Genomic DNA, 55,022 nt, shown 5'->3' on the forward strand with positions numbered 1-55,022 from the left:
TGGTCACTGGCTGAGCAATGAAGACAGATCATTTTTAACATTATCACTACTTATTTCTGAGCTATTAAATCATGAGCCTCAGGGCATTTAGTCCTTTTTCAGTCATAAAATGCAAGCACGTTAATTTAGCTGAAGACCTTGCTTCAGTCAAATAAGTCGATATGTCAGAACTGTAAAAGTCCTGTACTGATCGATTGTTGGATCGGTTTCGAGAAGTAAGCATCCCTCAGCCTTAATTAAGGTAAAAAACACTTTAGTCTAAATTTTCCAGCTGACATTGGGTGAGAGGCAAGATTTACCCTGGACATATCACAGGACAGGACACAGAGACAGACAAAAGCTCACATTCTCAGTCTTTGGACTGTGGGAGAAAGCTGGAAGAGACATTTGTACCCTGACAGCAATTCAGACTGACTACTATCCTGCTAAAGCCATAAGGACAGGCCAAACGATTTGAATCATTGATGAAACACAATCTCTTTCTTTCTCCAAGATCATTTCAAAGATCTTGGAGAAAGAAAGAAAAACACTCCCTCTTTCACAATAAAGAGTTTAATGACTTCAAAAATCTCATTTTGAGATTTAAGACACCATTTTCCATCTCAAACAAAAAGGTTTCAATTAAGATTTCAGAAAGGTTGAAAAAAAGAAGGCAGTAAGGATGAGGAGGGGATGATTGGGGGTTTCCCAGAGTGTTTCCTCTGGGCGTCCAGCCAACCTGTCAAAGCTTTTGGAGTTCATCTCCACCATTAAAAATCCATTTTAAAATCACAAGGCCCTGCTTAATAGCAGCTGGGTATAGATCACTGCTGCCACACATTCACAAAGTCTTGTATTGCTACACATGGGGCATCTGTCTCTATCATGAAGTCATCAATGTCTTCTGTCTGCATAAACACAGCTCCTTCTGCATTTTCACATTATAATCAGAGCCATTTGTGGATCACACTTGGTCTTGTTGCGTGTGCACCAAGCCCAGGTCGATCGCAGGGTTGTCAGAGAGCTGGTTAGGTTTTCAGCTTCAGGCTGAAGGACGTCACAGCAGGAATCACACCTGTGACCTTCCACCTAATGGAATTTACCTCCACTGCTATTTTAATACAGACAGTGTGTGTGTGTGTGTGTGTGTGTGCGTGTGTTTGTGTGGGTGTGTGTATCCTACATAGAGAACACAATGCAAACTGTGACATACGCACTCAGTGTTACAGTGTTTGTAATAGCAGCAGTTTATGTAGTAATAGTGCCACTAGTAGCAGTGTAACAGTAGTACTGAATGGTAATAAAGTGTGATGTTGGCAGTAGAGCTCATGTTGCTCCTCACAGTGTGGACAAAAGAGACACAAGAGCCTTTTTCATTTTGTATTCCAGCATCGATATTGTGCACAGATCTGTAGGTAATGTTGTTTATTAATCTTTACATGCTCACTTCTACATCTCAAATTGTTCTTGTAAACTGTTTCCGTTAAGAATCAGGGTCACGCACCAATAATTACTGCTCACCCTCAAATCAGTGAAATTTTCTTTTATTCACTTCAAATGGTCACCATCAGGTCATCGTCAGTGTGCAGTAGTGCTTTAAACCTAACACCAACACACCTGCCAATCTCAAGGCCTAGAAAACCAGAAGGATTTCCAAAGCAAAGGCAGGGAGAGGTCTGGAGGCCCTCCCCCTGAAAATTTGGGACACTGTTTCCTACATTCTGGAGACTTTAAAAGAATGAAAACAAAATAATAAGTACACTGCAATAGCATTTTTATGTAAAATACTTTTACTTACTTTCAGACTAATTTAATTCATGGGCATAAATAACCAGTCCATTCTCAAGTAAGCAGTAAAGCTAGTAAAGCTCATAAATAACAAAGAGCAAATAACAATGTAAAAGAACATATTGGAAAAATAATTAATCATCCATCCATTTCTAAAACACGACTAACATCCTGAGATAGCTTAGAAAAATAAGTGCAGTTTCAACTGTCAGTCCAAAGAGCTAATGTGGAAAGGTCAAGTTGTCTCCTGCTTTACACACCATTAACAAAACTTTCCACAAGAAACAGGAACTCTTCTTTCTGTGACTTCTGAAATTTTTTCTTTCTTTTGCCCTTCATTTTTGTCAGTGGAGGAGGAGGCATGAACAGTTCTCATGTGCTAACAAGCGGTCTCCCAGGAAAATCAGGGGGGTTGGCAAATATGACACCCAGTGGGTTCCTGTAATCAGAGGCATCCTCAGCTTAAATATATTAAATAATAATATTAAATAATAGTTCAAAATTACACATCCATGGAACTTCACACAAATTATACAAACAAACTTGCAGATTTTAGAAGTAAACAATTATTATTGTGGATCAAATGAGCATATAGTTTGCACCAGTGTAGCCTATTCAGACTTTCTGTGTATAATGAATAAACTTCTATCTTCTGTGAAACGTCAGGCCAACATCAAGGTGAATGTCATAAATCAACTCTGAAGGTCAGGTCAAATTCCTCATTTAAATAGTATAGGTAGGATCCAATAGATTTCATATTGTAATCATATTTTTACCAACAATAGAACAATTACTTTGTTTAAAATTGCAAGCAGAAATCATATTTGCAATTGCACCTCTAAAGGCTGATTTGACTTATGATTTTAAACAGCCAGATGTTTTTCTTACGTTGATTTTAGGGACATAACTGTAACACACATGGCAGATTTAAAAGTGCAAAATAGGGAAGCACTATATGAATGAATATTCCTACTTCTGCGATCCATAGAATCATCCATGAATCCATACAGTCCTTACATATTTTTGTTATTGGTTGCAGGTCCCATAAAGAGACTAAAAACAGGTTATCATGCAGCTGCCTTGACTGAACTAGCTTAACTACTGGATGGAGCGTAGTGAAATCAAGATCAGATTCAAGTTGCCCTCAGGAATAATTTGTAATAGGCTTAGTGATACTCTGATTTTCCTTTAGCACCACATCAACATTTTAATGTGTCCCACGCATTGGCTTGTGAACAAACACCTGGAAGAAAAATAACTTTCCCATCAGCCTCAGCTGTACTTTGATCATCCATTCATCCATTTTCCACTGTTTATCCGAGATCAGGTCATGGTGGCAGTAGGTTCAGTAAGACAGTCCAGATGTCCCTCTCCCCAGCAACAATTTCCAGCTCTTCCTGGGGGATCTGAAATAATTCCCAGCCCATATGTGATATATAACTTCTCCAGTGTCTTTTGGGCCTGCCCGAGGGCTCGTACCAGTTTAGTGTGCCCTAAAAACCTCAAGTGGAAGTCGTTCAGGAGGCATCCTAATCAGATGGCTGAACACCATCAGCAGGCTCCACCTTCTAAACATCTGTACGATATATTCTTATGTATAATAACTGATGCTCCACTGTGGGTGTTGACCCTTGGCTTTTTTGCTTTTCTGCTTTGAGTGATATTATTTACCAGCATTAGTATTCTTGATTAACAATAATGCATTTTAGTAGTTGAACCCAAATAATACCATCCATTAAAAAATTGCAACTATTCACATATATATGCTTTTCCATTTCCAAACAGCTGTGCTCATTCTGAAAAGGTGTGTAATAAATCCTTAACTGAACCCAATGACCTGTGTGCCTAGGAGTATATGTGACTGACATTTAAGTTATTTACATGCATAACCCACTGCCCCCCCGCGACCATATAAGAACACAGTAACAGATTGTCCACCCCCAATACCCCCCCCCCCCCCCCCCCCCCCCAATCCCCACCCCCACTCCCTGATCCTGATCCCCATTCACCTGAAACAAACACCTCCCTGCTGCTGCGGAGAGAGAGCGAGAGACACTGAGGGACTACAGGGAGGGCGAGGGCGAGAGGAAGGGGGGTGAGAGGGAGGCGGCGGGTAAGAGGGAGGGAACAGGGTGGAGGAGAGTAGAGGACGGAGAGGGGGGGCGCAGCAGCAGCAGCAGGTAGAGATGGAGGGAGGAGTGAAGCAGGCGCAGGCGCGCTGCCTCTCCATCCCCTCCGCAGCGCCCCCCCCCCCCCTCCCTCCTCTCTCTTTTTCTGCAGCATCAGTACCAAACCTACCCCCCCCATCCTTCCCCTTTCTCCCCCCTCCCTCCACCTCTCTCTCTCTCTTTCTCTCTCTGTCGGTTTTCCTGCCGGACTGCTGCTGCTTTGCGCGCTGCGGGGCCACACTGCGACCGCACCAAGGAGGAAGAGGAGAAAGCCGCGGACCGAAAGGGGGGCCAGTTTGAGCCAGAGCGGCAAAGAGGCACGATTTTTTTTTTACAAAAGAAGAAAAAGCAGAGGTGGAGGGTTTGGACACGCCGTCGCAGCACGGATAAAAAAATACCTCAGAAGAAGAAGCAGCAGCTGAAGGCGGAGACGCGTCACATCGCGCTGTTCCTCACTCCATCCCTCTATTCTCTCTGTCTCCGCTTTTCAGGGGAACTGAAAAAAACCTAAGAGGAGGACATAATAGAATCTTGTTGGGGAATCTCGGAGCGCAAAACGACGAACGACGCGGTGTTGGAAACCTCCCCCCCCCTCCCCTCCCGGACAAGGGCCGATTCTCCGCTTTCTAGCAGCCAGCTCGGCGCGGCAGCATCATGAAGGACCGTACGGCGGAACTGCGAAGTGTAAGCTGACATTTTCCTGTTTATCTCCATCCCCGTTGATTTCCATGTTTCTACAACCTTCCTCTCCTGCCCCTGGTCTCTTCTACCTCCTGTGGCCGCCGCAGCTTCACGGCCTCGCCGCCTCTCCTGCGCTGCATCCGGATGCAAGCGGAGAGGAGTGAAAAAAAACAGCTGAAGATCCACATTTGTGCTGGTTTGATGCCTGTGCGGAGGAGGTTTTAGTGGCAGGTTGTGTTGCGGCTCTGAGCTGGTCATGCAGTGAATACAGAGTGATGTGAAAGTAGCTGCAGAGTTGTGTGAGGATGGAGCAGAAATTGAGGCTTCTATTAGATTGATTTTTCTTTGAGCATGAGGGGACGTTTGCCTGTAGTGGAGGTTACCGTCAATAGGCTGGACGCCTTTAGTTTCTGCCTTTTTTACTTTTAACAACCGATATTTGAGCGCATCTCGACGGGGTTTAGACGCAGAGGCCCTGCTCAGCTTTTCCATCCATTTTCCCCTCATGCAGCGCTGCATGCATGATGGGAAAACGGGTTAGGCTGTGAAAAATAAATAAATAAAAAGGCTCCCATCCATGCTAATTTGGCCCTGCATGTCCATGCATGCGTGCCTGGATGACCTGATGGAGGAGGAGGAGGAGGAGGAGGCGGAGGAGGAGGGTGATGATGAGGAGGAGAGCTGACTGAAATGAGCCGCGGACCAAAATGCAGTGATTTTTTTTTTCAGAGGCCGCATCCTGCAGCCAGCGCGCGCCTCCTCCCTGATAGAGAGTCGCGTGAATGTGGGAGCATCAGTACCGATCAGGCAGAGAGAGGATCGATCCGCGGCTGGACGGATGAATCAAGATGCAGGTGGAGAGGAGCGGAGGACGCAGCTTTATCTGCTCTTTTTTCCGCGTTTCCTGCTGCTCCTGCACGGGGAGGGTGGGGGGTGGAGAGGAGTGGAAAGGAAAGGTGGTGTATGTGTGAAGGGGGGGGGGATATTTTATTGTACCAAAGCCTCACCCATTTTATGACTGTGCTGTATGGCGATCTGCACCGGGTCAGACCGGAGGTTTTAACGCGTGCGGTAGGCGGAGCGGCACGGGGTCCACCGCCTGCCGCCAGTTCCGAACGAACAGCTGACGCTGTTGGGCGGACTGGGGTGGGACTTTTATTTATTTCTTTATGTATTCGGGTGGGTGGGAGTGGGAGGGGTGTGGAGAGGGCGACGGGGGTGGATGAGGGGGAGGGGGGAGGGTGTCACATCAGCTGCTCAAACTGCAGCAGCTCCACGCGCCTCCCGCCTCCGCCACCACACGGGTTCAACTGGGTTCGCGTCAGGCAGAGAAGAACCCTATCATCTATCACATTTGGTTGACTTATTTGTCATTTTATAGGTTACGGAATTTTCTTCAGCTTCACTTCCTTCCCTTCCAATTGTCTGTGTGTGTTACAGATATATTTTTGGGGTGGTAGTAAGAACCTGATCAATAAATTAACAGCTGAATGGTGTGTGTGTGTGTGTGTGTGTGTGTCTAGAGGTAATTTGCTTTAAAAAAGTGACAGCCTCATCAGCTGCCTGGAGTTTACCGCACTGCTGTTCATCCAGCTGTCTGTCTCTATCCATCATTTCTTCATTTGTGTCTTTCTTCTTTACATTCTTTCATCTTTTTGCCTTATTTCTTTTATTCTGTCTAGTTTGTCTTCATCTTTTCTCCATTAGTTTCAGTCTTCTTCTATCCTCTGTCCCTCCATCTCCCATCCCTATCTTCTTCCATGGAACGACTACTTATTATAGCCTCCTTCATCCATCCGCCCATTTAATGTCACTTCCATCTTCTTCTCTCCTTCTTTTCCTTTTATCCCTTTATCCTCAAGGCTCTGTCATCTTGTCTTTTCTTTCCCCTATATCCATCTTTAATTTTATTCATCCACTACTTCCCCATCTTTTTTCCTCCTCTCCTGGTTTTATGCACATTTTCAATATGTGCACAAAATGAATGGAAACACTGAACATGATAAGAACACTCAAAATACTGTAAAAATGTTTTTATGTTTGTTATGTAGAAGAAAGAAATGATGAACAGTGCAAGGTTGCCATCCAAATCTCAAATTTTAACAGGTCCAAATAAAATGTGACAGATGTGACAGAATCCATACTGCTATGTGACTCTTGAGTGCACTAGTTGACGGTGAACATGTGACATCATAAAAAGAGTCTCAGTCTAAGCTCAAACCATGAAGACCTGCACATAGAAGCATGATGGAAATCTGACATTTCTGTTTCACACGTCTGATGTTTCTGTCTGCTCACCGAAAGTGATGTTTAAGTCGTGCTTCATCATGTAATCCCTAAGCCTGTCTCACGTTTTCATCCACACATCTGTGTTTCAGTGGTGGAGGAAGGACTGAGATCTTCACGCTGTAAAAATACTTCACAAGTCCAGATTTCAAAATCCTACTCAATTAGAACAGAAATATAAACCTGTGCGGAAAATCTGTCAGTCATTAACTCCTGCGTCCATCCATCACACCCTTAAATGCTTTTCCTCTTTTCTCTCTCATCCTGCCATCCTCTCACCCTGTGCTGTGCCTTCTTCCACCCTACACACATTATCTCACTCGTCTGTGCTGAAACAGACACCACACAGGGAAAGGTGTAGTCTTTATTGTTTCATGATGAGTGAAACTCTGCCTTCAGCATCCTATAGACCTACTCTTCTTAAATTTGTCTTTTTTTTTATTAATGAACCTGTCCTCTCCTGTCGGCCATGTTTGGATGATCACTGGAGTAAAATCCGGCTCTGGCTCACGTAATCCTGCCGGCAACAGATGCTGCTGTATCATGCAGCAGCGGTAGCTTGGTAGTAATAATTATATTTTTATGTAATCGTCCACATCACAGTGACGCTGCTGCATGCTCTCCTCCTCCTCTGCTGCTGTTTCACCACCACGACTCAAGCAGCTCTGAGTCCACGAGTCTGAACAAATGCTGGGAGTGTGTGACTGAACAAGGAGGCAGAACTCCTATAATCAACCACAATGATACTACAAAGCTGTAAATAACACTGAGTAATATTGCCTTGACAGAAATATCACAAAGAAATACAGCACAATGAGTTCAGGCCTGTTTGCAAATTCAAATTTCACAGTCCTAAAAAATTTTGAATTGAAATCTCTTTACACAAGATTCTGTGACCAGAAGCTGTCCAAATATGAAAAATAGACTTTCTGATTCTTTGCATTAAATCAGGAGAAAATTAGAATATTTGAAAAGATATTCTCTGATTTGTAATAAAAAGCTGATTCTCTGGCAAATGCTGCATCACTGTTACTTGCTGCAGCAAAATGCTTTGTCATGTTAGGCTGCGTCACTGAAGTTATTTTTGGAACAAGATAGTTATATTTTGCAGGAATATTTCAGGTTTTGATTAATTTTAGACTTTGATATATGTATTGCTATTATGAAAGCTACTTTACACAAGGTCATTCACCACTGGTGCAAGAGTGTAGGTTTGGTACTGCGGAGGATGTTGGGGTGGCTGGATGGGTCAGCGAAGTGGGTATTGTCCCCTCTTGTTCCTGTAAAACCAAATCAAACCTTGAACATAAAACACTTTACACGGAGGGGCCCAGACTGCAGCAGACGTTTTAGATGTTATCGAGCCTTTAAGGCCAGGACTGAGGTATCATGCCTAACTCATACATGATTGAGTTTTGAGCACTTCAGGATTTTGGAAGAACAAATCCTTCAAGAGTCATTTTTAAGAGTACAGTAGCTTCTAGATTCTTGATGTGAAATACTGAAATTAATTTGTGCCCAAATGATCAAACATTTACAAGTCACTTTCCTTCAATACATGCTATAAAACCATGGCCAATACATGTGCATGCGAGAAAACATATTTTCTGTGGCTTCATGTGTGCCTACACCCATTAGTCATTTGTGATACCAGAAATCTGATATCCTGATGTGTACTGGTCAAATTCTTTTTTTTCTTTACTCCACTGGATTCACTATTTTCCTTCATGTCTATTTGTTCATCTTTGTCTACAACGTTAACATTAACATTTTGAATGAAATGATTGATCAGAGGAATACAGGATATTTATTTAGCTTTACTGCTCAGTGCATGCTCTCAGTGATCCCTTCATTTGTTCAGAAAAAAAAGAGTTGGAAATGGAGAGACAGAAAAGAAAAGAGAACAGACTGCTGGGTAATAAACTGCTCATGGGTGTGTGTGTGTGTGTGTGTGTTACTGCACCTTATCCCATTATCTCATTGATTATAACAGAAAGAAAGGCTGAAGGTGGGGGTTGGGGGCAAGTAGAAACATAATTCACTCTCAAAGGTGTTATAAGGATATTTAAAAAAAGCCACAGGAACATGCACACACAGTTTGTTCATGAACACAAAATAAATTTTCAGATCTGACCTCACATTGCATTTTACTCGTTTATTCTACTGAGAAAACCACTTGCCTGGGGTTCTTTAGTAGCTGTTCAGGATCTTTTGATCAGTTCACATGATCTTCCACAGAAGATGGGGTTAATATAAGTGACTTCTTCTGAAGTTTGAGGCTTATACATCGATCAGACAGCTCAAGAGGTTTTATTGTTAATATATATAGTCACCACCATCACTCAAGGCAGAAAAAAAACTGCAAAACCTACCAGAATGCAAGAGTACATTGACAGATGACTAAATCTGTCAGTCTAAATCTGATCTGGTTGACGCACAAAACAGGGAAAATAAAGTTCTCTAGAATGGAAACAAGGACATTAATTGGAAATCTGACCAATTAGGTTTTTTTCTGGAACAGTGTCAAACTAATATGAGCACACTAGACTAGAAGAGGGTGCGTTAAAAACCTGACAGCTTGCGTGGTTGCTTTATCCTCCTGGAGGCACCAGGTGGGTGGGTGTGTGCATGATGTAGTGTTTGTTTGACTTTATTTACACAGAGCACACACACACACCTGCTGCAGACAGACCGCCGGCTGCTGCCATCCCATCTCCCTCTCACTATTGACTTGCTCAAGGGCACCTTGAAAGCAGTGGTCTGACACTTCCTGCTGTCTGACACTTTCAAATTAAAAGTTTCACTGAAACGCCGCAGGGTGGCACTTCCTGCTATTCAACAGTTTCAAATTAAAGTTCAGCTGTAGTCCGTTTTACAGTTCTGATGAAATTAGCTTTTTTGTTTATTTGTTGATATTTGTTGTTTATGTATGTAAATACTCTGGATGAGAGATACAATGTATTTCAATGCGGATTTCTGAATAAAGAACATTCAATCAAGGAAAGAGCCGTGATGGAAATACAATGTGGGGCATGACAGTGTGTTAATGGTGCTTGATTGGTCCAGTCTCCTTAATACATAGTTGGATTGTTGTCCGGTCAGCTGCTATTCTAACCTTTTATATTTTATTTGTTGCATGCTTAATGTGTATTTATTATATTATTTATTTATCATGACATTTCATAGGTAATGAGATTTAAAATTGCACTGTTTGATGAGACAGTATTATGTCACGTTAGTATGTGGAGTTGTTAACTGCGAACACTATACAGTATACAGATTAATGTGTAGTGCACACCGTGCGTAAATAATAAATAGTGGGGAAGCAAAGCACTGCAACACTCTGCAGACTGTCTTTCCAAAAACTCCAGCGACTGCTGAGTGCTACTTCAGGTAAACTGTGAAGTCACCTGCTGAGGTGTGCTCAAAACCTGCAGACTCTTGTCCCTATCATGTACATGACTGAATAAATTGTAGCTTGGTTGGAAGAAACTGTTTCTGGCAATGTGCTTGATGCTAACGATAGCTAGCTAATCAGTCTGAAGATCTGTAGTGTGTGTGTGCATGTGCGTGCCGGTGGCCACCCTTCGTCCAAGTCAAGGGCAAACCAACCATTACTGCTGGCAAACAGGAGGTCACTTTCACATCCTGACGTTCCAGCTCATATGATCTCTACTGTTCTCTGGCTGCTGTGGCTCCATTATGATCTGTGTGGTTAATTACTGTGTGGTGTTTCTGTGGCAGCTGTTTAAGCCCTCCACACATTTCTAGTGGATTGTTTTCATCTTAGATGCTCTTACTCAGCCGGAGGTGAGATACAGTTGATTCAGATTTGATCGTGGTCAGATTAGAATAATCCACTTCCTCCTATTGGTCCGCACACTGACATGTATTCACAGTATACCTTTATGCTTGTGAGGTTCTTATGTCCATAAATGTTCCCACTTTCTTAAAATGTTCTCACACATAAATGCTGTGTCCCTTACTTTTCAACATAAAACTAAATTTAAAAAAAACATCTAGTTTCCTCATAATACCTTAAATGCCATGGGTTTCTAGAAATGTCCTTGCTTTTGAGAAGCTGTCCACACATTTCCAAACGATCGTAATTCGTGTTAAACGTCCCCACAAAAAATCCAAAATGTTTATAGGTCTAAAAACTGGTCCTCACAATGACAGAAGTACAGAAGCACACACTCTCCTCCTACATAATATTGAATGTGCAGTATTTGCTGACAGAAGACAATCCTGTGTGTTTGTGTGTGTGTGTGTGTGTGTGTGTGTGTGTGTGTGGGCAGATTGGTCAGTAGGAGGTTTGTCATGTGATTTATGGCAGCATCTCCATTTAATGGCCCTGAAATTGTCCCTACCTTCTATCTTCTGCGTGTTCTTTTATGTGTTTGCATGTGTGTGTGTCCTCGTGTATTGTAGATGTACCCATCCCCCACCCACAGCTCAGTGAGCAGCCTCGTAGCAGCAGCAAACATCCTCCTCCTCCACTCCTCATCCGCTGAACTGCTGAAGCTGATTTACTTCATTCATTCAGCATCTGAATATTAATTAGTTCAGCCAATCACACAGCAACTCAAAGAAAAGTTATTAGGTGGATGGTTTTCAAAGTATTAAATGCAAGTCAGGTCGAGCCTTGTTCCTTTTTCCATGTGATTGCGGACTGATGGGAAACGTAGGCGAGGCAGTGACGTCATGCTGATGTCACAGATCTGACAGGAAAACATTTCTGAGCTCCTGCTGTCGTCATCCTCTGAGTCAAATTTCATCTGACTTTTCTCTTGAATAATGGGTTATCTCAGCTCAGGATTAAACTGCATTAGGTTACTTTTCATTGACCCTGACTGATGGACTCTGGCTGATGTTCTGTTGTTAGCTGCCAACTCAGAAATACCAATGCTTTCAGAAATTGTTAATTTAACAAGTCAGCAAAATTTTAATTAACAGAAGTTTCAAACTAAACCTTTTCAGGAAGGAGTAATTTTAAAAGTGAGCAGATTGTGAGAAGGCATTTGTTTAGTATTTATTGCCCATTGCAAATTCATATTTAATGTAAATTGAATTAGGTCACAGTTACTGAAGACAGAACTGGATTCTCCTGGGTAATGTTACAATCCTAGAGGTTTATAGTCTGTTCACTCATTGAAATTATGCAATTTTGTTTCTAAATTTCAGTTTGTGGATGGCTGTAAATATTACAATTCCCATGAGCCTCTGCTGTGGGTCTGACAGACTACATATATGCTACATATAGACTATATACAGACTACATACAGACTACATATATGCTACATATAGACTATATACAGACTACATACAGACTACATATATGCTACATATAGACTATATACAGACTACATATATGCTACATATAGACTATATACAGACTACATACAGACTACATATATGCTGCCTATAGACTATATACAGACTACATATATGCTACATATAGACTATATACAGACTACATATATGCTACATACAGACTATATACAGACTACTTATATGCTACATATATGCTACATACAGGCTACATATATGCTACATATAGACTATATACAGACTACATATATGCGACATACAGACTATATACAGACTACATATATGCTACATATATGCTACATACAGGCTACATATATGCTACATATAGACTATATACAGACTACATATATGGTACATACAGGTTACATATATGCTACATACAGGCTACATATATGCTACATACAGACTATATACAGACTACATATATGCTACATACAGGTTACATATATGCTACATACAGACTATATACAGACTACATATATGCTACATATATGCTACATACAGGCTACATATATGCTACATACAGACTATATACAGACTACATATATGCTACATACAGGCTACATATATGCTACATATATGCTACATACAGGCTACATATATAGACTATGTACAGACTACATACAGGCTACATAAAGGCTATGTACATACCACATACAGACTCAAAGCTGGTAAAGGCTAATGGGGTTGAGTACCTACAGACAGTGTATTTCAAACTTGTTTTTTTGGGTTAAAAGGTTTTTTCCTAAAAAGAAGGCAGGAGTAAAAAAATCAGTGTAAAATTAGTGTAGTAAAGACACAATAATTCAAAGGCTCTTTCTGTTGACACTGCACTTTTTCCTTTGTTTCCAGGCTTGATCATTCAGTCAAGTGAGGGTTCACATTACGTCCCACAGATGCTTACACAGAATCAAAACTTACACTTTTTGCTTGGCTCTTATACTGAGCAAGTAGGTGAATGTGTGTTTTTTTCCTTTAGGGTTCTTGAGCATCACAGACATCTTCTTTCAGGTTTGAAACCCATGCTGCTGTTGCTGTTCTATGGGTAGTGGTTCTGTGTTAGATCCAGTAGGGGGAATGCAGTATAAATAGTTCTGTGCCAAAGTCATTACAGGCAGTTATCGAATTGAATTAAGGCAATAAAAGGTTGGTAGATGGCTGAACTAAGTAGCACTAACACTGCCTCACCTCCCCCAGCCAAAGCGTGCCCTTCCTTTAAATAGATTCCTGCAGCTAATGCCTGACAGGAAGTCGAGCTGTCTGCTACCATTACCTCATACCCCGAGTTCAAGAAAAAAAACACAATGTGAGACAAAATAAAAGACAACCTGAGGCTCTTTACATCTGGCTGTGTGGTGACTGCAAGTATTCAGAGCTGGTAATGAAATTTTGTATATTTAATCCGTATTCAAATTATTCATTAGGATTGATCACCATGAATAACTCAAGACTTGACTTGGATTTGTTTTTAATTTTCTGTCTTGAATGACTCATACTTACTGAGACGTATTTTGGTGAGGACTGCAGCTTCTCCATAAAGTGTCTGGTGTGCCTGACTGAGGACAGGGGAAACCTTGTATGCAGGCAGTGAAAAAACACCATACACCACAAAGTGCTACGGCTTGGTTTTTGCAATGCCGAGGAACTCACAGATCTCTCTCAAGCATTTCACCTGAAAGGGACAAAAATGTAATTTAAGGGACTTAAATCATCTACATATGTCAATATAGATGATAACTAGTGCTGACTAGTACTCACCTCTGCATCTTTTCAAACAGAAGAGCCATTACTTTTGGTCTTTTCCTCATCCACTCAGGCTCCTGCTCGGATGGGCCCTGAATTGATGGCTCCTCTTATAATAGGCCTTCAGCTGCTGACATTGATTTGATGCTGCAAGTTGTTATAATACTCACTGCCATTGGTGATTCTTTTCTCTTTGACAGTGTGACAAAAGGGGATGGGACCCCGTTGTAGAATAATTTACTGGGATTCTCTATTTTCTTGAATTACTGCAACAGTGGAAACACATATTCTTTTCCCTCAACATCACTCTTGGACTCTACCTTCAACCAGGACCATCTCCAATTGAACCTGACCCCTGCCTGTAGCTGAGCTGGAAAAAAAAAAGCACCTAGGCTACATAGGCAAATTGCATACTGCCAGACACAAGCCTAGCACGTGAGCATTGTTGAGTCCCATTGTAGTAGCCATCAAGAGAACAAAACGGTAAAAAGCAAGGACACCTTTTAGTAAATCCATCCATTATCATCATCCTCCTTTGTATTTGTGTTCACAGGGAGGTCACACTGGATCACTAAGGTCACAGCACAGACATGAGGGTATTGAGCAGCAAATGTAATGACAGGGACTCAAAGTATAAGTGGATTTTCTATCTATTCACACTGTTTAAAAAAATCAGATCTGTGTCATGTATGAGAGGGAAACCAGATTTGGGTCACTGTCACCTGAAGCCTAATCACACACACACACACACACACACACACACACACACACACACAATAGCATGTAGGCACTCTCTGGGGAACACAGATGGATGAATGGTGGAATCAGGACGACTGAATATTTCAGGAACACAGTAGATTGATCCTGAAGGGCGTTCGGTTCTACACTTAGTGCTTCCTTCACTGATAATGACACACAAAACAAAGTCATATCACTAGAACTACAAGCGTTCATTATTCCTCTTATTAGAGATTTCTGTTTTAAAAAACCCAGTGTTAATGTTAAGGACTCATCTCTAGGGCAATACATGTTACACAACGCAGCTATTTTCACACTGAAATAAATGTGTTATTAACATATGACTTAGTGTTTGATAATAATTTTGAGATTAAAGACAAATGATGCGCAAAAACTATAAATAAAATACAATTTCAACAAAATAAAACTATTAGGTGTTTTAGATCAAAATTATATCCTGACACTGTGAACTACACTCATATAATAGGATATCATTTACATAAACTATAATTAAACAATCAAATTAATTATTAAATGATTAATATTATGAAAAGATTAATAATAGTTCTTTGCTTTTAATTAATATCGGTGTGCGAAGCGCGGTGTCTGTTTGCTGTAATATTGAGCCTGATGCAGGTTTTCCTCCAGTAATTAATCACATGAACACAGCCTCAGAGAGTGAAAATTAAAATCATCCTTTAGTGTCACAGTTCACCTTTTTCCCGCTGCCCGTCTCTCTGGCTCTGGGCGTTTTGTTTTCATTTGCTGGCTGGTAAGACTGAAAAAGTTCCTGCAGAGAGAAAATCTCAGTAACTGTGGCTTTAACGTGACCTCGTCGTCAGTCATCATTTCTTCACTGAGTTGGGAGCAAACAGTACAACAACATTTTTGGTCTATGCAAACGGCTTTGATGCCGTGTTCATCACGGCATCTAAAGACAGATAGAAGCCAGAGAAATGACAGAGTGAAGAGGAGCAGAGGATGAATGAGTTAATGGAGTGGAAATCAGGTGACCCACTTAGTGAGGTGAGGTCTGTTTACAGGCTGAATGACTCTTACACACCCACCGCAGCACTGCACTATATGTACAGGTCTAAACACTATAACAGAGAGCAGCTGGACAGAAGGTGTGTGTCATTTATCTTTATCATCTGAGCTTCAGCAGCTTGTTAATGCAGGCATGACAACAAGGAAGCACTAATCGGCCACCTCAGAAATATTTTCCCCCTACCTGCACAATATAACAGTATACAATATATATTTAAAGTCTGACTCTTTTCAGTGCAAATTTAGTTGGAGGTTTTCTTTGAACACAGTGTATTTTACAGGCAATTGGGATATTTGATGTCTTCTGAGCTGTTATTTTATGTTATTTAATGACACAAGCAGCATGGTTGGAGGGATATCGGTCGGCACATCCTACACTTTGATCACCATGGATTTTTGTACATTCATGTTTCCCGCAAGATGCATCTCACCTGACATTTGTGGTTTTGAACGATATATGTTACAGCTGTTGGATGCATTATTACAACATTGTGTTTAGACATTTGTATCTTCTCAGGATGAGCTATATTCCTCTGACTTTCTCCCACCATCATCATCTCAGCATTTAAAACTGTTAACAAATCATTTGCTGATTTTGTTAACTAAAAAAGTAAACTTTGCTGTATAGAACCGTAATTTCTGGCAGACAGGGTTGATAGACAGTATCTTACACATTACTGTGACAATATTGATGACGTCTTAATATAAAAGTTAAAATCTAAACAAAAATATCAAGAAATAACATGCTAAAAAAATAGCCACAGAAACGATTATTATCAGCGAGCATGAGATAAAGGAGCAGACACCAGCGAGGCACTCTGGGTAATCTGTTTCCCAGGATGCAATGAGTCATGGAATCAATAGATTATCCTTTTCTTTTAGTCGAGTGGCGGCTGGCAGGCGGCCTGAACGAGTGCGTGTCCTCATACCAGCACAGTGTCACTTATCAGATGAAAACCTTGTAACATCTACAGACTCCTCTGTACTACTATGATTATTTTTTTTAACCTGTCCTACCTTTACTGGATTACTGTCGGTTTTCTACAGTAACCTGATTTATTAAATGCCATGTAAACAAGAACCTGGTTTCTGTACATAGAATTCACAACAGATAGCACAACATATTTGGAGGAGTATGGTGATTTTAAGATGCCTAAACAAAAGCATAAAAATCTTCATCATGCTTTTAGTGTCAGGGGCAGATATTGTAGAAAATCAAAGTCTCAACACTTTGGATTCTTTACACTGTAAATTTTTCCTAACATCCATCCATCCAGCCAACCATTATCTGTCAGGGTCCCATGGGATCTGGAATCAATCCCAGCTGACACTGGGCAAGAAGGAGGAATTTTTGTTCTTTTCTCCCCCTCTAAACCTCAATCTTGTTCTCCCCCTCCCATCTTCTCAGTCGTCCTTCTCTCTGCTGCCACCCGTTTTTTCTCCTATTATCCTTTTCCTCTTTCTCCTCTGTCCATCCACTGACCCTTCTTCCTCAAAAAAGCCCTTTTCTTTTTCTGTTGCCTTTTCTATTCTCCCTTGTCTCTTTATTTGCTCCATTTGTCCCTCTAGCGTCTCCTCAGCAGAGAAGAAGTCAATGTCTGACTGTTTATTTATAGACCTAAAGAAATAAAGGAAGGAGACAGAGTGTGTGTGTGTGTCAGGATGGTTTGATGTCACTCGTCTTTTAACAAAATCTTTTATCTGTTTCCACTCTGTTTCTTCTCCGGCTTCTCCACATAGTTGGTGGTTTTGGGATGGCTTTAAATACTATAGTACCCATGAGTCTCTGCTGTATAAAACAATTCATCCCAAATTGATCTAGAATCAGAAAGTAAATTTAGTTCCAGTATCAGGTTTCCACAAATCTTGTGCAGGACAGAAACTGAAGTTCTGTAATTAGATGTGCGACTGGATATTTATTAGTGAAATGCACCATAGTTGTTGTAGTTAACTTCTCTACTTCAGTTTTTATGTCCACAGGCCTCTTGTAGCTTTGACTTTTTATGACAACAGCTGATATTTTACAGCTACAGTTGTAGCATTTGTTGAGTAATTAAATAATTCCCCTGCTCTATGTAACTATATTTCAGAAGCTGCTTGTTTAAAGAGAAATAATCTTTGAGAAAAGTTTATCAAAATAATTATGCTATTGAGTCTTCCTTGTTTCTGTAACTCAGTGTAGTCATTTTCCCCTTCTTCTTCATTGTCCCCAAAATCCCAAAATTCAGTAACTCACTTTCTATGAACAAGAATAAAACTAATAGACAACAAATGCAGTGAAGCTTGGACTGAAAGTGCTACTTGGAAAAAATCAGACACACATATAAGGCCTATAATCATTGATGTCTGCAGAAATGCATCCCATCTCTATTGGGCTTTAAACAACATACTGACGTCATGAGCCACCAGAACATTCACCCAAATAATGGCAGTCAACCTAATTAACATAATTAGGGTTAAGTTAGTGCTTTTACTGACTTTTTAGAGGAACATATATCTGCCCATTAACATATATCCATCCATTAGCTAAAACTGCTTATCCATCTAACCTGCATGTCTTTGGACTGTGGGAGGAAACTGGAACACACGAAAGAAACGCATGGGGTAAACAAGCAAACTCCACACAGAAAGACGTGAACCAGCTGATAGGAACCCTTTGAGGCGATCAGCACTGCGGTGCTGTCCCAGAAAAAATATACAGATTAGTTTCATATAATTGTTATGTATGTTTTATGTCCCCAAACAATTAAAAAGCCATGTTTTCTGCTGCATCAAGAGTTTCAGCTCAGTCTGCAGTGAACGAGGCCATCTTGTGCTGAGGTGAGCTCCCCAGTAATCGTCCAATGATACAACCTGGAGATAGAACTTGATAGTAAACACACATTACTGAGTGTAAGCCTGTGGAAGAAAAGTTCTTATTAAAACATCAAATAGTTGAGTGTAACATCCCTGTTTTATACAACTAAATTGCAATAATAAATACAGTATGTTCTGTAAGAAACACAATGCTGCCTGGATATTGTTTTTATCAACATAATTGATCATATGATCACATGATCATATCTGGCACACTCACAAAATGTTGGTATTAAAAGGTTAAATGCTTATAGTGAGTTGTCACTACAATAAAACTGAAAACAAAAAACAGTATATAACTGAAATTTCTTGAAGGTGCAGTTGGTAACCAGATTAAATTTTGCTAAATTCAGCTGTAATATTCAAATGTTTAAAAGAAACACCACAACAGTCCAAGATTTGTAAAAAAAAAAACAACAACAACAAAAAAAAAAAAGTTGAATGTCTGATTCATGGTTATTCGGTTTTTGGGTACAACATTTGGTTAAAACACTCAAACCAAACTCCTGGTTTAAGGCACTGTTGAGTTCTTATTAAACACCTCTGGACTCTGTACATTGTTGACATTTGTTTGTGTGTCAGGGACTTATGATGTCTCATGAGAGACTATGCTAAATGGGATCATATTTATTTAAAAGACTAGACAGGATAACATGTTCCTGAAATACAGAAACAAAATATTAGTAAACAATTAAAGGTGCATTTGCACGATGAAAGCTCAGATGAAGGTGATTTGTGTCTGTGAGATAATATGAGCTGCAGCAACCGGTCACAGAGAGCACAGATGGACTCTGGGTAGAGCCAGAGATCCCAGTGGATTATGGGTAACACAGCTCGCTGCTGGCATGGTTTATAAACACACACAAACAGACACACAGTGTGTGTATCCATGCATGCAAGCACACACACACTGCTGGCGTCAGAACACATTTGACACCTGAGGTCAACGTCCTGATTTGAGTCTACATGACATGAAAGAGGAGAAGAGAGAAAGCAAGAGAGAGAGGGGGAAGGATGGGAAGAGAAGGAAAGGAAATAAAAAAAAGGACACATGAACTAGAAAAGGAAATGAAAAGAAACAGTGAAACTGGCACAAAGGGAAAGGGATGGGCAAAAAATGAGAAAAAAGAAGAAAGGAATGTAAATGAAAGGAGTACAAAATGAATGAAAGAAAGGAAAGGAAAAGTGCGAGGAAAAGAAGGGAAAGCAATGAAATACAATAAAGGAAATGAGGGAACAAATGAACAAGAAGAAATGAGAGAAAAGAAAAACAATAAAAATGAAAAGAAAATGATAAGAGAACAAAGGGCAAATGAGGAAAACCACTGGGAGCCACTGAGCCAGCTTTTTCCTTTAATATTTCCATGTCTACATTTGCTTGCAACAGAATTTAAATTGTGATCTTCTTGTTTTTACTGTACTTGTAAAGTATTGGATCTAGATTAAAATAAATTGCAATAAGAATATGAAAAATATCGCAGGCCAAAAAAATGAAAATGATAGGGCCCAAAATTAACTCCTGAGGAACTCCAAACCTATTTTTGGACAAAAATAAAGATACACAAATACAGTATCTGTGGAAACACACTGTGGTATCAGCTCATTATGAGGTATTTAATCATACTATACTTATACTTTTCTAATATTTATTGTTCTAACATGTACACAGTTTGAATGTACTTGATGATGTTATTCATCAGCAAATGTGTACAAATATAGATATAGCTTTTTCCTTGCTATATGGAGTTTGTCTTGTATTTAGACAATTTGAGCTGCAGTTGTTTTAGCAGCAGTTATTTTACAGTGTAGCAGCAGCAGCATGCTGTTCTTTCTCTCTCTCCCCTCCCCCATCCTGTAAGTACTGCTCCCTCTATGGCAACCCCCCTATCATTTCCTCCTCTTCCTCCCCTCCACCATTTCATCCACCATCTCCATATCTCCTCCCAGTCCCAGACTCCCTGTCTTCCTCTCTGGCTCATCTGCATCTCCCTGCTGCCATTTCCTCCATCCTCTCTCTCTCTCTCCCACTCCATTTTCATTTTTTCTACCACTCTCTATCATTTCCCTCTCTGTCTGTGTGCAGGACTGCAGGGCATCAGTGTTTGGTCAGTCACGTTAATCAGATTCATTTGCTCCTAAAGACAAATATACACATATGTGGTCTCACATTTAAAACCTCCATAAAAGGAACTTCATTAGCATGGCATCATTGAGATACAGTGGAATGTAACTAACACCAATATTTCTACTTTATACTCTGCTAAATTTATTTGACAGCTTTAGTTTGGTTGCTGGGTGTTGTCTGAAGGGAAAAAGTTGTGTGGTTAAAAAAACACAGTGAAACAATTGACGATGTCGTACGTGAAACATGTGACTTTCTGGGAGAAACAGCAGAAATAGTTTGTCAAACCTGATGGTATTTTGGATCACAGACTGTCTCACTCCTATGGGCAATTTAGAGTCACCAATCAACCTGACATACATGTTTTTGGACTGTGGGAGGAAACCAGAGTACCTGGAGAAAACCCACACAAGCACAGGGAGAACATGCAAAGATGAGATGAAAAACGTAAAGTAGGGGTTATGTATATCGTCCACTGGAAATCTTCCATAGTTAGGTTTTATATTTTGATGATATACAGGCTCTCTTTTTCACTGTTTCTTCACTGCCTCTGTCCACTGCCGCCTCCTCCTCATCCTCCTCTTCCTCCTCCTCAGATGGTTGTATGAAGAGGAAACAGCAGTGTGTCTAAGCCTCAGTTATGTAATAGTAGTCAGATATTAGTCAGGCCCAGGCCTCCTTCTCACACTAAAACTGATCTACAGAAACCACAGAGAAATGCACAGCTCCTAATCTCATCAGCTCAAAGGGTCAGTTCACACAAATACAAAAAAAACATTTTCTCACTTATCTCATGAACTGTATCTTTGGTAGTGGATTATCCACACTAACCGAGACTGGAACAACATGATGCTGATGAATTTTTAAAGTGTCATTATCGAAGCAGAAAGTAGCACAAACTAAACTTCACTCCACTGAATAGACAGATCATTTTAAACCTGAATACATGATACTCAAACTATCTAATCAGAGAATTACATTTTTTGAAAATTTCGGTTTAAAACCTGTTCAAAACCTTGACCACATCCCCTCAGAAATACATGAAGTCAGCACTCTGTACATCACTCAGGGTAGCAGTTATGTAACAGGAGCTGGGATCATCAATATCCAAACTAAGTCAAGACTATGGGTTTTCATTATAAGTCCCCATACAGGAACATGTAAGGTAATGTACAGGAGCGGTCTGGAGATAATCCAATCATTTTGTATGGTGTTTAGTTAGTTTGGGCAGTTAGTTAGTTTGGGCATATATTAAAGCTGAGTAGACCGTGGAAGGTGAGAAGATTTGTCTGTGTTTCACTCAGAGTACAAGGTTGAGGCTGGAAACATCATGTACCAGTGCAGACCGTGAACTTTAAAAACGAACTGGTCCAGAAGATTAGTTACTTGTTTCAGTGCGCTGCCTCCATCAGACTGTCTGAGAGGTTCACATGGGATGTTCTGGATGTAGCTACAGGAGCAGTCATGGGACTAAAAACTTTAAAAGCATTTCAGATGTGAAGTAATATGGTGCAGAGTTGATTAAAGATTTATAAACCGTTCACTCACTGAAGCGTCTCATTGTCTATCTCTTGCTGTCTGTTCTCTGTTTAGTGTAAACATGACTACAGATACCAGCCTCCGATTTGCTTGTTTTTTCTGCAGATGAATTTAAGACAGGTATATAACACATGCTTACATAAGCAAGCAACAGTCTCAGCCAATCAGACATCCTCCTTTGACCCCTCCCTTTGCAGAATTAAGTATGTACTGTTCTCAAGATTATGTGACAAACTCCTCATTACCTTGATTGCCATGAAGTGACAGTTTGCCAGATTTCTAAAACATTATGCAACGTTGGGCCACGATGGCTGGAAAGGGAGCAAGTACAGAGACCCTGATTGGCTAGCTTAAAAGCAGGAAGATCATGATCAGCTGCTGTGGATATAGATAGAGACACAATTAACAAACTCATGTAATGCAGTTGTTAAAAAATGAGGCATTTTTGAGAAAAATGTTTATTTTTATGTCTCCTGATTTATTATATCTATTGTCTTTCTGTTGATTTCAGTTGCTTTCAATGCTAACTTATATTAGTTTCTAGTGAAGTCATTACTTTAGATAAACCCATAATATTATTAGAATAAAATCAGAGAAGCTGATTATTTTGAGAAGATTTCATGTGCCTGTTTTGGCATTTTATGAGAGTCCAGAAATACTATCCAGTTTTCACAATATGAGAATATTTTTTGTGTAAACTTCTTTCTTTAAATATTACAACTGTAGTCATAAGTCCTCTCTAAATATAACATTGTTTCACCTTACATTTTCAGTTCAACCTTGAAAATTTTTTGATTCTCTTGTTTTTTTTTTCAAAGTTTCTTTTCCCTTTTCCTTCACACTGGCACTAATGCTTAGTTGTAATATGACTGTATTTGTGTATCTTGTTCAAAGGCATTCTGGGAAATGTAGGAAAACAGAAGTAGACGTAAATGAGACAGACTGAAGTGAGCTCACCAATGAAAACTTACTTCACCAAATACTTACTAAAATGTGTCAACCATTATAGAAATGTAGTTCCGTTATAGTGGAGGATTTCCACATGAAGGAGCACTGTGATGCATTCAGGGAACAAGTTTGTACATTCAAACAGACGTAAACTACTGTAAACACTATAAGCCACTCATAAGGTGATAAAGGGTCAGAGGTCACTGCGGCAATGTGTGTAGTGACGTTATATGATAATAAAGAAAAGAGCAAAATTTCTGACTGGAAATAATTAGTCTTTTAGCAAATGTTTCACAGTTACTGAATTATGAATCAACATATTACTGCCATGAGAAAATAAAATTAATATTACTTATTTGATGCATATTTTTTCTTCCTGTGAAATAAAAAAATAGAATAATCCTTTTTTGCCAGAGGGGATCAGGAATAACCAACCATCTGCAGGATTGACTGCCACTGAGACTCAGAGCTGCAAAAGATCTGAGAAACAGTGGCAAACACTAGGCCACAAGCTTTAAGTACTTGTACTACTACCTGTAGTACTTCACCAGATTTCAGATGAAAACATTTAACTTTTTACACCCCTACATTTAACAGTTGTAGGTACTGATTCTAAATTAAGATGTTACAATAAGACAAATAAAAATACCAGTCCAGTTTAACAAATGGTAATTCAGATGACTGAATGCAATATCCAGAAAACTACCAAACCAATTATTAACTGAATTATATTGAAGTATATATTGTGGTTGTGTTATGTACATCAACATATCATCTGCATAAAAAGATATTTTGCAAATAATTCTACTTGTACTGTGGCCACCTCTAGCACTGGTAATTCATTCAACAAATTAGTCTCCTGTTAAATGTGAATAATATTGCAAATAATTATTTGAATTCTTGATCAAACACTTTTTCTGCATTTACTTACAGTAAATGATTAACAGCTCACAGTCATTGCATTATCTTTAACAAAACATAAACACAAAAACTTAATTTTGGGGGGCCAAAGAAAAATGAATATGGCCATTACCTGGATTTGCTGCTTTTGAGAATTCAGTTTTGTCTAATACTGTGGACATTTTAATGTTGTTTATGTGTGAACATCATGGGCTAAAGTGCTGTCCCAACATAAGACATCATATCACTGTGAATGTGTATAGTTCTGCTGTATAAAAATAAAGGTAATAATATTTATTTTTCTTCTCAAAAGTTGCAAAAATTTTCTGCCAGTTGTTTTTAGTAAAATCATTTGGTGAACACAAAAAAAACATATAATACTATTATGTTTTAAATTGACATATCAAAAGTGTTAGCAAACAGTAGCTTGTTAGCTGTAATACAGCAACATCATCGTTCATTTGGAGTAGAATTTTGGGGCTTTCCCACTAGCACTACTTGGCTCGACTCGACTCGACTCGACTCGATTTTTTAAAGGTTTTCCATTAAGGGACGACAACAGACTGTGGACCACTGATTGGCCAGGGCGTGATGTCACTGGAAGAATCATGAGCGCAACGTACAACTGCTCAAGAATCAAACCCCCTATTTTTAAAAACGGGCGACAGTGACCATTTGTTTTCCATTTGCGAGGAAAAAGGCTAACGCTACTCACATATAAAAGACATCACGGCAGTTTCACACCGCCGCGTTATGACGACCCTACCCATGTTGAGGTGGTACTCGATTGCAATGGAAAATGACCAAAACCGAGTCGAGTTGAGTACAGACGAGTAGTGCTAAAACTGTATAATGGAAAAATGGCATTTGTGTTCACTTGATGAACTGGCTCTGTTTTTGGTCTCTACCAACTCCGGAAGGAAATATCTGGATCTTTAAGTGCAAAATATTCTACTCTGTTAACCAGCTAGTGTCTAACTGTGTCTGTGTGCTGCTTGCTGCTGAGCAGGTAGTGTATGGTGTTTATTTTATAATAGAACAAAATAGCTGCCCACTGCAGCTGAAAACTACTCTGTAAACTATAACGCTCTGTAAAGCCAAAGGGAGCTGTGGTTGCAGCTGATAATTCACTGCAGAATCATCAATATCAGAGACACCTTTCATATTGTTTTTATAGTAATTAAATCTGGTATTATAAAATATGCATTATATGGCTGATTTAATTATATCTCTCTCTCTATATATATAACACAGTTAAGAGACTAATAGAATTTAGGGCATAATTTTAGAGACCCTTGACTTAATCTGATGTATCATGAGCAGCATGGTACAGTGTGTAATTTTTAGGTGTTTCTGATGTTTTAACATGGACTAAACAGAATTACAAGGTCATGATCAGATATAATAGGATTTGATTATGTGATATTGTTTTCTGTACATTGATTAAAAATAGGAGGATGATGTAGAGTTTTTCGTTCAGATCACAGAGGGAGTCAAACAGTGTCTTTTACAGTTGAAGTGTATCTCATCAGCTCCTGCTCACCCACAGGGCTGGTGAAACCTTTGCTAACACACTGACAGTGACGACAGAGATGGTTGAGATGTGTGTTTTCCTGAGGACAATGATCGCCGCAGGGTGTGTTGATGACAGCAGCTGATTGGTGGACAGAAGTGTCTCTTTGTTACAGGTCTTATCTGCTGAGAACAGATGTGTTCCCTGTCATTGTGTCCTGTTTTCCCATCATCCTCAACAGCAGACATATAGAAAAACATCTGAAATACAGCACTGCATTACCCTGACAGTTACTGAAGGCAGCTGGAGAGGTGGAGGCACACCAGGGTTAGAGGAGCAGCAGTCAAATCACTGTTAGACACTGCTAAACCACATGAGACATGGTTGGGCCCTCTTAGTGCTTAGTCAGACCCTCTATGACTCTGTTAGAACCTTGTTGTTAGGTACAGTTCAAAACTAGTTAGCTGCAGTTGTGCAGTTAGATGCATGATAGAACCAATTAGACCATTTTTAGATTCCAAATGACATAGTTAGGCCCTTGTTAGATTTCATTTAATCCTTCGTTAGTCCCAGTTTTGACTTTGACAGACTACTGTAGGAACCCACTATAGACCCTTGTAGGGTGTTGTTAGTCCCATGTAGTTCTGTGCCCATATTTAGAGCTCACCAAGTCCTGTTAAATCATTTTAGAACCAGTTACATGTTTCTAGACCTGTGTTAGACCCTTGTAAAGTTCTGACAGATTTTTTGGCCAAAGTCTTTAGTTCCTTAATTCCAGTACTAGACTCTGGTAAAGCTGGTCCTATATTTTTAGACATAAATGTAGACATCAATGTAGGATTCTGGCAAACCCTAGTAAACCTTACTTAGGCTCGACAGAGCCCTCTTACACCTATTTAGGTGATGTTGTACTCTTATTAGATCCTACTAGACCAGGGGTGTCAAGCTCCAGTCCTCCTTTTTTACAACTATCCCTGCCCTTGCACCTTCTGACTGGATGAACACAACTGATCCAGGTAATAATCAGTGGGTAGAGCAGAGACTGGAGCTTGATACCTGTACAGACCCTTTTAACTGTTAGATAGACCCAGTTAAAACTTTGTTACTCATAGTTAGATCCCTGTCAGACATTATTATGGTTAAGCCAGTTGGACCCACTTAGGCCCTGGTTAACCTCAACAGGCAATATTTGACCTTAGTTGGACTCTTGTCTAGCTAAGATGTGATGAGCACCACCTGTGTGAACAAACATATAAAAGCATACCTGCACTAAAAGCATGATTGAAAGTCATTGGTTAACAAATGTTTGTTTTAACCTGTTTAAAGTAACAGGTGGACAGGACGAACTGCATCAGACATGCATGGTCATATCTGCCATGTTTTCTTTTTTGTCCTGGTGTGTGTATGCGACTGTGTGTGTCTGTGTGTGTGTGGATGATGGAATTTTCTGGCCTCTGGTCTTTGGCACTGTTGTGTAGATGAGCGTCAGAACTGTGAGCATGCCGTTAGCTGACATCATTAGCATCTCACAGACACACACACAGACACATGAGCACACAGAGTGCGGGCTGTTGGCAGGGTGGATGGAGAAAGCTGCCATCAGTCTCCATGGGAGACAGCAGATCCAGGTGGACAGATCTGAGCAGGACACAGAGCCACAGAGACCTGATGGTCATTTTTATCACTGTTCCTTCTCCTACTTTTTTTTTCCCACACTAATATTTTTTTCTGAATGGCTATTGTCATTAAAATTGTGAAATCTGTGCAAGTGAATGTTGTCTCACATGTTCTAGTGCTGTGACTCATCCTATGATGGTGTCTAACTCACTATTGCCATCTATATATTTATTTAGGAAGGTCAGCAGTGAACATCACAGTGCATTTTTTTCTTGCATTTTGATTCTCAATAATTCAACATTGATCAGTTTCCCCACTAGTATTCTGAAGCAATAATATATGTATAATAGCCTGTACAAATGCAAATGCAGGTATCCAGAATTCACAACAAAGCAGATGGAAAACATACATATATCATTTTCTAAACCCCTAAAGGAATTTGTTTATAAGTTTTTAAGTTTTGATCATAAAAGAGTCTATTTTATCTAGAATTAGAATTTAATCTCGGGTATAGATCACTAATCATTTTTGTGATTTCGATGAGTTCTCCCCGTTAAATATGCACAACCTGAAGCTGCATTTTAACTAGAAACCTTATGCCTGTTTTTTCATGAGCTAAAGGCTACATAAAAACACAGCTTGACTACAGTACCCATAATCCCCCAGTATGGTGGTGGGGTGGATATCTCTGTGTATCACAGTATCCATATACTTTCCAGCCAGGCTTTGGGTGTAACTACAGCATCCCATAATGCCTCTGGCGCTGGCTGCTTGGCTGCAGCAGCATTGCAGATGGGTCTAGACCTCCGCCCGCAGCATAACAGCTTTACTGGCTGATTCAAGGCTTCTATTTTTATCTGCACATAATGCGTTTACTAACCTGGTTTATAAGGTTTGTTTAGCTGTGATTTGACCTGCTGCGAGAACTCGACTGCTCTCAGTTCAGATCAGGATATACAGAGGTGTTTTTCAGCACAGCTAAGCATGTAACATGTTTTTTTTTTTTTTTTTTTATCACCTCCATATTATTCAGGACTAGACATTCATGCAGCAGGTTTTCCTAGTTCAGATTAAATTTGTGTGTCAGAGTGCAAGGAGAATAATGGACTTTAGCTCTCTTTCATTCAGATTAATGGACTAATAAATTGCTTCTTTCAGGGGCGTGTTTTCTTTTTTAACACAAAACGCCCTCATTGTGTTTCACAAAGACTGTAGAGTCTGATCATATATGTAGATGGTGATATTGATGTTTTAATCTTCGTAGTTCACACCCCTTCAGAGATGAGCAATGTTTAACTTTGACAGACGATTGATTTCTTGTCTTTTCCTAACCTTAGCCATACTGTAGTGGAAATAATGGTATTTTAGAAAGGAAGAATTTTGTAAATGTTGCTGTTTTGATTGTCACTGCACTTGGCAATGAAAAGATAAGTAGACCATTTATTCAGAACTTAAGCTAATGTCATGGCTCAATGTACGTCCTATCATGTGCTCTTCTCTTATCAACCCATTACCTTACACTCACCTGTTAAACATATCTAGTGACTGTGATGCTCACAGTCAGACAGATTGTTCTTCAGTATACTTTGTCTCAGCCAGCATTCATCTCCAGTGGTTCCTCCTTGGACTCTTCTTCCACTCTTTAGTATTTTTGGTTTCACCTAAGAGAAGAAATATATTGTGCTTGAGAACTTGCTCTCCTGTTTTGGTTGGGTTGGGTTTTGTATTTGAACTTGGACAATTTAAGGTTTATCTTTGAGAGAGCCTATGGTTTTTTGACTGTCTCAGCAGCCCGCCTTGTGTTCACCTGTGGGATGAAGTACCTTCTGTGTGTAATGAAATTGTGTCGCCTTTTTCCATGTCCCCCTGGTTTTCTCTCGCATTTGGATGCTTCATTCCCATTGGCTTATTTTAGATGTACAGTAAATGTGTGAGATCTTTGTTTAATGAGATATGGTACTTTGGTACACAGTGGAGCAGAAATTCTTAATCTGGTTTTTCTGTTGCTAAAAGCAGAGACACTTTTCCTGCTAGCAAAATGTCTAAATACTGTGCTAAGGGACAGCTCATCCAAATTACAAAAAATGTGATTGTCTTTGTCTTTTAGTTTGTCTGAGAGATTAGTCTCCATCTGAATTTTTAGACTCACAATAATAGGACATGAGGGGTAAGACAGAGATGGGGAATCACAGATTGCAAAGGTCTTCAGCTGGACTCCAACCAGGGGTGTAGAAGCCATGAAACCCCAAAAGCCTTCAGGATGCCCTGGGCCCTGGAACAATATGACTGGTGTTTTACATTTTGCAGGTTTTTCATTCAAAACTCTACATCTCCACACAAACTGTGTACATGCCTATCTTGAGATTGGTGCTAGTGTGTGTGTGACTTTCCTTCTGTGTCTCTGCTTCTGTTTCAGTCTCTCCTCTGCAGAGTCAGTGTGACGCAGGGTGAGGAACGAGGGAGGACGGGGTGTGGGGTGGGGGTAGGGTGAGCGAGGGCACAAAGGGACACAATAACTGCAGTAACAGTAATGCAGAGACAGAGACAGATGCTAAGACTTTAGTGACTTTTTTTGCAGAAAAGCAACAGATGTAGTGACTTCATGGGCAGACTTTAGCCCCTTTCCCTTGAGGACAGTAGCTAATATCGCTCAGTGAATGTGCTCTCATGTATAAGTGGCTCCTGGACTGACTAAGTCCAGTGTGTGGTGGAGGGCAGCAGTACATTCAGTTGACCGATCAGCAGCCAGAAAAAATGTTAATGAACTGCAAATGTGCCTAATGTTTCCCACTGGCTGTTTTTTATTAATTTATTAATTTTTCCTCAAAACACATTGTTTACTGCTCTTATGAGATCCATACTAATGTGATGACGGGAGCTAACTGTGACATTGAAGTACATTACAGGTAATGGCCTCTATTTAGATACATACATTTCTATGATTTTATTTGAGTTGTTAATCAGAGCTAATGTTAGCCTAGGCTTTTCTGTTACTCTTTCTACCTGTCTTGTTTTTCTTGGCATTCGTACACTGTGGCTTTCACCCTGCCTACCTGTCTCTTACCTGTCTTGTTTTGCCCAGCTGTCTGGTGTCTCTCCACTAGCTGTCTTTCTGGCTAACCTTTGTCCATCTCTCTGTATCTTAATTCAGCTTTTTGCCTATCAGCCTGTCACCCCTTCCTTCTCTTATGTGTGGTCATCTGTCTTTTCACAACCAGTATCAGTTGCCTCGACCCTGTTTCTGTCCACATGCGTGTCTCCACCTGGTATTCAGCCTGTTCAAACCACTGTGCTGAACATTAAGGACTGTTGATACTGCAGCGCTTTTCATTATCTGCAATCAACATATCAGTTACACACACAGGTTAAAAAACACACACTGTACAGCCTTGTGTCTGTTACCATTAATAGAAATCCAATCAGTGTAACAGGAAACTGTTTACTTTCATTTAGTGACTACTTCAGTCTGCTGGCCTCAGCTAACCTCACCAACAGAACTGGACTTTATCATCCATCAGAGAGGAAACCTTTGTTAAAATACAAAAACAATATGAGCAAATTTAATATACAGTACAATAGAAAGAAATATCAAATATGAACAAATTAAAATAAGGTGGAGCAAGCTTGTTTGAGTTTAGAAACTGTTCTATTGTAATAATTTTAAGGTATGTTTGACAGAGGCCTTCCTTTTTTCCTGTTGTTTTTTGTGGGTATTTTATTTAGGCTAGAATGTTAAGCCTTTTGAAGCTAATTTGTGATTTTGGAGCTGTGTTATCGTTGGAGGGGTGTTGAAAGAGTTTGGCAAATTATTTTTTTCATTCTGAAGCTGTTCAGCCTCCATCACTTCTAGAGAGGTGATGACAAACCGAACCAACATATGTGAAACCTTTAGAGGAATCTGTTCAGAGATTACAGTAAAACTGGTCAACAGAAGCATTTCTGTGGAAATGAAGCTCTTGAGTGATGTCTGTCTGTGAACTCTGACCACAGTTATCCTTCATTCATTAACCATCCATGTTGCTGCTGTTCTGTGAAGCAGAAAGGACTGAGTGTTGGCCTGACAATACTTATTCTTTTTCTCTCTTTGTCTGCAGGCTAAGGACAGTGATGATGATGAGGAGGTGGTGCAGGTCGACAGGGACCATTTTATGGATGAGTTCTTTGAACAGGTAAGACACAACATCACACACGTGTGTGTGGACAGTATCATCCAGGTCACTGAGGTAATGTGTTGTTGAAGATACTTTGGGGATTTTATTTACATAAGAAGGAGTTTACATTTTAGTAAAACAGACAAATTATCTATAACAGTGTTGTTAAGTTTAGTATCACTAACTGACACTTTTTTAGAAGGACAAATGGAGACATATTAAGATACCAATGTGTACCGTAGTTGCAGTTAACTTCACATAGTGCTGTATCAAATTAAAGAGAAAACATTTTAGATTTCATTCTCTTTTGCATGAAATACATTTTTTTACTGCCAGTACAATAATAATTTCTACTTTAGTGATATTTATTTATTTATTTTTTAGAGCACGTAGTTATTTTAATTGCAGGTTCATTTATTTCAATGTGCTAACTCTAATTCTTAATTTGTTGTCGAAACAAGGCAAGAGACAATTCTTTGCATTAAGGCTTATATATCACCGACTTAACTGATAGATGACATGAGAACAGTGAAGTGGGGTCATAACTAAACATTTTTAAGGGGTGACCATCCAAAAAAAAAAAAAAAATCCCTTCAACCTGAAACAGATCTACTACATGGCATTAAAAATGTTCTGGAAAGTCCTGACCTTCAAAGGGGCTATTTGTTTTGTTTTAACTGAAACTGATGACAGAAGCAGGTGACTGTGACCTTTCATTATGGTACTGTTATGTTGATTTTACATTTGTGAAAGTTTCAATCAGGACAAATTAGGACATCACCTGCCTGTAATCTGTGTGAGATCTGCAGAGTGACAGAGTTTCTGTGAACAGATCGGTCACACCCTGACAGAGATCTGAGGACCTGACTGTCTGCAGAAAGCTGGTGAAGACAAGCTGACTCTGCTTTGTTCTCTTCTCACTTTCTCCTGCCACCATTTTCCTCATCTGCTGTTTATATAATACAGAAAATACCAGCCTTATTGCAAAGTGTGGTGGAGGTTCAAACAACCACATTTAATCAAAGATCTGGATTTAACATAATGATGTTAATAGATTTTGGAAGGTTTGAAATAATTTTTAATAATATTTCCTGTTATTCCTGCTAGTCTCGTACAGAATATAATTCTTAATTTTAATTTAAATGTATTTATTTGGGCAGCATGGTGGCTGAGTGGTTAGCACTGTTGCCTCACAGGAAGAAGGTCCTAGGTTCGCAACCCAGTTTTTCTGTGTGGAGTTTGCATGTTCTCCCTGTGCTTGTGTGGGTTTTCTCCAGGTACTCTGGTTTCCTCCCACAGTCCAAAAACATGTATGTCATGTTGATTGGTGACTCTAAATTGCCCATAGGAGTGAGTGTGAGTGTGTGAGGTTGTTTGTCTCTATGTGGCCCTGTGATGGACTGGGGACCTGTCCAGGGTGGACCCCTGCCTTTCACCCAAAGAGAGCTGGGATAGGCTCCAGCTGATCCCTGGGACCCTGGTTAGGAATAAGTGGGTATAGATGATGGATGGATGGATTTATTTAATTTCTTTTCATTTTCAGTCCAACAGATATTGTAATCTGCCATCATAAAATGCAAACTTCTCTTTATGTCATAATACATTCCCCAATTATTACTTATACTGAGATCTTGGTATATTCAGTGGTAGCTGCACTCCTACCTACTAATAGGTCTTGAATAGTCTCCAATTTGTAGATTTTGTAGTGATCATGAAAAAAGGAATTAACTCATATTTCTGCTGCCCTCCAGTGGCTTACAATCCAAATATCACTGTGAAAATGTAGTGTAAAGGCAGAATTTGCTTTTCTCTCACATTTTTCACGTCATTATAAGGAGTAACAAGTATTACTGTTTTATGTTAGATTAGAAAAACATTTGAGGATTATTTTAATTTTATTATAATTCCTGGATATAAATGTGTATTATTTTTAAAAAATTAAGGTATTTGTAATAAGTTAAGTTAATGTGAGTTGTAATTCATATATTTTGTTAGGTTGAGAGTGTCTGCAGAAGAATGTGATGCAAAACTGCCACTCTGTTTGGTGTGGCAGTGTTTTCTGTGGTGGCATCACTGTATCGTGTCTTGTGTGTGTGTTTTTGTGTGATTTTGTGATTAGGTTGAGGAGATCAGAGGCTGTATAGAAAAGCTGTCAGAGGATGTGGAGCAGGTCAAGAAGCAGCACAGCGCCATCCTGGCCGCACCCAACCCTGATGAAAGTAAGACACACACACACACACACACAGACACACGTATTTACAAAATTTTACAAAAGAAAAAAAAAATCAGTTATTTAACAAAACTCCAGATTTCACTTGAATCTCCTGCTCCTCATCAGTATGATGTGTTGCTTCATTTGTGATAAAAATGTTTCAGTTGTTATGTAACCTCAGAAACCCACCACCTAAACATGACACTTACGGGTCACATGATATCATGTGCAGATGGGATCTCCTGTCTCTGTTCAGAGATTGTCTCTGGGGTCAGATGATTTTTCTCCATCACTAAATTGAAGTAGTTTACTCGGATGACTTGGGAGGTGTGCTGGTCTCAAGCTGCATTATGTATGTCACCTGCAGCTCTTTTCAGCTCACTGTGGCTGCTTGTGTTTCTCCTGCAGTATTTAAAATTGATTCACTGACATCCACTGTCTATATCTGGTTGATTGGACCTCTTTTCTTAAGAAACAAACTTTGCATTTCCTGTGACTTCTTCACAATAACAGTGTTTTGGCAGGTCAACAAGCAAGGTTTGGTTTGTATCAGTGGTTCAGGTAGAAGCTAAAAAAACTCCACACAGAGAGAGACTACATTCTCCAGAGATCGCAGTTAGAGCAACATTAAATTACTGCTAAGACATAACAAATTTTCCCACTTTCCACTGGGGATTTTGCAGGAGGCTTTTACTCTGAAACAAATATCAGGTCAGTTTATTTTAGATTTTCAGACATTTGTCCCACAAAAGGATTTTTTTTTCAGCACGTGTACATTAAAATACAAAAACATAAGCACCATAAAAATGCAATGAGACAGCAGAAGATGTTAAAAGTGCTGCTACTATGCATGAAATTCTGAATAAATAGAAACAGCAGCATGAAGAAAACATCAGAAAAAGAATAAATAAAAGTGGGAATTGAAACTGTGAGAATTAAAAGCACTTACTGCACATGGCATGAATAAATACTCTATATTGCTGCATCTAATTTTTGAGAACCTTATCTAACCAGAGGGGAGGATGTCACACTCTTTAAGGAGAGGACGGTCTGAATATGCTACGATGGATTTAGCTTTTTGTGTGATTTGTCTGCTAGATGTCAGACAGAGAGGGCTTTTGCTCCCCAGTAATTTTACTCTGCGCTGCTTTGACATCACAGAGACATGAGTTGCATCCTGTTTTATGCATTAAGGGAAATAACAGATTTAGCAGGTTTTCATTTGCAATACTATCCTTCAATAAATATGGATCTGATAAACCAAAACCATGGCAACTTCCACATTACGTGTTTAGTGGGATAGATTTGGAGGAACAGTACGAACAGAAACAACTTGAGAGCCAGCACAGCAACAGGGAGAGCGGCTTTACCTTGCTGTGCTCTGCAGCAGAAAGGCACTCACACCTTGCCAGGAAGGCTTGAGTGGTAGACACATTTGAAGTGTTTGAGGTTTTGGTTGTAGTAAATGATCAGTGTCGTATTAGACACTTAGAATAAAATTACACATGTAAAATGTTGAAGTATTGTGTCAGTAACCTTCAGTAACTCGACCCTGAGCCTCAGATTGAAATCCAATCCTGTTAACTGCTCACTGATGAGAGCTGCAGCTCACTGTTGAGCCTCAGATGAGTCTGTTGGCAAACTTCCACTGATCGCTCGCATCATTCACTTCAGTCGCCCTCCTCCTGACACATGAGGAAAAAGTCTGCTGTTTGTGTGAGTTCGAGGCTCAGAGAGCTGCACCCTGTTCACCCTGACCCCAACATGCTGTGACTCAGCAATAATGACTCAATGTCACTGCTGAAGCCTAAAGCCAAGTCTGTGCTGTCAGAAACACTGCACTGCAAAAAAGTCTGGCCTCAAATCTGGTTTTTCGTGAGATTCAGGAAGAGCCAGAGCAGGCTCAGCATGAGGTTTCGCTGAACGCACCTTTTAGCTTGTTTTTAATGAGTTCCTGTAAAGGGCTATTCTGCCATTATTTTCAACTCTTTTAATAATGACTGATGTCATTTGCATAAAACACTGTATTCTGAACACACACATATCAGACACAAATTTAAAGATTTAGAGTGACCTACACTTCACGAGGATTATCTATGACAGCAATTAGCATTAAATGTCCATAAATCCACTTAAAAATCATGGGGAAAAGATGCTCCTGCTGAATTTGCCTGAGAATCATTGTTAATTTCTAGTCGGTCATTTTACATTTTACATTTTGAATGCACTGCTAATAACTAATTCAACACACTTTTAATGGAAACAAACTGAAAACAAACAACAAGGCTCATCTAAAGTGGCTCATCTGTAACCATTGTTATAGCTAATGCACAGACTCCATTGCGACACTACACATCCAGGGGAAATACAGTAGCTCTTGTTTACATCCCCCCTCAGCAATATGGTGTAGTAACGGTGTACAAACAGTATTTCATTTTGCATAGTATATTTTTATACCAGTAAGTATTTTGGGATTACCAAGGCTCAAAATGTCTCATCAATAGACTTCCTATATTTTTGAAGCTAAAGGAATAGTTCAACTTTTTGAGTTGGATGCTGACTTTAACTCAGTACTGACCTTTCTAACCTTCTCTGAAGTCAGTTGAAGCGCTCAGGTTACATGCATACTGTCAATTTAGTTTACATCTTTTCATACGTTTGTTGTGCATGCTGTCAGGTTTTGGTTTAATGTTTTTGCATGTTCATGCTTTCTGTTGTGTGTTTGCATGTAATATGTCTTTCTTTCTTTTTCTGTTTATATTCACATCCTTTTCCGTTTTTGTCCCTTCCTCATTCCTCATTTTTTTCTTTGCTTTGATCTTTTTATATCCTTATTTTGCTTTTTCTGCTTTTAATTTTCTTTCTATCCAATCCTCCACTCCCTCTTTTCTCTCCTTCCCTCTCTCTGCCTCTGTTTTCTGTTGCATGTTGCCTGTGAAGTCTCTTCTCTTCTTCTGGTTGAAGTATTTAAACTGCATGAAGTGAAGTTAACCTCAGAGGAGACGAGGAGGTTAACCACTGTGGACATGTGAGTGACGTCTGTCTGTCTCTTCCTTCTGTTTCTTTAGGTTTAAATCCAGAGGAAAATCCAAAAAAAAAGCATCCATGCAACTTCATTAATAAGATGTGATGAACAAGTAAATGATAAAGAATACACAATCTAAAAAAGGATATTGTTTCAAGTATCATTTCCTTATATGATATAAGAAGATAGGCAATCAGAAAACATAGATAAAAGATGAAAGACAAATTAACTGTTGGCAATGCAGATGAAATGAGATTAAAAGAGATTAAACTTCAGGAAATAACTAACTGCTAGATAAGCTGATCAGACTGCAGGAGATGTAGTCACTAGATGAAATGAAGAAAGGTGACATGCTGTAACACTGGACAAAGAATTCACAGAAGCATGATAGCGATCCACTGATCAGGCATGTTAACCCACATTCAAGGTCCAACAGAAGAACAGATAACAGCCACTGAAGAGCCTGATAGCACCTGAAGCAGTTGAAGCCACTGTGATAACCATAATATTGGTGAAAGTGAAATATTCCAACACAGAATTGAACTCAGTTTTGTATAGACTTGATGTTTGATGTTCAGACACTTCTTCTTCCTTCTGGTGAAAACATGTCGCTTTCTCTCTTCATCTCCCCCTCAGTTCTGGGTCAGCTTGCTCTCAGCTGCCAGCAGACTGTCATACAAAATGTATCTCAGTGTTTCTGCCTGAATAATGCATGATGGGAGTTGCAGTGAGAGTGGAGGAGTATAGTTCTGCCTCTAAACCACAGCCATTCATAAAGACTCTTTTACTCCTCTTTTCATCACCACTTTGTTTGTGTGAAATTGGCTTTCCCTAATTGGCTGTCCACAGTGTCAATCATCACAAACCTTCAGTCAGTCAGTGGGTTGCAAAGTACTCAATATACAAGATTTGTATGGAAGCCCTTTGGCATGAGGGAAAATGCACTCAGCAGTATATGAATCCCACATGGAGCTGATGTGTGTTGCAAAGACTCAGTGATTATTATCAGCCTTTTTTATGGTAATTGATTAATGTCAGTTCTGCGTTCACATACAATTCTGCGCTCCCTTGCATTTACTTTTACATTCTCCACACCCATACTGAGTCTGAGTCTGAATTGGTTTTGGACAGTGGGCTTCGTATAAATTGAACAGCACAGGACTTGATTTTCACCTTAATTTGGTGAATTTAAATTCTGAACAGCAGATCCTAAAATGCACTGCAGAAAGACCTTCCAGATATTTAGTTCTCAGTGCTTCCTATTGTACTTCAAATGCACTCTATAAATGAAATGAAAATTTTTTTAAAAATGTATTTGTTAATTTTTTCATTAGCCTGCTGAGCGCTAGCATCCTGTGCTTAATAGAAAGCCACAGAATAGAGTAGAAAGGAGGATGGAGAGAAGTGGTCAGACGGAGAGAACAGGGTGACTCAGAGGCAGAAAAGGCTGAGTGTGATCGCAGCGACTGAATGGCACTGCAGCGCTCGTAAATCTGCCTGCACTGCTGCAGCTTTCTCATACACACACACACATATTACAGCAACACACACACGTTGTTCCCCTCCTCCAACATGGATGACATGATGTGATGTTACTGTTTCTCACACACATCCTCATCCCTTTTCTTCTTTTTTTGTTCTCTTTTTTTGCCTGACCGTTAGCTGCAAAAATCAGTTTTCCCAGTGAGAAATCAGTGTCATGTTTTTGTGTGTGTGTGGTGTGGCACTGTAAGCCCACTATTCACTGTCATTTTATTCCTTTCATTTACTCACTCAGACAGCAGTGATAAGTGCATACCAGTCTTTGTTTACTGTTTTATTGACTTCCCTTCAATTTCCATATTTTCACTGCTGAACAGTTTTTAACTTTGTAATATGTATTTTGTGAATGAAAACTTTAACATTAAGGAAATACTGAGTTTGATTTATGAAACCCTTGAAAGATAAAATAGTGTGTATCAGAAATGACTACCTATGTAATATACACAGTAGTTCACCAAATAGTGAGCAGAAATTGAGATTTCAGACAGAGAGACTAATGAATCATCATCATTTTGAGTCATCGCTAACACCTGTAGACACACACAACTTTAATTTCCTCATCTGTAAAAGTGAAATATTGTATTGTGGGGTTGTTAGCAGAGAGTAGTGTATAAGCAATGGCCACTGTGTTTTATGGCCCACTGTGTTGTTGCAGTCTGTTAAGATGGCAGACAATGGATTTAATGCACTTTAATAAATAGGGAATATTTTTTTGCCTTGTTGCTTATTGCAAATGTGTTCAACAGCTGGAATCATGTCGTAGCTATAATAATAACACTGCGGGTTGCCAGGTGTGGAGTTAGAGCACAGGGTGTGGGTTTGGTTTCTGTACAGACACAATAGCATGAAAAACAAGACTTGGGGAGACGAGACATAGTTCTTGAGGGCATTCAAGCCCAGACACATACATTAGGTTACTCTTAAATAAATAGGACTTTTGTATTAAGGAATTTAAAACACAATCAATCTGAGTGCAAACCCTTGTGCTTTTAATAAAACATGTCCCTAAAATTATTTTTACAAAAGAAATACAAAAACTTTTGTTCTCACAAAATTTAAATGTTTTGAGTGGCGTGCGTGATGGGCAGTGGTGTGACCAAACGTTACTGGTTTGTGGGGGACACTGGAAAATCTTTAACAGCAGAGCGTGAGGAATGTGTAAACTGAAACACTTCATTGTTAGTTTAACCATGCTCCTGCTCACTCACCAAACTCTGTCCATTTTGTTATTTGCAGAGACCAAGCAGGAGTTGGAGGACCTCACAGCTGACATCAAGAAGACAGCCAATAAAGTTCGCTCAAAATTAAAAGGTAAAGACACTCAGGGAGACGTTTGTTTGTGATTAGACTGAAACTACTGGGAACATATTCACATCCATTATGATTCTTTTTTGCCATTATCCTTACCAATCCCACTAAAACTTCCAAATGAAGAAATGCAGATCACCTGTTTCTGAACGATTTTTTTTTTGTGATGAATCAATCTGAGGTGAGGAGTCACTGAAGGATTCATTCAGAGGTTCACCAAAGTGACTGCACTCTGTTATTATGCGTCACTTTCAAACACATTTATATTGACTTTGTGTCCGCAGACAAAGCCAAAGTATGACTGACGGATGAGCAGTCGGTGGAATTTAGAAATAGAGTGGGAATAGAGAGTGGGAATAATTATTAGACAGTGGGCACCAAACTGTCACAAAGAGGCCCTGAAAGCATCACCTGAACATCTAAATCAACCTTTTCTCTCTGAAGACATGGAACACTGCAGTACACAAAGCTGGACCATTACTGACCAGATTCCCTGTTTCTGCCATGTCAGCAGCAAGCCAAATTTTTGTAACAGAATTAAGAACATTAACATTTTTAAAGACAGGTTAATAGACCAGATGAAATACCCTACAACAGCTGGGCTCTGAATACAAAGTACAAGTCTACCTTATATTGTTACACTGTCAAACCACTACACTAGTGCCGCCCTCAGGACAAACTTTGCATTTTTCGTTTATCTGAGCTTTGTTGTTGTTCTGTTTTTACCCTCAGTGAGCTCAACACTTCCTGGAAATGATTCACAATACAACTTTCCAGTAGCTCAATGAGAGACTGACAAAATTAATCATTGAGAGAATGCGGTATTGGTTTCAATCACAGATAGTGTTTGGAACTGAGCAGTGGCTATGACACGACTTTTTTGAAACAGACATTATAATACATTTTTAACAGGCTTTGGCCAAGTCCCGACCGTTAATGCTAATATTATTTGAACAGGATCTTTTATCAGAGGATTTATTATGATTTCCCACTCGTAGAATGAGACAACATGTTGACCTTCAGCTGTAGAAGAAGAAGATATGTAGAAACCGTAATGGTGATTTATCAAGCTGTAATCACTGGGACGGCTTCACACACACACACACACACACACACACACAACGTGAGTGTGTAAGCAGGTTTTGGTTCCCACAATGTGAGTAATACCAGGTGCACACACACACACAAAGAAAGACACAAGCCAGTCAGCTTAAAGCTACTGGAAACCCACATACACAGTCAATGCAGCAGTCTTGTTTCATGCTGTGGGTTCAAGGACATCACTGCTTTAATGTGAACAGCCAGAGGTTGGACTACACACACCCAGGTCTGCGGACACACACAAATACACACATTATGTTGATGTGTGAAACAACTCACACACAGACTGTGCGTATGCAGTCTGAGAATAGCTGTGATGCTGGAGATAAAGCTATAATTGGAAACCCCACGAGGCCTGAGTGTTATTGTACCATCTCTCTCTCACACACACACACACACACACACACTTTCTGCAGCATGTCTGCAGCATACTGTAAATTTGTCATCCTTAGGGAGTGTGAGGCGGCATGACATGTAGGAGCAGACAAGCCTCACCCATAATGCAGATAGTAAGTCACTGCTGAATAACAATTGTCCAAAGTTTTTGAATGTCGGGTGTTGTGAGCCTATCAGGACCAAGAGTCCAGGGTACAGTACCATATATGCTAGCATCGAGTGGACGTAAAACAATAGACTTCGTTTTCCTCTCAAAATATTAGGCATTATCATCAGCCTACCATTAGTCTAACTGAATAACCTCCACATAAACACAGGAACTGCTAGTAGCTAATTCAGTATAACTTAATGGGAATCATTTGATCAGATATAAACAAATAGAGGATAAAAAAACAGGGCACAAGCTGGAACTCACATACCCCTGAAGCATTTTGGGAACTGTAGTTGCAAAAGTACTAATTATTTCCAAAATCCCAGTTGCACTATCAATATACATTTGAGAGAACTGGGGATGAAAATGTGATCACTATGGGTCTGGTCCCGTGGATATGTAGAGGAGAACAAATAAGCAAGCTAAAAATGTCCTTAAACAATCTCACACAGACGCACGCATACACACATGCACACACACACACAAGGACTCACAATCTGTTGCTTACTCACCCAGTTTGCATCTCACTGTGACATAAAACACAAAAATACACATAAATACCACACAGACACACTCTATCAGTGCTGTGTGATATTGCTTGTTGCTGAGTCATCATAGATCCAGCAGCGAGCAGATGGGCCATGAGCCAGGAAACGCACACACAAACACACAAGGTGGAAAACATTATATAAGTGTTTCAGCATCATCTCATCACTTGCTGGAGACAAACCAACATCCGAGCCACATGACACCGGGACAGCCCTGCAGCTGGTTACCATGGCATCTACACACACACACACACACACGCGCGCTGTTCCAGCTGATGAGTTAATTATCAGCTGTGATATTGTTTTCTGTTCAACTGCATCACACAGATCAGAGTCTGCGTGACCTCACAGGACTTCACACAAAGATAAGAAGATAAGAACCATGTTGCTGAGAAATACAGTACTACAGCTATTGATGAGTCTCAGCAGTGTTAAAAAACATACTGATATTCCAACATTAAAACGGTTTGGGAACCAGTGAACCTCCTATAATTTGGGGGTTTTGGTGGATGTAAACTAGAAGTAGCTATATTGTTGCCACTGAGTCGGTGTGATGCAGATTGAGCCTCTTTTTATTTTTAAATTTGTTGTTGCTGAATGAGTTAGTTTCCTGTTTGCAGTGTGCCCATAAATGTATAATCAACAATCAGTGAATTATTGTGATACTAAAAAAAAAAAGTTTAAAAAAAGGCGGGTTCTGCAGTTACTGTAAATGATTTCCATTTGGATTAATACATGTTTATTGACAGTGGACATCAAATCAATGCTTCTCAGAAAAGTGGATTTCAGGCATTGTTTTAAAGTCATTTTAATGTAAAAGTATGAACAAAGTATAAACAAAATAACATAGCATCTTTATTAATACAGACCCCAGGATAGTAAAGTTGATACCAAAGGGAATAAAAGAAATGTTCAATCCAACAAAACAAAACAAAAAAATCTTTATAACACAGTTTAATTAAGACAGTTAATATTCACTATAGTGTTTTTATGCACCAGAAAAGGAGGTCACAAAGGTTATAGATTTCTACAGAAACATTTTTTGAAATCTGTCCTGTGGTTTTTGATCCCTCTCTGGACTAAAGTGTTGTCCTCATTCTTCCTGCTGTCTCTGACTTTTTTCTTGAGGGGCTGCAGACATCCTCACACAAGAATACCAAGTATTAAATGGACTCTCCCTGGTTGAATAACAAAGTACTAAACCTACAGCTGAGTGTGGAGGTGATGGTGGTCATGGACGACGAGGAGGTGTAGTGTTTTACCCTCATCTGTTCTCTTCTCAGAGACAGGGGTGGCAGGCTTCAGGTTTAATACTGAGACATGAAGTAGTGGAGGGACACGTGATTTCAATTTCTACCACATATTTTGAGTTGAGGCATTCAGAAACAGACTTCCTCCCACAGTCCAAACACATGCAGTTTGACTCTAAATTACCTGTAGGTGTGAATGTGTGTGAGCGGTTTGTCTGTCCTATGTGTCAGCCCTGTGAGAGACTGGTGATCTGTTCACGGTGTACCCTGCCTTTCACCCAGCTGGGATTGGCTCCAGCCCACTGTTACCCTGAATTGGACTGGAGTGGGTGGATGACTAATCAATTAATTGGTGATTACACATTTTATTTACTGTTAGATATTTTACAATGCATTCATATTTCAGATGTTTCTCATATTTAGGATTCAATCTGAAATGTAGAACAGAACAGAAATAGAAAAACAGTCTTATCAAATCAAGTACAGGTACCCTGAATCTTGGCTTAAATACAGTACTTGAGTAAATACACTTAAAGTTACATTCCACCACTACAGACCATCTACATGGTGCAATAAAGGCAGCTGTTGTGTTTTTGTGGGGTAATTATGGTAAAAGTGTTCACAACCAGAGCCACCCAAAATGCAAAGAGGCTTTGAATTTGTCCTGTTTGACTGCACTTCACTTGACTAACCATGTGTGTACGTCTTTTTGCAGCAATCGAGCAGAGCATCGAGCAGGAGGAGGGTCTCAACAGATCATCGGCGGACCTCAGGATCCGCAAGACACAGGTGGACACATAGAAAGCTCATGATTGATGGACTGCGGTCTGTCAATCTTTGGACTCCTGGTTGTTAGTGTTGCGATGATGTCAAATCAGTGACGATTAAAATCAATTAATTCAAATATTGTTAAGAAATGTTTAAGAACATGTGCATCATGGGGCATTGCCATAACATATACTATAACTGCAAAGTCCCAGGCTTTCTCGTACTTCTATCTTGGTTGGATAGCTCTGCTCTGCTTTCTTCCCATATTTCTTTCCTGAAAAAAGCCACACAGCATTGAATTTATTCTGTTATTATTGAGGTTGTTATTATAATACATAGAGTTAGGCTAAATTTTCAGTAATTTCTAACTGACACTGTTTTATGTGTATAAATTTTGTTACTGTGTGGAGACAAAACTATAACCCAAACTTTAATGTATCACTTGTTTTTGTGTTTAAAAATTAATTCATAATTTAGTTAGAAACATTACTGAACAATTTTGGTTTGAGCAATGATCAAATAACTGAAAAGCATTTAAGTCTGGGAGCATTTTATAAATAAATATACACATTGTTTTTAGTTGGAATACTTATATAATACTTATATATATTTTTTATTGAATTTAAAGATGGTCGTTTTTTACTCTTTTTAACCTCCTAGAACATTTCTGTTTCCTTTGAGATCAGATCAGACTTCATTCATCAGAGAAAAAAGAGCAGAAACCCACACACATAACAATATGCTGTTTGTGTTCTGACGTCTCTGCTCTGTAGCCCATCCAATTGGTCTGATTTGACCCTGCAGTATTCTGCTTTGTCATTGGCTGCTACCTCTTCTCCTCAATATTAGTCTACTCCATGCTGCCTCCTGGTGGAGAAGATGAGAACTGCAGCCCATTACATCTGCAGCATCTAAAGCACCTTACACAGCCACAGATTAAGCTGAGTTACCTTAGATTTACCTTACATGAACTCAAGTGTTGGCTATTGTGGACACTTTAAAGGTGGTGGAATATACTTTCATTTTAGAGGTAATGATTGTACTTCCATATGATAAAATATGCAGTGCTATAAATGAAAGTACACAACCTTATGTACAGTTGTGAAAGTTAACTATATATTGCCACAAATGCAGACTGAACAGGCAGGCACAGTTAAATAAACAATTTAAACAAGACTTACCTAGGCAGGCCAAATCAGGAAATAAAAATTAACCATCATCATTTTCATTTCATTTTCCTCATGCCAAGACCTTTTGGATGAAATATAGTTTCTACTAATGGAGTGTCGGTCCATAAATAATTGTGAAGGGATGTTGTCTGTGACAGTTGATGCAGTCCTCATGTAAACATAAAATATCAAAATCTCATTTTTCTTTGAATGACCTGTGTTCTTCCTCTTTCCCTTTTCCTTTTCTCTTCCATGTTGTTGCTGTGCAGCATTCAACGCTGTCACGTAAGTTTGTGGAGGTGATGACTGAGTACAACACCACGCAGTCCAAGTACCGTGACCGCTGCAAGGACCGCATCCAGAGACAGCTGGAGATCAGTGAGTATACTGTATTTTGACAGAGAGCAATGTTCACATCCGTTGTAGTGCTTTCTGTCAAAATAGGTTTCTTTTTCAACAGTATTGCTGTCATTCTCTATTCTGAACCAAGTAGTTTCCATGTCTAAGCCTGACCAAATGGTAATCACAGAGGCCTACACACACATCAGAAAATTAAACACATTTAGGATTTATTAGTTAAATGTCCCAAAAGCAGCGTATAAAACACGTCTCTCACTTAGAACTACAAACAATAAATAAATAATAGTATGAAACTGTATTTTTTTTTATCTTTATTTCCTGGTTATCAGCTAGAACAGTTTCCAGTTTGAACCCGTCTCTGACTGTCTCGTAAATAATAAATGAGGTTGATATAAACATATCAAATTAGACTAATAAGCAGAATACACACACACACACACACACGGGGGACCCTAGTGGATAGGAATACACAGCATGTACAAACACACTAAAAATGAGCACAAGAAATTGATGCAGGCAAACAAACATTGTACACACACATACCAGCAGACTGCAGCTATTTAGTTTTCAGCAGTGGAGCACTGACCTTCAAATACACAGATATGTCAGTATAGATATCTTTGTGAGGACATTCACTGAAATAATGCATTCTCTTCCACTAACTTTAGCCCTAAATGAGTAATTTCAACCCTTACCCATGCAGATTATCAAAAGTAATATTTCCCTCTGAAATAGAAGTATAGAAGTACAAAGCATTACAAAAGACTAGCACAATACTACAAGTTCAGATACCTCAAAATTGTGCTGTACAGTACTAAAGTAAATGTACTTAGTTACTCTTGACCACTTCATGCAAGTTATCAACAACATTATAAAATTATCCTTGCATATTCTCCAGTCTGCCAAATTTAACCTTCTTTTTTAAATTGTGGTGGTTAATAATTCATTAATGTGTAAAAGGATCTTATTCCAGTTTCTGGTACCACAGAACCTAAAGGACAAATCCTTGTGTGTTCTGTCTGCAGCTGGGAGAACCACCACCAACGAGGAACTAGAGGACATGTTGGAGAGTGGCAAGCTGGCCATCTTCACCGATGATGTAAGCACCGCACCTGAGCCTGGCTCTAGCTATGGGTCACATTAACCTGAGCCATTCTGCATCCCTTAATCATTCTTACTGACTATTGGGAAGGCAGAATGGCCAAGAGGTGCGCTGAGACATCAAGTGAATACGGCCTTGTCACATGACTGCATGGAGGAGGATGGCTGAGATGCCAGCTGCTGTGCCACAGAGCTTTTATTTTGAAGGTGTAACCTCACTTTATAATACATGCCTTCAAATTAAAAGCTCACATATTTGTGGGTGCCACTGGATCTGCAGAGCTGACCACTGATGACAAGATCAGGTCACTCCAATCGTGACTTCATCTTTGTCCAGTGGTTAGCTCCTCTGATGGCTGCTATGACTGAACACTGTGCTGAAAATCAAAACGTTTCACTGAACTCCAGTGGCTGAAACCACACCCACCTTTAATAACACTGCTACTTCAACCAGTTGAGGTCAGTGAAAACAGTCTGGATGCAGGTAAGTGAGTCTGACTGATTATAGCCACCACGCAACGTCACTGCCTGACTGTCAGCAGCAAAACCTGGAATCAAATGTGATTTTAATTACAGATTTTACAGCCAGAAACTGATTTGACTGCAGAAACGATTCCTTTTAACTGACACTGTCATAAAGTTAAAAATAAATTCATGAGTAAAAACATATTTTTGGTGGTTTTATTAAGATTTTTTTGTTTTATGTATATCGCTACATTTTGTAGTTTTTTGTTTAGATTTTTCTTGCATTGAAAAACTATTAGAATAAAATAATATTTGTGTTGTAACTCTGCTGCAGATTAAAATGGACTCTCAGATGACCAAGCAGGCCCTGAATGAGATCGAAACCCGACACACTGAGATTATCAAGCTGGAAAACAGCATCCGCGAGCTCCACGACATGTTTGTCGACATGGCCATGCTGGTTGAAAGCCAGGTAAATCACGTGACAAGAGGAAATTCATTGAAAAAGTGTGTCTATATGGTAGATGTGTCATCACATGTTTCGGGCAGCACACTGGTGCAGTGGTTAACACTGCAGCTTCAAACATTGAAAGGATACTAAAAGTTGTCATGTGTGTGTGTGATTTTTAGGGAGAGATGATTGACAGAATTGAGTACAACGTGGAACACTCTGTTGACTATGTGGAACGAGCCGTATCCGACACCAAGAAGGCCGTCAAATACCAGAGTCAGGCTCGCAAGGTAACGTGCTCATGTTGCTATGGCAGAGGGTTTAACAGGCAGGTTAACAATTATCTTTATGAAACTTAGTGGAAAATTCAGAAATTTAAATCAGTTTTCTTTTGTATTTTTGATTCACTTGGTATCATTTCAATGGCAAAACTTTCTGAATGTGTTTGCTGTACATGGAGCAGAAATGTTGTACATGTTCACTAATTATGTTGGTATCTACAGTTTGTATATGGCGTTTGAATTTACTGTGCAAAATACACCAGTAGATTCTGTTATGTGTGATGTATGATTCTAAAGCTATATGTGTCATTATTAACTTTGTTTATATTTAACCAAGATCATCATCTTCCAAGACCACCATTAAGACTTAGAAGTTACAGGGACATATTGTAGTTTTTTTGCTTCTTGATGTGAGACAGTGGAGACTTTCATTGGCATATACAGTGGACTATCATTTAAATATATAGTTATATATTATGATTTTGTCCCTTGAATAAATCAGAAATTTCTGCTGCTGACAGCCTATACTTTATATCAGCTCTGCTCATCTGCTGCTAAAAGCACCAAACTCATTCAGCCACAGAGCAATCAGCCGAATGGAAACTGAAGAGAAGTCATATTGTAAAATAAACAAATGTGTAGCCGAATGCTGCTTGTGTATAAATCTACATGTTCAGTAATTTTTTAGTGAATATGGTAAAGTGTAGAAAGATGGTCTGAAAAAAGCAATACAGACTTCTCTATATGTAAATGATGTGTGATCACACTTGATCTCTCATTGTCTCTTTTACCAACCTTTGTGTGTGTCACCCTGCAGAAGAAGATCATGATCATCATCTGCTGCGTCATCCTGGGCGTGGTCCTGGCGTCGACCATCGGCGGCACGCTGGGCTTCTGAGAGGTTCCTCCACTTGCCGCTGTGACAACCGACACCGACCAACCGTCCGACCGACAGCCAGCAGAGAAAAGAAACACCGACGACGACGACACAAAAACTTGAAACACAAATGCAAGACAGATAACCAATCAGCTAGGAAGAGATAACAATCCAATCACAGATAAGAGGAAACACCATGGGGTTGGGTGGGGTTCAAAAAACAAAGACAAAAAAAACACACAATAAAAACGCCATCACATTATAGCTGACTTAAATAAATAACATAACATAAAAAGAGGGTTCAAATAAACCTACTATTTATTACAGATGTACATGTAAATGTATTGAACATATGAAACAACACATGGGTTAGCTACCTGTAAAAAATTATGACCTTCAATATGACATTTATTTGTTTGTTTGTTTGCTTCTTTTGCCTTTTTTCTTTGTTTCTTTCGTTTTTCGGGAGTCTCCGACGACAGTGATGGTGACTGCTGCTGGGTGGGTGTTCTGCAGGACGAGCATTCCAGTTAAACTCTTATTTACCTGTTTCTTTCCTAGTAGAGGCTCTAACTGAGCACACTAGAAGGTCACAAACATTTGTGCTCAGCTTTCCAGTTTTGTCCTGTTACAGGACGGTCGCCTCTAAGAAAGTAAAATCTTTTTAGCCCTGTCAGAACATTCCAGAGCTCTAGAACTCTGCGTTGCATTCTGGAACAGAATGTGTGAGAGCACAGGAACAGAGTGCGGTTCCGGAATTCTGTCAGTAATTCTGGAATGGCCCGGAATGCTGTCCTGCAGGACAAGCGCCTTGTGGTTTTGGTATAGACCTAACTCTGTCCCCTTGTTTTTGAGTGGGAGGGACCGCCTCTTTAGACCACCTCTCATTGGCTGCTCTCTCCTGTCATTCACCTCAGTCAGCCTATTAAATTAGCTACTACTGGCAAAGTCCAGAAACCTGCTGCTTACTGAAATGTTTTCACAGCCAGTCAATTGGTGAAACTTCAGGTCGGGATGTGTGTCATAGAAGTGTGGTAGATTTCCAGATAAACTGCCTCCCCGTTTTGTCACATCTATCCAACCAAAGAGCAGAGGGGAGGAGGGCCTCTAGTTTTCCTGCTGAATTAAACTGGCCAGCAGCACAGAAGGCCATGTTTGACTGACAGGTGAATGGTAGGAAGGAGTGGGGGTAGGAAGAGAGTGGGAGGAGATGGACGGTCAATCTATGCAGTTTAGATAAGAGGAAGACGACTTGTCCCACCTCACTGTAGAACAATCGTAGTCAAGGTCGAGGTGTCGTCTCCAAGCTGTCACAACTGTTCTTCTGGAAGATTCTAAAAAATGAAGACAACACATTAAAAAGTAAAGAAAAACTAAAGTAAGACAACATAACATTAGGAAACTAACAAACAAACTGGACAACAAATTAGATGGAGAAATAATGTAGAAAAACCTGAAGATGCAGGCGTGCCCTGGTTACCTGAGTGTTGTGATAATAATGTTGCTTTTTTTTTTTTGTTTTGTTTTGTAATGAGGAATGTTTGACGCTTTGTTGTTCCGTGGTGCTGCTGTTTTAGTGCGTGCGTGATGTGTCCCGTGATGTATCGGCCTGACATCATTTAGAAATTACTGTTACGTCTTTATGGTTTGACGCATTTACCCATTCGCCCATCTGCCTCTGTGTGTGTGTGTATGTGTGTGTGTGTGTTTGGATTATGATATTTTGTTCACACCATTTAAATGCCTGAGTTACACAGGTGCTACTGAACAGGAAAGGCTTTTCTGTTGGTGGATTTCCTCCATGGAAGGATGTGTGAAACATGTGACACACACACGTTCACATACATACACAACATAGCACATGCATGAAGACCTCATATATACATTTACTGTTTCACGCACACAGATTGGAAGTCCCCCCTTAGCACCTACACTGTTAACTAAGTCGTGTTACACACCATGCAATGTTTAGACTATTGCTTAGCATGCTGTAGTTGTAGCTTGAATTATGTGTAGACCGCGTAGATGCTGCTTGTTGGAGATTGAGTTCCTGGTCTTTTTTAATGTTACAGGTTATACATGCGTCTAAACCAGTGTGGGGGAAGTAATGAAGAAATACCACTGGAAGTGTGAAAGTCCTTTATTGGCTTTGAAAAAGTAGTTTTACAAAATAACCATAGCATGAAGTTCACTTACTAGGGTTTTCCCAGAGACTTTATCAGCATTTAATGATCATCATTAAACTGGAGATTGCCCAGTAAACTCACTTTGCAAATTCAATCTTCTGGTGATGGTTAAAAGTTTCAGAAAAAGACAGTAAGTTAATTGTTAGTCTAAACTAGTTCAATCTGAACCGCAGTGAAGATTTTTTTTTTCCCAAAGAATATTGCAAAATGTAGCAATATACAGAAAGTAAAAGACTGAATTTGTCATTTAAAAATGTATTCACTGTGTATGAGATTACGTTCAATACATGCTAATTTAAAATAAGCTTACTGTAAAAGAAATTTCAGAATAAGATACTAGTTATCATGTTACCCTCAACACTGTTGACAACATGCATACGCATTACATTTCAAGACTTAAATAATATGTTGTTGAGCATGCTTTGTGTCATTGCTGTTAATGTGGGCTGTATTGAGAAGTAACACAGTTGTGCATATTGACCGAAACTGGACACACGCGTGTCTTGAAAACTGCTACACAGTATTGTGACTCGGGCTTTATTCAGGGGTGTTTTAATGTGAAGGTTTATCTGTGGTTAGGCTCTGTGATACAGAGGATTGTCTGCTTCTGTTGAGGCCTACACTGGATGATTGTGTACCATCGCACTAGAGTCACTATCAGGGTAATCACAATCCCAAAAACCACCTTAAAGTCCACAAACTCAGTCTAGACTACATTCAAAGCAATAAAATCAGTTTGTTATAGTTCAGTTTTATTTGACAGGAAGGGTGTTAGCTAGATAACTCACCGTGTGTCGATTCTGCCTCCAGTTTAGAATCTGAAGACCTGCGAAGTGGTTACAGTTTGTTAGCTGAAGTACCTCATGGCTCAAACTTTAATACCTTTTAGAAAATACCAGGTTTCCTTTTGAAACTTCAAAGCCGCTTTGCAGCTCTTGTTCTGGAAGGCTACGCTTGGACAAGAAGCTAACGTCATGTGGTGTTTGACAAGTATCATTAGGCAGCAACTGTAGCCATGACAGGACTAACAATACTTAGATCATGCTAGCTGCTTCTGACCAGGGCAATGTGTAGATGTTAGGAAGTAGGCATTGCTTTGTTGTGTGTTGTTTTCTTGGAAATTGTAGTAGTTCAATGCTGTTAGCTTTAGATGTCTGTAATGCTTTGTATTAGAGATGAAAAAGGGCAAGAGTTTTTAGCTTCAGGTTTGGAGAAGAGTGAAGGTGGAAATTTTTACTTAATATTTTTATTTTTACTTTGACTTTCCAAAACCAAAACTTCCGGGTTCACCAAAGCTTAGCAAACACCCCCAATCCCTCCAAGCAGCAAAATCTAATAGCTGTTTATTCAGATGAGTTGGCAGTAGACAGAATAATTTAGCACTTTCCTTGGTGATGTGCTGCTAATGTTTCATGGCTACATTCTGTGGTTATGAGTGGTTTTTAATTGATTTTGCTGTTTTTAGAGATACTGATACAGACACTGAAATTATCCCCTGTGTAAATCAGAGCCCAAGGCGTGTAATTACTGCATTACCCAGGTGTCTTTGGACTCAAGTTTCAGTATTTATGGAACTGACAAATAAGTTTTTACTCCCAGCAGTCACAGCGTTTGGTTCATCACCTGCCAGTTACATCATAAAGTCAGCCATACAATTAATTCAGTTTCATGTTCTCAATGGTCGATGGTTGTCATGGTGACGTCATGGTCATTGCGGTAGTCTTGCAATGGTTTTATTGTGGTGGATAAGAATTAGCAGTGTGAGGATGCCGTCATAGCACCAGCCATCTTGACGTTTCTCTTGAGTGTTTTCTGTAAAGTTTGTGTTCCTGTCTGCCATCCATCAGGCCCTGCCACCATCCTCCTAAGAAAGAACACACCGACAAACATCCCAAAACCATGAAGGAATTAAGATTACCTTTATTAGGATTAGGAAGCTCGGCTGAGCATTGGCCCCTTGTCCTTTTGTCTTTCCTCTTCCTGTTTGTGTTGTAGTTGTTCGGTTGTACAAAAGACAACGTTAAGGATCAAAAGCAGATCCCATCCATCCTGTTTTGTGTAATAATGATAATAATAATAAAAAAGGCATGCAAAAGCGTTGTGGAGTTTGCATGATGGTGTTCTTTGTATCCCACCCCGAAACCTGCCCTCCGTGTTGTGCACTTTACTGCTCATTGGACCTGTCTTTGGTTAGCACCTCAGCTAACTACTTTACTCATTCCTAAACTGCATCCTCAAATTTATTAAGGACGTGTGATGGCGGTCCTTGTCAACACGTTCTGTTTGTAACATATTGCTGGGACAGTAACTGGGTTTTGAAGGTGTTTCAAGGTTGATATTTAAAAGTGAACCACTGAAAGGCAAATTTTCATATATGCTGCTGTCCACGTCAGCCATTCCTGCTTCCCCCACCTTTATCATTCATCTTCAGACCTCTTATTGGGTATCTACTGACGTTTTTGCTTGTTTCCTTTCACAGTGGGATTTGTGTTGTCTTAATGGAGGAATTCTCTGCAATGGAGTTAATTATTGTTCTAAGTCTGAAAACCTCGACCTGTCACCCTCCACCCGGTTTTTTTGTGTGTGTGCAGCATGCCGCCCTTCCTCTTCAGTGAAACAAGATTAGTGCATAAATGCGTGTATATGTGTGTGTGTGTGTGTGTGTGTGTGTGTGTTTGTGTCGGAGCAGCACGAGTTTGTTTTGATGTGCGAAGCATCCGATCGCAGGTCCATGGGTTGCAGCCGTTTAAACAAATTCCAGATGTTTTTGAAAATGGAAAGCGATAAGAGAGCAGACATATGTATGGATGCCATGATCACTGTTATTCTATTTATTAACATTCAAACCAAAGCGTTTTTGCCCTCCCCGTGTTCTCGAAATGTCTAATATCAAAGAGCACAACACAAGTCAAGTTTACACGAAGGACGTTCGTCACAAACAGTGAAAAAATATATAATAAAAACCACCAAATGCTACAATAACTATAATTACAAAATCCCAGCCCCCTCCCCCAACCAGCCTGCCCACCACTTTAGTGCATGTTGGTATGTCCGTCAATCAAACCAGCGTCTCACGCTACAGCAACAATATCTGCCTCCACCCCCCTTTTCCCTTCCTTTCCACCTGTAGATGTTTGTGGTCTGACTAGTGGAAAAATATTAAGCATAATCATCTGTTAAAAAAAAAACAAAAAAACAATTAGCATATGTACATTTCTCCACTTGAGGCTTTTACGGAGACAATGGTGGTGCTTTCTTATTCTATTTTTAATTGCTGTTATTCTTGTTATTTTGGTGTCTTTACTTTGTGTACAGCTTGTTTACCAGTCTGTGTTCACACAACAGCGCTTCACTGCAGGTTTAAAGGTTTTGCTAGCTAGTTAGTCACAAAGGACATAGTTGGCTCAAAACAAACCAACCAAGGCCTCTTCTCTTAACTCTGTGTTTAGCTGTGCAGAAAAATATCATAACAATGAAGCAGCACTAACAATTTTTTGTTGTAATTCTCTTCATCGTGATCATCATGACTATGTCACTACTCAGTCTTTATCTGTTACTTGACTCCTTACCTCTACTGCAATTTAAACACACAGCAAATATTACATTTGGAGATTCTCAAGAATGCTGGCCATCAACCATGACCCCGTGCAACAGATGAGAATCAACCAGCAGAGATGCGAGTTACATTAACATAACATTATTACACATCTTTGTTTATTACCTTTCCAAACTCAACACATGCAAGCTAATGTTACTAAGAAGGAGTTTGTCGTTTATTAATTAGGCTTAAACTTCATTTTACCTTCACTATGTATTTTATTATTCTTACTGACATTCAAGTTTTCCATTTTATGTGAGGGGATTTTCTTTTGGTATCAAATCTGTCCTGGGAGGTGCATTAATGGTTCCTCCTTAATCCTGCCTATGAAGTTGTGATTGACTCAGCACAGCACTGATCCAGTGAACTGCATAAAAACTTTGAGATTCAGAGCTCTCAAACTAATATAGAAAGATTTCTACTCCATGTACTCATTTAGTACTAGTAGTAGAAATTGCTTTTGTGCAAATACAGTAGAGATAATGGATTTATTTCAGTGACTGAAAAGGAATTGATGCGTGACTAATCATCATCAAGAGTCAAGTGCTATCCAGCTAGCTAGCTCCCATAAACCTGCAGTGAGCATTTTCCTGTGTGCAAGAAAGGACTGCAGCCTTGTCAACTGAAGTCACATATATAGACAAGAATATATATATATATAAATCTTACACCAACATACTGCATTTCTATAACTGTATGTATGTGGCTCCGTAGCCATTACTGCTTTTATTGGTTGTGTACAGTTGTTGTCAGAGCAGGGTACAGAAAGCAGGAAAAAATCATCTGGAGAGAGTTTGGGTGCGACACCAAGACTCCAAAGATTGAC

The 55,022-nt window shown here is 39.6% G+C and overlaps 1 protein-coding gene across 1 annotated transcript; it reads left to right on the forward strand.

Moving 5' to 3' along the window:
- The first annotated feature begins 30,124 nt into the window (after nt 1–30,124).
- stx1b (syntaxin 1B) lies at nt 30,125–50,660 on the forward strand. Its single transcript, XM_026324350.1, has 10 exons — nt 30,125–30,151; nt 31,351–31,425; nt 33,527–33,626; nt 39,423–39,497; nt 43,656–43,729; nt 45,147–45,255; nt 46,263–46,336; nt 47,138–47,275; nt 47,434–47,544; nt 48,353–50,660. Exons 1-10 carry the CDS (start codon nt 30,125–30,127, stop codon nt 48,431–48,433), a joined length of 864 nt encoding a protein of 287 aa, XP_026180135.1. The 3' UTR covers nt 48,434–50,660.
- Nucleotides 50,661–55,022: the final 4,362 nt, after the last annotated feature.

The sequence above is a fragment of the Mastacembelus armatus genome, chromosome 8 (assembly GCF_900324485.2).
Source record: "Mastacembelus armatus chromosome 8, fMasArm1.2, whole genome shotgun sequence".
Classification (NCBI taxonomy): domain Eukaryota; kingdom Metazoa; phylum Chordata; class Actinopteri; order Synbranchiformes; family Mastacembelidae; genus Mastacembelus; species Mastacembelus armatus.

What these genes read in the sequence shown, in the direction of transcription:
- stx1b (XM_026324350.1), top strand. Translation starts at nt 30,125, where the DNA reads ATGACGGGAGCTAACTGTGACATTGAA. An exon ending in GAGCTAACTGTGACATTGAA is followed by an intron (nt 30,152 to 31,350) that starts GTACATTACAGG and finishes CTTTGTCTGCAG; the next exon opens with GCTAAGGACAGTGATGATGA. An exon ending in AGTTCGCTCAAAATTAAAAG is followed by an intron (nt 39,498 to 43,655) that starts GTAAAGACACTC and finishes GTCTTTTTGCAG; the next exon opens with CAATCGAGCAGAGCATCGAG.